Raw genomic sequence first — 72,089 nt, forward strand, 5'->3', positions numbered from 1 at the left:
GTGGTAGACAACCTTCATTGATGTATATCCTATGGGTGCATAGTGTAGGACTCAATCCTTTCATATCACTATAGTCCCATGCAAAGGCCTTTTCATGCCTTTGAAGCAATTCTTTTAACTATTCCATTTGTGTGGGTGTTAATTTGGGATTAATATGGAGATTATGACCTTTAGTCAGTTCAACAGTAATGGTGGACTCTATCATAGCAGCTTCAGAGATTGGACTTGCCATTAATTCACATGGTAAGAATGGATAAAGAATTTTAGGTTCTTTGAGAAAAGTACAATTTTTATCACATTCTTCATATGTGATTAATTCCAACACAGAACTTTCATATACATCTTTTTTTACCACACAACTGTTAGTGAGGATACTTTGAAGTACTGAATCTTCCTCATGCAATTTTAGAAAAGACTGTCTATGTAACATCATGAGCTTTACTATAGAGTTTAACTCTTCTTCTTCATCCCCTAAATCTGGCCAAATAGATGTGCTTAAATTTGGTAATGGTTGGGCTGGAGGATATAAATCAAATGTCTTTGTTGCTTGGCCATTTGAGATGGTCATATTCCCTGATCTGCAACTTATATTTGCATCAGCTATGGCTAATCATGGTCTACCTAGGATGACAGGATAACCAGATAGATTAACTTTGGGGGATAAAATCATGAAGTCTGCAGGATATTCTAGAGAATCTAAGGTTACAACTATGTTTTCTATCATCCCATCAGGGGTAACAATAGAACTATCTGCAAGTTGCAGAATTGTTGGTGTAGCCCTTAGTCCTTCTATTTTCAACTTCTTCATAGTATCCTTAGTCATAACATTTATAGCAGCTCCAAGATCTATTAAAGCATTTTTAACAAACTAACCATTTATACTGACATTCACTACTAGACTTTCTGGATCAAAATTTTTTGGTGTGATCAATTTCCCTAGCATGATGTTAGCCAGTTGTCCCACAACATGGACTGTGGTGGGGTCCTTTTTCTTCCTTCCAAGTTTCTTCAAGCAGGCTTCTCTAATAACTTTTCCATAAATTGGAACATCCTTAATGGCTTGAAACAAGGGTATTTCGACATGTATTTTTTTCAACTAATCAACAATATTAAAAGGTTGTTCCTCTGTTTGTTTAGGTTTCTTTTGTATCAACTTTTCTGGAAAAGGAGGTTCCACTACTGGTTGAGCTTGGGTTAACATAGCAAGATTGGTTGAGTCAACTATTTCAGCGACTGAGGGTTCTGATGTTGTAGGAGGGTCTAGTATTTAAGTTATAAGAGGCAATTTAGGCACTGGTAAAGTCATACCAAATCTCAGATGTATATCTGCAACACCCAAAGCTTAAGCAGGATACTACTAAGCATCAACACTATACATGGGCTGCTGTGGCTGTTGGCTATTTGGGTTCGGCTGAGGTTGTATAGGTAACTGTGTTTGCTTTTGAGGTCCAGGATTTGCAAGTGGTGGCATTGGAGCAGGTTGTTGAATTGGAGGTGGTAATTGTGGAGCACTAGAATTTTGGTTAGGCCATTGTTGAGATCCCCTCCATTGGTTTGTAGATTGCCAATTCGCTTGGGGTGGTTGCCATTGGTTCTATTGGTTCTACCATTGGTTACTCTATTGGTTAGGCCAGGGTGGTTGGAAATTCTGAGGCCATTGGGATTGTTGTGGGTTGTTTTGCCCATCATTGTTCCAATTGGGTTGACTTTGTGGAGGACCTTGGGGATTATGGTTTTTCCATTTATTACCATATGAATTTGAATTTTGCAAAGGGTCCTAAGGCATACGTTGACTTTGGGCCCATGGTCAACATTGAGCAACAAATAATACTTGCTCATCATCTCTATCTATCTTGACGTACTCAGTTGGAAGATGATGGTTCTCCATGCTTGTGACCAATTTACATTGGCAATCCTTCTTTTGTTTCCGACAATGAGGGCAGTATTAAGCTAGTTGTAACTTGACTTCTGCATACTTCTTCTTTGCAGTCATTATGTCCAGATGTGTAGCGACATTGTTGATGATGTCTTGTTTGAAATTTGAAAATAGGTTAGATATCTCGAGCTTTGAAATGCCTTGACTGATTCCTTTAGTGACTGTGGAACGAGGTCCTCAACCTTTCTTCATGGTTAACTTTGAATAGTTCTGACAAATCTTCTTGAGGTCGTCCCAAGAAGCTTGATATACATCACCACCAACCATCAAGTCTAGTGCTTCTAGATAGTTATCATTCACACCTCTTAGAAAGACTAACTTTTTTGAATCCTCGGACAACACATGCTGAGGGTTCTTCTACAGTGTATATAAGAAATGTGAAACATAGTCTTCCAATGTTTCTTCCTCCTTCTAAGATATCCTGAAGACATCATCTCCTCTTGAACCAGATGTTTTGCAATACTCTTTGTACTTATCCAGAAACAGAGTTTGCATTTCATCCCAACTTCCTACTGCATTGGCTCCTAAGCCCATGAACCATCATAGAGTTGATTCTTTCAATGTTGCTGGAAATAATTTAAGCTTATGTGCATTAGTGTTGTATTCAAAACTACGACAAAGTATGTCAAATTCAAACAAGAAAGTGTCAAGGTCTTCAGTTACAAGGCCATAGAACTTTGGAAGGGAAGTTGCAGGTATATTCTTGAGATTATCAGTATTTACAAGGCTTGGGAGAGGAAATGGAAAATTAGGTTGTGCCATGACTGGATGTATTAGATTATGAGGTTACTGCTGAAAAGGGACATTGGGTACTAGATGATTAACAACTGGTGGATTCAGAGCGGTGTTGTCAAGAGAACTGGCCAATACTTAGTGAAAGGTTGAAGATCGCTTGTATCTAGTGGTTTAGCTCTTGATGATGATGTTGTGGGAAAAATAGGGTTTGCATATTCAAAAGGTAACTCAACTTCTTCTTCAATTTCTTCATTCAAATTAATAGACTCCCATGGAAGAAATTTTTCATATTCATCTCATCGTCTTCCTCTTCGTTGCATGTAATTAAACTTTTCACACGGGTGAAAGAAACTTCAAACTAGAGATTTCTAAAAAAACTTTATCTAAGAACTATGACTCAAAAATTATCCTAGCTTGACACCATCCCTGGAAATGGTGCCAAAAAATGATCTGTCTCACAATATGTGTATCATAGTCATGCTCTAGGCCATGCTTAGGAATAATATATTCAAAATAAGGATTATTTTTCCCACTATGAGGTGCATTTAATCTTGTCAACCTAGGGACGTATACTTGAAATGGTCGGCAAAGTATGTGCACTAGGTCTCTTAATGAGTCACTAAGTTTATGTTGCAGGAAAGTAAAATGCAAGGAAAAGAACTTACGCTATTGCTATAGGAAACTAACATAGTTAACTCTATGAATATTGAAAATACAATGAAAGGAAAACAAATATTCCAACTTAGTTCATCCACTATAACTGTTCTCACATATGCTGTAGGAACATTCACAAAGTGCGATGCTACAGGAAGGAACTTACAACTTATACTTACAACACTACGAATACTTGGAAATAAATCTATTCTATCCTAATCTAATCCACCTTCCAAGTGGACCCCCTTGGTCAGCTTCACTAAACTACTAACACAAGATAGAAGCCAAAAACTATTTCATTAGATTTCAAAAATTCATTACATAACACAGAACTATAAAAAACACAACTATAAAAGTTAACAGTCTATTCTCATAAACTCCTTCTAATAGGCTAAACTAACACACTTGGGTCGATTCCTATATATAGGAGATCAACACTTATTCCATAACAGAAAAGTAAATGACCTAGCTTTAAATCCATAGGAGAGAAAGAAGGAAATAACAACTCAAGGAAGGAAGAATAAATAATAGCTTAAGGCAGGAATAATAAAGTCTGAACATACGCTTGCCATAGAATAAATGCAGAGAAGGCAATAAGTCTTCATAGCTCCCCCTTACTCATTGTCGTGTCTTCTGGAACCATTACAACTTTCCTCCACTGTGGCTGCTTCTTAGCATTTTCTTCTCCTTGAATGTTGTTGGCGCTCAACTTTTGAATTCTTCCAATCATCTTTCAGTCTTCATTAACAGGTTAGTTACAATACAAAGACATGTTTGCAAATAAACATTTATCAAATTAAATTCAAATATAATAACACATATTTTGATAACTATATGAAATACTGCATAATATATATAATACTAGCAAAAGATGGCATAGTTTTTACCCATAGATTTATCATAGGTTTGGTAAACATAGGCCCACAAATGTTTTGACTAAAATAAAATAGAGTATCAACAAAATGTCTTAAAACTATCATGAAATAAAGGCAATATTTGGTCTCATCATCTGCCCCCTCCTAAACTAATGCTTGTCCTCAAGCATTGCACTTCCTTGTTAATGACCTAAACTCTCCAATTTTTGTCCTTCCTTTTCTGTTGCTCTTGACAGTGTAATAAAATCCTCTGGTTCTCTCCCACACTTCTCTTCTGTGATCTTCTTGCAGCTTGTCGAGTCTATTGACATTAATGTCATACAAAGGCCATAGGAGCATTAGAGGTTGCATGGTTAGGGGACACCAAAACTCTAGTCTGGTATGCTTCCCTAACTCTAAATATTTTGGAACCCTATGAAGTGCTGCCTCCAAGCTGATGGGACTATGTGGTTTTGACTTTTTAAGAGATTTAGGCAGTCTAGCCCATCTACTCCTAGTACTAGTCATAGCTCTCTAAAAAGAAAAGTAAGGCAAATTTTCATAATAGGCATAAACCTCAGCTCTGGCAGAAAATATCCTATCCCTTACTTCTGGATTCTTCTTTCCATAAGTTAATGTGAACCAATCCTTGAGAACTTCATCTAGCTTGCTACTCTATGCTCTTAAAGGTAAAGGTCTTTTCCTTTCATCATCCTTGTAATTATTCAACTGCCTGTCATAATTTACTTCATTGGAGATCCAAGAAATGAGGGCTCTCAAATGCATGTCTCCTATGTAAAGCAAGGGATTCCATTGAGTCTATGAAGGGATAACAAAATTATGAACATATAATTCACAAATTAAATTCTGCTACCAGGGTGGCAGAGTTTGATATAGTCCATAAAATTCTTAAGAGTGGCAGGGTAGCATTAATATTCTTAAGAGTTAACATTAATTGAAACAAAAGAAATTGTTCTTTCAAACAAAGAGCATAAACTCTTGGTGGTGGTCTACAAGCAAAGGCCTGATCAACTAACTTGAGGGCATGATCCATTCATTACTTTTGGCTTGCTAACTATTCCTTTAAATCTGCAATTTCTTCACCTTGAGATGCTATAATCTTATTCTATTTTTTCTTCTCTTCTTTCCACAAGGCCTTAGCAAATAGATGTTGTCCATACAACTGAAAAAGGACTTTCCGCAGTGTGATAGAATTGTTGTCTTCTTCATAATTTATTTTCCTCTTCCTTTGTTCCTTCCATAAATGTTCTACAAAACCAGTAATCCATGTTGATTTATGGGGAACTAGGGCAGTATTTGGATCAACATATTCAAGAACTATTTCATCCCTACAGCTGGAAGTACCTAGTAGGTCTGTTGGAGTATCATTTGGATTTTCTTTGATTTCATCCCTACATTCCTCAGTAGGATTTTTGGGAATGCTTGTAATCTCAGGATGGGGAGGAGAGTAATCATAAACAATTTTCATAGGGGATTCCCTAGTAGATGTTTTAGAAAAAGTAGAATCCTTAGAAACTTTCCCTCTCATCCTAGGGCTTCTCCTTATGAGGGTTTCTTCTTTCATCACAACCTTTTGCCTACTTTTCTCTTTGGGTGTCTCTACTACATGAGTAGTTGTTGTAGGATTTTTCTTTATTCTCTTTTGTCTCACAATTATAGGGTTCAATTCTTCCTTTTCCTAAACAGAGGTTTCTTCTTGCAGTATCTTGTCCATGATATTGACAAGTTCAGAATTTTGCTAAAAATCTTCAATTTTAGTTTCAATACTCTTTTCATCCCATATGTTAGATGAACCCATTTTGGAAAAAGGTTATGAACCTTGGTTGAATAGGGGTAACTCGTGAGTAACTGTGTTTAGTGAACAATCTGTTGGGATAATAAGTTTGATGAGATCTAGAGGTCTCGTGTGTTTGATGGTTCTATTGGCTATTCTGGCACTCACCCATATAGGTGATCATTTTGGCTTTGTAGTAACTTTGGTTTTGTGCAGTGGCATGATAAGTGAATAGGATTCCTTTAACTCTCATGCATTTTCACAATACGAGGGTCTCTGTTGACAATGATTTGTTTGGAGTAACAAGCTAGGTTGGACAAGGTGTTTGGAAATATTGATAGAATAAGTTCACTCTCGCGAAGTCAGATAGGGAACATATGTGTTTCTTTGAATGTTTCTCACTTGATATGTGAAATGAAGCAATGAGGGCTATTGGATTAATAATATTGTTCGTAGCTTTGATTGTTTGAAAAATGGTTTTGGTCAATTTTAGGATCTCTTAGTCTGGAGAATATCAATGGGAAAAAAGGGTATCCAAATCTGTCATTCGTTTGCAAATGTCGAGTACACAGATAGCCTCTATTTTAGGTTCTTTCTCAGATGCGTCACAAGATTGATTAAATGTGTTATTTCATTGATCATATGTGTTATTTCACTGATCATAAGTGTTATTTAAATGTTCAAATGCACTATTTTATTTGTCAAATGCATTGTTTTGTAGGGAAAATGCATTATTTAAGGATTTAGATACATTGTTTTGCAGTTATATGTGTTATAATAGACTTCAAAAGCATCACAAGATTATCCAGATGCATTGTTTGAAGTAGTAGATGTGTTGTTTTAGAGTCTTTCATTGATGTTCTAGTTTTGAACTTGGTTTCTCATTATTAGTTTATAGTCACATCTTTCAGAAGGACTGTGATTTAAATTGGAGTTCGTTATTAAAATTTTAAAACACATTCAATCACAATAGTAGAGACCACAATAAAATATAAAACTGCACACACCTAAAAAATGGAAGAAAAAGGGCTTCCTAACAAGGTTGTCTAGAACTGGTGACTAGTGGGTTTTAATTTTTTTTAGCCATCAATGTTCAAAATTACCTCTCCTATAATAGAGAGTTTCCCACCAATGCTAAGGAGGTTTGGCACAATCCCTTATGGGACTACTAGAGGAAGGCTATGTTTCAAACACATGTGGCTTGCATTCGATTGAGAATGCAAGATTGGGAGGCATTCCCTCTCACCAGCCCTACTAAGGTAACTCGGGAGGTAGCCTTTCCATGACTGAGTAATCCTACCTAGTAGAAATTAGGAAAATGGAAATCATAAAAAGGTTTGAGAATTTGATCACTCCGGGAGAGTGAGAGCATATCCCTACTATTTTGACCTCCCAAACACAACAAACAAGTTTTTTTCAATTCCAAGCTCTTAACTATAGTAGACAAAGGGGCTCGTAGTTAACCTATGTGTTTGTTCTTTCCCTGTTTGACTATTGCTAACCCTCACAGAAGATTTGGCATTCTAATCAACTCTCATGAGTTTAGAGCATAGGCCTACTTCTGATTAAATGAGTGAGGTCAAATGTACTACTTAGAGTAGGTTATGGACTTAAAAGAAAATGTTGCGATCTAATTCACGAGGTTTCCAATCTACTTACCTATTTCAAAGCCAGCAAAGGTTAGGCACATTTTTGAGAGTCTTCATTCTTGTCACACATTTCTAGCAGTTTGAGAGTTCTTGTCAGCTTAGATGAGGTCTGTAAACAATATAAAATCAGATCTGAAGGTTAATAGCTCAGATCAAATATATAACAGAAAATAACATATGTGTCACAGAAAGTGGTATATGCGCTAGAAGAATCTTCAAATGCACTATAAAATTGAGCAAATGCACTATAACAATGAGCAAATGCACTATAAAAATGATCAAATGCATTATAAGAATGATGAAATGTGCTATAAGAATGAGTGAATATGTAGCAAAATGATTCAAATGCATTAAAATGATGTGTAAAAATGTTGTTACGTTAGGTGAGTTGCAGATCCAATCTTTGTGAGCTTGGAAACGTCTTTGAAAGTTTTCTAATCTCATTATGAAGCCTCTCACACACTATAAAACTTGTAGAAGATCAAATCTACACCAAAACCAAAGAAAAAAGTAGATCTAAAAGAAAAATAATAGATTAGCTAGAAAACTTGAAGAACATAGAGGCTTTAATACAAAGCCCCACAGTGGGTGCGATTTTGTACATGGAATATTCGCGTATTCATGAAACTTTAATGCAGAGTGCAGATAAAATGACAAAAAACTAGACTAAACCCAAAAAATCATTGTCAAGATGCAAACTCTATGAACGTCCCATGTTTCTATAACTACAACCACTAAGAATGCTCTCAAACTAACATCTTAGTGATAGTTGTAGAATGAGAAGTATGCTTAGAATGCAGATGTAATAGTATGTATGCAAGATCTAAGATGAAAATGTAGATTACATATGAGTAACAACTCTTAGAATACTATCAAAATGGACATGCAATGAGCTAAACATGTGTTAAGATGATACTAAATAACATGAAAACAAAGCTAAAATGCTATCAAAATGACATAAACTTGCTAGAATAACAATACTAATATGCTCAATATGACAACTCTGAATATGCCTATAATGCAGATGCCTAAAACTTGGGTCCCTTTGCTCTTGAATTCTCCTATTTATAGGATTTTAGAAGAGGTTGGGGTAGGAATCTGGGTTTTACCTTTAACTGGTGGATAGAAGTGAAATTGAAAATGTCTCATAAGAGACAAGAGGAGGAGTCCAAAAGTCTTGATTTTGAGGATAAATGTGGATTTATTTTCAACTAAAATATCTCATAATAGACAAGAGGAGGAATCCAAAAGTCTTGATTTTGAGGATAAATGCGGATTTCTTTTCAACTAAAATGTCTCATAAGAGGCAAGAAGAGGAGTCCAAAAGTCTTGATTTTGAGGATAAATATGAATTTTTTTCAATTCTTTATATAAAAAGAAGATTTTCATTTTGTGAGGATAAATGGATTTACTGATTTAATAAAAGTTCCATTTATTTTCAAAAGTTTGTCTTTTCCCTCTCCCTTTTGAATTTCATTTTATAATTATGAATTATTTTTCTCCTCTTTTGAAGTCGGTTTAGGTCTTATTATTTTGATAGATGATTTAATCGATTAATGACCCGATGTAATCCTAATTTAAAAATTTGTTGTTTTCCTCTAGTTTTCTTCTTAATTTGCATTGATTGATCAAAATTGCATAATTCAAGTCTTTGCCAATTTTTGGGTGTCTGCAATTATAACTATGAAGTGTTGTAACTTTTCAAAGGATTTGTATTATAAAAGGTTATGACTCTTGGAAAAAAAGAAACAAAAAAGTATATTTTATCCTTTCCTTATAAATAGAAAATGAAGAATTATAGAAAATAAATATAGAGTTGAGATAATCTAGAAGGAATAATTCATTGAAGGGTCGACTAAGGATAGAGTCACATGGACCAAGAAACAAAGAAGGTAAGAAAGGTATGTTTATGAATTATATATTTTTTAATTATGTTTATGAATTTATTTATATTAATGAATCATACTTGTGGATAATATTGTGTTAGCTCATGGGGTTAACACCATGGAGATTAAATCAGATTCGAAGCATGGAACATGTGAGATATTAAGATATCCATTGTTTGTCATGGCCGAGAATCAATGCGCTAGAATATTATGATGATGTCAACATATGCATATGTGATTGGCCTTAGATAGAGGATGCTCATCCAAGAAGAATCTTAAGGGGTTTGCCGAGGGGAAGATGATGAGGTAGCTATGAGCTACGAAGTTCGATTTAGAGACATCCTTAAGATTGAGGTTAAATTAGAGGCTAGAATAATATAATTAGTTTTATTATTCTTATGATTCTAACCATTATTTTTTAGGTATTACTTGTCTCAAACTAACCCTAATAGTGGGACATTACAATAGTTTTAGAGTAGGATCTTGCCATCCTGTAGTGTTAAAGATGACACAGAAAAATAATTTATATGAAATACTAATGTAGAAAGCTAATGACTATTACAAAGGATTCAAACATATTCATGATAAAAACCTAAGAATTTGGACTAAAAGAAATATATATTTCAACTCAACAGAAAAAATTATCAAATTGCTTAAGGACAAACAATTTGAGGAAGGGTAGACTGTCATATCCCCATTGTAAGAATTTTTTTTTAATAATAACAATTAGTTAATACAATCTTATTTAATAAATAATATTAATAAAGTTATATTAAATAAAAAATAAACTATAAAAAATAAAAAATAATTATTATTTAATCTATATTATCAATGAAATAATATTTAGTATGATATTCTAAATAATTAAAAAATAATTAAATTCCAATGAGTAAATAAAAAAATCAAATTAAATACAAGAGACAATATTGTAGAAAGTATGTTAACTTTTTAAATAGAATTTAATAATAAATAATAATAAACACAAATAAGTAAGTAAATAAATAATATAACATAGAATAATTTAAATTAACTAAATATAATGAAAAGTCAAGAGATGCTTAACAAATAGACATGATTCCTTAAAAATTTAGATATAAAAGGGAGGAGAGTTTATTTTGTAGAGAGGGAAAAAGAATAGGAGAACATAAGAGTTCAAAAAAGAAAAATGGAAGAGGAAAGTAATATGAAGGGAATAAGGAAGTGACTTTCTAAAAAGGTATCAATGATATTGAAAGGACATGAACCTTTGAAAGGGTCATACTTATGAATAGTCATGACTCTTCAAAAATATTGTGATTATAAAGTATTGAGACTTTTCTAAAGGATTTTAGTTATGAAGTGTTGTGGACTTTTCAAAAGGATTATAACTATGAAGTGTTCTGAATTTTCAAAGGATTTGTATTAGAAAAAGTTACGACTCTTGGAAAAGAAGAAAAAAAAAAGTATATTTTATCTTTTCTTTATAAATAGAAAATGAAGAATTTTAGAAAGTAAATATACAGTTGAGATAATCTAGAAGACAAAATTCATTGAAGGGCCGACTGAGGATAGAGTCATATGGACCAAGAAAAGAAAATGGTAAGAAAGGTATGTTTATGGATTATATTTGTTTAATTATGTTTATAAATTTATTTATACTAATGAATCATACTTGTGGATAATATTGTGTTATTTTATGGGGTTAACACTATGGAGATTAATGAGAGTCGGGGCATGGAGCATGTGAGATATTAAGATCTCCATTGTCCGTTGTGGTTAAGAATCAATGTGCTAGAAAAATCTAATGATGTCAACATATGCATATGTGATTGACATTGGATAGAGGATGCCCATCAAGAAGAATCTTAAGGGGTGCACTCCCATGAAGACAACGATGTTGCTATGAGCTAGGAAGCTCGATCTAGAGATGTTGTTAAGATTGGGGTTAAATTAGAGGGTAGAATAATATAGTTATTTTTGTTATTATTGCGATTCTAACTATTGTTTTGTAGGTATTACTTGTCCCAAACTAACCCTAAGAGTGGGGACATTACAGTCATATCAGAGCATGATCTTGCCATCCTGTAGGGTTAAAGAGGATCTAGAATAATAATTTATATGAAAGACTAATGTAGAAAGTTAATGACTATTAGAAAGGATTTAAACATATCCATGATAATAACCTAAGAATTTGGACTAAAAGAAATATATATTTCAACTCAACAGAAGAAATTATCTAATTGCTTGTGGACAAACAATTTGAGAAAGTGTGGACTGTCATATCCCCATTTTAACATAGAATTTCAATAATAATAATAATTAGATAATATATTATTGAATAAATAATGATAATAAAGTTATATGACTAATACTAAAATATTAAAAATAGAAAATTATTATTATTTAATCCATACTATCAATGAAATAATATTTAGTATGATATTTTAAATAATTAAAAAATAATTAAATTTCAATGAGTAAATAAAGAAATAAAATTAAATTCAAGAGACAATATTGTAGAAAGTATGTTAACTTTCTAAATAGAATTTAACATAAATAATAAAAATTAGAAATAAGTAAGTAAATAAATAATATAACACAGATTAATATAAATTAATAAAATATAATGAACAGTCAAGAGATGCTTAACAAATAGACATGACTCCTTAAAATTAAGATATAAAAGGGACGATAATTTATTTTAGAGAGAGGGAAAAAGAAAAGGAGAAGATAGGAGTTGAAAAAGTTAAAATGGAAGAGGAAAGTACTATGAAGAAAATAAGGAAGTGACTTTCTGAAATGGTATCAATGCTATTGAAAGGATGTGAACCTTGAAAAGTGTCATACTTATGAATAGTTGTGACTCTTCAAAAATATTCTGATTATAAAATATTGAGACATTTTTAAAGGATTTTAGTTGTGAAGTGTTGTGACTTTTTGAAAGGATTATAACTATGATGTGTTGTGACTTTTCAAAGGATTTGTATTATGAGAGGTTGTGACACTTGGAAAGGAAGAAACAAAAAAGTATATTTTATCCTTTCCTTATAAATGGAAAATGAAGAATTATAGAAAGTAAATATAGAGTTGAGATTATCTAGAAGGAACAATTCATTGAAGCACCAACTAAAGATAGAGCCACATGGACCAAGAAAAGAAGAAGGTAAGAAATGCATGTTTATGGATTATATTTGTTTAATTATGTTTATGAATTTATTTAAATTAATGAATCATACTTGTGGATAATACTGTGTTAGCTTATGGGGTTAACACCATGGAGATAATGAAACTCGAAGCATGGAGCATGTGAGGTATTAAGATCTTCAGTGTCTGTCATGGATGAGAATCAATGTGCTAGAATATCATGATGGTATCAACATATCCATATGTGATTGGCCTTTGATAGAGGATTCCCGTTCAAGAAGAACCTTAAGGGGTGCACTCCCGAGAAGACGATAAGGTTGCTATGAGCTAAGAAGCTTGATTCAGAGACATCCTTAAGATTGGAGTTAAATCAAAGTGTGGGATAATATAGTTAGTTTTGTTATTATTGTGATTCTAACTATTATTTTGTAGGTATTACTTGTTCAAAACTAGCCCTAATAGTGGGGAGATTACAAAAAGTAGAATAAATTAATAGTTTCCTAAATGCTTAGTGCTTGTGATAGAAAAAACCTATTCTTGCTCCAATTTAGAGCATTCTGATAACACCCTCTTTAGGAAAAAGACCATAATTGACATTCATGAACACCCTAAAATTAGCAACATTTTTTTTGTTTTAACTCTTTTTTTAGATGATCCCCAATCTATCTACTTCTTTACCTTCTTCCCCTCAACACTCAAATCCATAATGCCTAACATGACTTTTGTATTTTGCATCACTCAATGATCTTCCATTACCTCACGAACAATATTGAGATTACCTCTACATAAAGTCTTATTTGTGATGTGAAAACTCTATAGAGTGTATCTTAACACCTAAGCTATGAGGAAGAGGAATCAACCATAGACAAGCTTGTCATGAACATGCACCTCATCCCAAAAATGGGCCCTAGCCGCCTTCACAAGCCTCATCATCTCAAAATTGAAAGAGAGAGGATATGTTCATCACATGATTCACTAACACACTCTAATTTTTTCACCCCTTTAAGATTTACATTCATCAATGTCAACTATTACAAAAATTATTAACTTTGGTTTCTTACATCTTTGTTTATGGTTTTTTCTTAAATGTTAGAAATATGCAGTTGCAATACTTAATTCAACTTATTTGTTCATTAACTTCTATCCTAATTCACATCATTTAATTGTTGCTTTGCATTTCCTTGATCTTTTTTATTTGCAGACAACAACAATTTTCCATATTAGGATAGTGTAATAGGCATAGTTGTGCATTATGGAAAGGATTGTGAACATATTTTATGCTACCTTCAAATTCAAATTCAGATTCTTATGCTTCAAGTTGACCCCATAGAAAATCTAGTAATTACCCTAGATTGATGCTTGTCCCTTTTACCTTAGATTAAACAACCAAGGACTTGTATATATAGCCATATCCTAATTCATTTGAAGGATTCAATAGTATTGATTTGTGTCATGCATTAACATCACAAATGAGCATTACCAAGTATTCACATCAAGCCCCTAAAAACATCATTATTGACATATTCACATACATTATCATTATTGTATGATGTGATTTTCATTTTATGCTTTGACTTAAGGGTTTATTTCTCATTTAAATAAATTTAAGTCTTCAACCTTTACCTATAGGAAATACTCTAAAGTTTCCTTTCAACATCAACAAGCCTTCAAATATAAGCATTGCCATTAGAAAATATATTTTATAGGTGTATATAAGTAGAGAATAAATCTACACTACTAAGAGATATGCATGCCATTAGAGCTAGTTGAAGGTGCAAATTTGTCCTTGGTGGTACAAAGCCCATTATCAATCTATCTTCAAAACTCAAGATCACTCTTATCTCCAAAGCCCAATATCAATATATATTCATTGTTTAACTATTAACTCATTATCATATAGAAACCATGATACATCAACCAAAACATAAATCTCAACAACTAAAGTTTTCATCTCTTTATTTAGTAATTACCTAATTAACTCATGTGGTTTTTTGCTTCAAATTAAACAATCAAGGACATGTATTTATACAAGAACATTATCGAGTATTCACATCAAGCCCTAGTAAACATCATCATTAACTCATTTTCATACATTTTCATCACAAGTATAGTGTGTTTTTGATCTTATACATTGCCTTAAGAACTTGAATTCTCATTTAAACAAGTTTAGGTCTTCAACCTTTTCCCAACAAGAAATACCCAAAAGGTTCTTTTTAGCAAGGAACAAGATTTCAAAAACTGGTATTGACATAAGAAAATATGTTTCATAAGTTTACATGAGAAGAGAATAATTCCATACTACTTAAGAATGATCATCAATCAAAATTAGATTTCAAGTATAAATTTGTCCCACATGATACAAAAAACAATTTCAATCTATCTCCAATACCCAACATCAAAATATCTCCATTCTTGAAACATTAATTCATTTCGATAGAATAATCTTAATACATGAATCACAACATAAAATCAGTAACAAAAGTGTTTCATCCATATATCATTAATAGTTATTAATAGAGGAGAGGATCCAGTAGTTGAGCACCCTAACTTCACGCACTTCTCAAAATACTATATAGAAATTTCAAATTAGGCCCAATCTTTTAACAATAACTTACTTGGCAAGTCTCTTGCTTATAACTAAGGTTATAGGGCCACATCATCAAATATGTTGCCGCACCAACATGGTTTTTGCCAAGGTGTCCAAAACAACCCATCCTCCCCCGCTCACCCAACCACTAAAAAAAAGAAAGAGAAATCAATTATAGCACATTAGAGGTGCCCATACTTGTACAATTGATTGGAAATCACATGATTGATTACTTTTCAAAATAAAAGATATATTTTATTCAAATATAAATAATCATCATAACAAAAATTAAAAACTTTAAAATCACAATTATTGATATAATATTATAAAATATAAATATCAAATTAAAATTGCTATCACAACTATTAAAAAAAGTTCAATAGTGAATCCTCTCCCTATCATCTCTTAATTTATTAAATTTAACCCCTTTCATTAACTTAGTTAATCATAAGGTAAGTCTAAGTCCCTCTCATTAGGTATAGTTCTTCAGCAAATGGGTCAAATATGAAAAACAAAATTACAAAATACTATAATAACTTCTTTATCCTCAAGCTTTTGTTCCTCAGTCGGCACAACTATCCAAGACAAGGAAGTCTTCATCGTCGAGAAGCAAGCATAGCCAATCTCCATTTGACCAGACGGCATTCCCACTACTTCTCGGTCCTCCTGTCTCTATTCTCGATTCATTTCATTATCGTATCTTCCGACTCTAATCCCGATACTCTTATCTCGTCCTCCAAACGACTGAAGAAATCCCCAAAAGCTGCAGGGGAAAATGAGGAACTCTGCAAGCCGATCTGTTCTTATGGTGATGATAATTGTGGGTTTTGCAGTTCATGCAAGAGGAGTACCCAACACAAAAGTAGTGCAAACCTTGTGCAATGGGAATACATACAGCGCAGATGATCCATTCAAGAAGAGCGTGGATTATGTAGAGGAAGATCTGGTGGAGCAGACGCCTTCTGATTCCAACAAATGTGATTACATCAACATTTCACCATTCCCAATTGCTTTTGCCTACGGCCATGCCACATGCAATGCAAGTCTATCCGTAGAGGACAGTGGGGAATGTCTCAAGGCGGCGAGGCAGACTGTCCAAGACACCTGTGGAAGTGCATTGGGTGCGAGGGCCAGACTGGTGGACTGTTCCCTCAGATATGAGGCCTATCCTTTCTCTGACTAGGTAGGTCTTCCTTTGTTCCCTTTGTTTTCATCACTTACTTGGATTGTTTAGCTTCTCTGACCTAAGTTGTGGGGGAGAGTATTTGCTGAATTCATTCGGCTCTGGTTTAGGTTATTTTTTATACCATTGTCTATGTATTCATCAGCCTTGTACAATCCATTTTACTCTATTATTCAGAAAGTAAGGAGAAACATTGTTTTGGGTATTGAAACGAAATGAAAAACCAAGGTGGGTATTTGTCAAATTTAGCTATAGACTTTTCTACCCTCGATTTGGGTATTGAAGTGGGTATTGGCTAAATTTGGTTCTATTGTTGCCTACTTTTGGTTTAGGTATTGAAACAAAGCAAAAGATCAAGTAGGTATAGGCTAAATTCAGCTTTAGTTTTGCTTATTCTTGATTTGGGTGTCCAAATAGAATAGAAGATCTTAAGGTGAGTATCTGTTAAATTTGGTTCTGATTTTTGCCTATTTTTATTTGGGTATTGACGTTAAGCAAAAGATTGAGGTGGGGTACTGAAATTAAGTAAAATATCAAGGTGGGTATTTGCTAAATTCAGCTCTAGTTTTCCTTATTCTTGATTTGGGTGTTCAAACAGAGTGAAAGACCAAGGTGGGCATTTGTTAAACTCAGCTTTGGTCTTGCCTATTTTTATTTGGGTGTTGTCATAAAGCCAAAGATCAAGGTGGAATACTGAAATACAATGAAAGATCAAGGTGTGTATTTGCTAAATTCAGTTATAGTCTTGCTTATATGTGATTTGGGTATTGAACTAAAATGAAATCAAGGCGGACATTGAACTAAAATGAAATCAAGGTGGGCATTGAAATATAATGAAAGATAAAGGTGTACATTGAAATAAAATGATAGATCAAGGGTGGGCGTTGGAATAAAATGGAAGATTTTAATGATGTCTTTGGGATCAAGTAGTTATTTTTAATTGTTGTGAATTCATAGTTGTGTAAATTGTTATTAGTATTTATTAAATTCAAAAAACTACTTTCAATTAATCACATGTCTTGCAAGCCTTGCTTGCTAATGGTTATGATATAGCTACTTCAATCTTGAGAGTTGAAGATTTCAGTTCTAGTCTTGCTAACCCTTGATTTGTGCATTGAAAGAAAATGAAAGATTAAAGTGGGTATTAAATTAAAATGAAAAGATTGAAATAATGTCTACGAGATCTAGCACTCTAATGAAATGGATTCTTTTAAATTGTTCTTAAACTATCTAAGATTTGAAAACATTGTTTCAATCAATCGTGTCTAAACATGCTTTCTTCCTATGATATGCTTACTTAGATCTTTTAAAATAAAATGAAATAGTTTATTAATGCCGATGAGATAAAGTAGTTTTGTGAAATTAGATTCTTGTAAATTATTCCTAAATTTTTAAAATCTTATTTTCAATGGATCACTTATCTTAAAAGGTTTTCTCGCTAGGATATAATGCAATCTTAAGAAGGGAAGATTTCAACACTAATATACTATATTATAAGGAATGGATTATTTGAAATTTTACAATTTTTTGATTTATTATGTGTTACCCATAATCTATGTAAAATGTTGCTAAATATTTAAGTATATGGATTTTTTTAATTTGATAAAAGAAACTTCTCCTGTTAGATATAATTCATAGTGATCTAATATATAAGTTTTTAAATTTAAACTTATCATAAATTAATACCTTTGAAAAATACCTTGGCCTTTCCTCTCCCTAAAATTATAATATATATTAATATCACAAGAAAGTAATTTTCAAATGTTCTAGACTCTTAAGTAAGAAAAGAGAAAAAAATTTCTCATGGATCTCCCATAATATTATCTTAAAAAAGAGCTTAGAGAACCCATCAAGCAAATATGGTTTGCCAATAGAATGGGCTCCTTATCAACCAAACTAGCAGAAACAAGATATCAATCTTAGGAAAGAAGTCAAAAAAATCTACAAGACCAAGATAAGAGCTTTGTTGAAGAATTTCAAGTAAAATGAAATTCAACAAACTTGAGGTGTGATAGAAACGAAAAGGGAGAGTCAAGATTGATCACTATGAATAAGGTAGAGAAGCTAAGATAGCTTCTCAAAGACAAAAGGCTCTACTAAGAGATGTTCTAATTGTGATTATAATAGTCAATTTGGCAAAATAAGCAATAGTTGAGTTCCATTCTAAGGGTTATAAAATAAGGACATAATTTCAAACATAGGAATGAGACATGTTATTTTCTCAACTAAAGTCACCAAATGCTATAAGTACTCATAGTCATCTCTCTATTCAAAACGTAAACATAAAAACAAAAATTAAAATTTTTATTTTCCAATTAATTAATTTTAGACCAACTAACAAATTTTCTCAAGAGACAAAAGAACGACACAAGGTTCCATCAAATTGTTGGTGTTGACCCCCATTATAGTAAATATGAAAAATGACGAATAGACCCTTCTTTTGAAATGGCTAACTTCTCTAAGCTCAATCATTCCAAAATTGTCTAAGAAAGAGCCATCAATATTTATTTTAAAGTAATATAAACCGAAGGAGACCATTTATCATACCTAGTCTCCTTTTTAGAAGTTTTTGACGTGAGGTAAGAGTAACAACAAGAAGCATCAGAAGAACTTAGCTCAAGGATTTTTAAAGTTCAATGACTATGTTAGATTAATTAATGCATGAGATAGAATTTGTGATGGAACAAACCAAATTGAATATAATAATCAAATTTTGTGAATTGCAAAGATTACATCATTTCAAAATTAAAAACATATTTATTAAGTTTTAGTGGTTTAAGTTAAAGAGTTGACTTAGTGTTGGTCATTTCCTTTATAAAAGTGTGACATGACTTTGTACTTTTATTCTTTCAAGATTGTGCATTAGGAAAATGAGTATACAACGAATGTCAATAGTCCTATGAAGGGCATGCTACCAACTAGCCTACAATACAATAGTCAACTTAATGACATCACAAAACCTAAAGGATGCTTAAAATGATGCATGTCAATGATAAAACTTAAAATAATGGAAATGGAGTGTATGCATGTTGTTGCATGAAGAATTTGTGTTACTTTAAGTATGCTTAAGCTTTTTGATAAAGTTTCGATATTGATAAATAAATAAAAATGTTTTTTCATTTAGGATTGTAAAAATGTTATTATTTGTGTAGAAATGTTACAAGGTATTATGTTAGAGTAATAAGATATTGCATTATTAATTAAATAATTTTGATTTAATTATTAAGTCACACATTATCTCTAGTTTACTTAAGCTAAACTTTAGGCATATAATAATTAATTATTTTACTAATTATTATCATGCAACCTAGGTTTTACTTGTTACAGTTTTGATCTCCTTTTATAAGGATTGATCTTTTTGTAATTTTTTTCATTCATTCACTTTTGATAATAGCAATTTCTTTTTTGCTCATCAAGAATGTCTCATCTATGGATATGGGAATTCCAGCCTCCATAGCTTTTGCTTCTCTCTTTCTATGATAGGTGTTTGCATGTAGATCATTCTTGGGAGCTATGGGATTGATCTTTGATCAACTTCAACATGGTATAAGAGCTCCAAATCTTCATGCCTCTGTTTTGTTTATGAGAAGTTTGCCTTGGCTTTCAGATCTATGCTTTTTGTTTAGAGGGTTTTATTTTTTAGAGTTTTTTTGTTTTGAATCTATGAGATCACCATTTTTTGGTACACTTTAAGCCCAAACAGACATCACCATTGAGCTCAAAGTGCCCCAAAACCCCCAATTTCATATAAAATTTATCCAATTTGGACACAGTTGAAATTTGCAGCTAAAAAATATCGCTCCTAGATTGGGCACATTTCTCATGGCGACGATTCTCTAATTTTTGGGCATGTTTCTTGAGGTGGAATTTTTTTAATTTTTGGCACACAAATTGAGATTTTTTGTTGAAAAATCAAGATTTTTGACACACTTACTGAGGCAATTTTTGATACTGTTGGACATGCTTTTCGAGGCATTTTGGCACGAATCCCAACGTGGTAATTTTTTCCACCGCTTTTTTGACCTACATGTATTTTTTGGCCATAACTTGCTCATCTATACTTCATTTTTCGATCCAAAAGAAGCACCAAAAAGCTGATTTCAAGCTTGTCATGATGGTGCAATTTATTTGGATTTTTGATGTTGTTTGGTGGCCTTTTGTGGTTGTTAAAGTCAAAAATTCTATTTTGCACTCTGAGAGACATATCTTGAGAAATTCTATTTTCCAAATTCTGCTCCAGGCACATTCCATTCATTTTTTTTTGCTTTTCTGCATTCTAATGGATATCTTGGTTGTTTTAGGTTCGAGGATCGATTTTGTTGTTTCAAATAATTTTTTCATTGGTTATACTATCTATTGTATCAACCTTATGTCACTTTTGATCTTTGTTGACATCCTTTTATAGTATTTTTGCAAACGCACTGAGATAACGTGCCACTCTATTGCATTTCGGGATCTTGGACATCTTTTTGTTTTGATGTACTCACACTACATTATAAAGTGCCTAAGGTGGTTTTATGTTGGCCATATTCACCATCTTCCTTAGTCAATTGAGTGTTCCTTCCACGACATTAGCCTCATGATGTGTTGATGGCATGTGCCAGTATAGGTGTTTGTACTTCTTTTGCACTCTCGATGTTCTGAGTTCTTCTTTCTGCATGAAATATTGCATTCAATTTCAATGTTCATGTCTTACCTCTTAGCATTAGAGGGGGTTTATGTTGGTTCTATTGCTTTCTTGGGTTGATGGAGTGAGCTGTGTATATAGTATTTGATCCTATGTACTAGGCGATTGCAGCAACTAGATACCTATGCATTTCGGTGAGATGGATCATTTACCATATAGACATACTTTCATTCCTAATTTTGGAGGCCATGAAGATACTTTCTATCTTCAATTGATCAACTCTTTAGACTTGGTCTTCTCTACCTGGTCATGTTCTATACATTGGAGGTTCTTCAGATTAGTAGTTTGGTCGTGTTTGTAGCTTCATGCTTTAGTGGTGTTCTTCATGATCATCTTTTGTTTCTATCTTCTGGAACATTCTTTCCATCTCTTTTTTGAGTAGGGTTTTTCCCATATGGTTTTCTCTATTTCTCCTCTTTATAAATATTTGGTTGCAATTGAGTACCTCATCAGGCCTTGTTGTCGGGACCCAATTTGCTTTCAGCAGTAGTTTCTAGGTTTTTAGCTACTCTCTAAGTTTATCTTAAAGGGGGGGGTGTTAGAGTAATAAGATATTGCCTAATTAATTAAATTATTTTGATTTAATTATTAATTCACTTATTATCTCTAGTTTACTTAAGCTAAACTTTAGGCATATAATAATTAATTATTATCATGCAACCTAGGTTTTACATGTTAAGGTTTTGATCTCCTTTCATAAGGATTGATCTCTTTGTAATTTTTTTTATTCATTCAATTTTGATAATAGCAATTTATTTTTTGCTCATCAAGAATGTCTCATCTATGGATTTGGGAATTTCAGCCTCCATAGCTTTTGCTTCTCTCTTTTTGTGACAGGTGTTTGCATGTAGATGATTCTTGGGAGTTGTGGGGTTGTTCTTTCATCAACTTCAACATATTCTAGGTACACTAAGTGACTTGTAAGTGCACCAAGTAAGTTGTAGGTGACCTAAGCAAGTTGTAGGTGCACCAAGCAAGTTGTAGGTGCACTAAGAAAGGTGAAAGTGTGTCACTGAGTGTGAGTACACCATCAAGAGCTACAAGTGTACCACTATATTTATAGATGCATCTTTGAAAGGTGTGGATGCACTAGAAGTTTGAGGTGTGTTACTCTAATTGTAAATACACTACTTACAACTATAAATGTGCAAGTAGGATTTTAATTTCAAACAATCCAATTGTGAGTGCATTGTTGAAGGGTGTAAGTGTACCATTAAGAACTACAAGTATATCACTCCAATTATAGATGTCCCACTTAGAGTTGTAAGCATGTGTTGTAATAATTGCAAAAATATCACCATATAATATATATGCCCCACTTTATAGAGCATTTATCAAAGGGTTATGCTGTTAGGTCGTCAAGTTAAAAATATACCATGAGTAAATATGGACACACTATTTGATAATCAAGATACGCAAAACTACGAAAGATGGAAATTTAATAATAATATCTATAAAAATAGTTATAATATACTAAAAATGAGAAGGATTAAAAGTTAGGAAGTGGTTTTGCTAAGCATGTTAAAATGTGAATAATAAGGTAAAAGATTGGAATAACCATGGACACAAAATATAGATTGTATCCTTTATTAAGTATCATACCTCCAATTAGAGATAAAGGAATGCAAGAATGACAAAAGACATGATAGGCATCACCATTCTGAATCTTTGATAACCATAGTGATTACTCCAAGTGATAGGTGATGGTTGGAATAGGGCTTAAGATGGTTAAATATGATCATTTGAAAGGAACTTTAAATGTAAATTTGGGATGGATAACTAATTAAATGCTTTTTTGGGTGGATGAAAGGTTAAGATTCATTTGGTTAGATGAATGTCGAGATTAAAAGGCAATTTTCTTTTTCTTAAAGGCAATTGATGTGTTCTTGGGGTTAGTTTAGTTGGCTTGATGAAAAAAATTAAGAGTTGATTTTGGTTTTGATTTGATCATTTGTATTTAAGGAAATTTTGAATCGTGGATATGACAATATTTCCTCATTAGTAGAGGATTAGAATAGGATTTGGGAGTTTATGATGATTATTCAAATAATTATATTATTCAATTAAATAAAATGGATGTAGGATGCAAGTTTAATTAAATAATATAATTTATTTAATTGATGAGATATTAATAGATAAATGTTGGTAGTTAAACACGTGTCATGTACTTACATTTAGATTATAATTAATTTTAATTTTAATTTATATGTAAACTAATTTTTTAACTATAGATAATTATAATTTTTTTTGAAAATTTGTAATTATAGTTACAATAATAGTTTTTTAATTTTATAAACTATTATAAAATATAAATTATAATTAATTTGAATTGTAAAATAGTCTTATTTTGTTGGTTAACAATTTATCCTCCTTGATACTTTGGTTTATACCTTGACTCTTTACTTGCACAATGGCTTATGGAAAACACAAAAGTTAACAACAGAATGGGTCAATGTAGTAACCTATCAAAGACCCTTGAATTGAAAGGTACAACTCCCTTATGAGTGCAATGTTAGAGTTATTAGATATTTTCTAATTAACTCTAGTTGCTTAAGCTAAACTTTAGGCATCTAATAATTAATTTCTTTTATTAATTATTTTGATGCAACCTAGGTTAGACCTTTTTTAGGTTTTTGATCTCCTTTATAAGGATGATCTCTCATTGTAAACTTAACTTGAGATAATTCAATTTTGATTATAGCAATCTCTTTTTGCTCATCAAGAATGTCTCATCTATGGATTTGGCAATTCTTGCCTCCATAGCTTTTTGCCTCTCTCTTCTGTAACAGGTGTTTGCATGCAGGTGATTTTTGGGAGCTGTGGGGTTGATTGTTCATCAACTTCAACATGGTATCAAAGCCGTGGGGTTGATTGTTGATTGTCCATAGCTTTTTGCCTCTCTCTTCTGTAACAGGTGTTTGCATGCAGGTGATTTTTGGGAGCTGTGGGGTTGATTGTTCATCAACTTCAACATGGTGATTTTTGGGAGCTGTGGGGTTGATTGTTCAAAAGCCGAACAAAGGGCTGGTGGCCAAAAAATTGCATGTGTTTGAATAACTCGCACAATCTCCAAAGACAATGGTGCCCATTTACAAAAGGTCACACAGGCCCATTAACAATTCGAAATCCCAAGGTGCATGAGAGTCGCCACCCAACACAGAGAAGAGAGGAGGTGAAGTTAGCAACGATGAAGAGGGAGGAGTTCTCAGCCTTCTTCGAAACAGCGATGGCACTTTCCCATGGAGTTCCCGTCAGACTCGCCTAAAGCTGCGCCGCCTCTTCTCCCACATTGAAATTTCTCACAAACCCTCCAAACCTCCACACAGGATTCAAGCCTCTGCACAAGATTGAAACCACTTGCCAGGAATCTGAGTTCTCCAAAAAATGAGTCGCTCACTGGCTGAGGTGGCTGAATTTTTTTCAACAGGGGTCATTTTATGGCATTTTTTTGCCTTGACGGCCATTTGACCGTCAACTTTGGGCTCATCACCTGCTGATATCAGCACTGCATCACTACTCTTGTCACCTCCTCGACCTCTATTTGAACCTACCTTTGCTTTTTTGCTCATATCTTGGGCAAACGAACTCCATTTTTTGCAAACGAGATATTGCCGGAAAGCTGATTCCGAGCCCGTCATAGTGGTACAGTTAGTTTTCAGTTTTGATGCTGTTTTGATAGCTTTTTCTGCTGTCAAAGTCAGGGGTATAGTTTTGCACTCCGGGAGGCATATCTTGAGCATTCGATCTCCAATTTGGGAATTCTTTATATCATTGGAAATATCTTTCCGACCTCTTTTCAGTGATGCTGGTTGTTTTTCTAGATTTTTCTCCAAGCACATTCTATTCAATCTTCTGCACTTTTTGCATTATGATGGATAACTTGGTTGTTTCAGGTCCGAGGATCGATTTCTTTGCTTTAGATGATTCGTCATGACTTGTACTATCTACTGTATTAGTCTTATGTCTCTTCTGATCTATTTAGCCATCATTTGTATGCATTATTGCAAACGCATTGAGATAAAGTGCCATACTACATCTGTATTTTTGTTTCAGTTGTTTGCCTTTGTTTGCCTTCTGATTCGAGTAGTGTCATCTGAGGACACTCATACCGATTACTGTATTCTTAGGATTCATTATATCTTGTGCCTTATTGTACATGCACTACTTTGATAAAGTGCCATGGGGGGTTGATGTTTTTGCCTTTGTTTGCCATCTTCCTTTGTCTAGTGAGTGTCCCTTCCGTGACATTAGCCTCATGACGTGTCTGAGATTGATCACCTCAGTACACACACATGTACTATTTTGTGCATCTTGATCGTGGTTCCTTGACATGCAGTTCTTTTGGCCCACTTTTTTAGGTGCCTATCACCTCACCCTTGTCTGCATTAGGGGGGGTTCTTCTGTTGTTTCTCATGCTTCCTTGGTTCGATTGATCAACTCTTCAGGCTTTGGTGTTTCATGCCATCTGTATCCTCGAGTTTAGTTGTTTGCCTTTGTGTGCCTCCTGATTCGATGCAGATTATAGTCTTCTCTACCTGGTCAGGTTCTATTTCAGTGGAGGTCTTTCAGATCAGCAGTCACTTTTGACAGAGCTTTGCAGCTTCTACATGCTTCAGTGGTGTTCTACATGATCATCTTTGTTCCTATCTTCTGGGACATTCCCTAGTTTGGAGGCTTTTTCAGTCCTTCACTAGTTTATTTCAGCATGTTTTCCATCTCTTTTTGGAGTAGGGTTTTTCCCATGTGGTTTTCTCTATTTCTCCTCTTTTCAGAGATTTGGTTGTGCTTGGGTACCTCATCAGGCTTTGTTTGCCAGGACCCATTTCTACTTTCAGCAGTAGTTTCTAGGTTTTTAGCTACTCCCTAAGTTTATCTTAAGGGGGGGTGTTAGAATTATTAGATATTTTCTAATTAACTCTAGTTGCTTAAGCTAAACTTTAGGCATCTAATAATTAATTTCTTTTATTAATTATTTTGATGCAACCTAGGTTAGACCTTTTTTAGGTTTTTGATCTCCTTTATAAGGATGATCTCTCATTGTAAACTTAACTTGAGATAATTCAGTTTTGATTATAGCAATCTCTTTTTGCTCATCAAGAATGTCTCATCTATGGATTTGGCAATTCCTGCCTCCATAGCTTTTTGCCTCTCTCTTCTATAACAGGTGTTTGCATGTAGGTGATTTTTGGGAGCTGTGGGGTTGATTGTTCATCAACTTCAACATGCAATATATGCAATGAATTTGTCTTTTGGGTTTTTGGGGTATGCTCTTAACCAGAGAGCAGAAGATGCAAAAACCAAGTTGCTCAACACTTTAAACAACCTAGGCAGAGTAGGGGGATTATCTTATGGGATGCAATCTACTCGGACTAACAATGCAGAGAAATTGAAACATGCAAGACTAACTATGATAGCAAGAAGACAGGAAATAAATTGAAATAGTAATTCTCGGACTATAGAGTTAGCCAATGTTTTGACAATACTCGGATTGACTATCCCTTAGCTACTCCACACACCAGTTTCCAACTTCCTTAGACAAAGAACTAAACTAAACATACAGACCATGGCAAACAACAAAGAAAATAGAAGACATGCTTATGCTAAAGATAATAAGACATACATTCTATTGAATGAAGGAAATAAAGCCAAGTTCATTCACATTCATTCAATTATCAACATTAACACATTCATTGCATGAACTCAACTTCTAAACTAGATGAACAACAAAACTTAAAATGAACTCAAGGTCACACACAGTTGTCCCAACTACAGGAGTTTGCCCAAAGTAAATTTTGTCGATCTTATTAAATTCATAAAAGGTTACATTTATAGGCCTTCTCAAAATGGCCAGTTACATTAGATGACTTGCCATGCAGAGCATCTCTGAATGGAACAATCTAACAATAGGAAAAACATGAGTCATTGTCCGTTATAGAGACTAACAAAATGCCATGAATGACAACAAAATAAAGAGGAGGGGAAGAAGGACAAATGTCTGGAGAAGCATTAGAGCATCATGTCTTCTTAGAAGTAACTGACTTAGCTCTACAAGCTTTCATGGATTTGGTTACTTTATCCAGCTCTTTGACACCTAGAATGAGAATATTGTCAGCTTGGATCATCTAGTAGTCATGCATTTCTGTTAGTTCATCAATTCTGGCCACCCTCGATTGGAACTTCTCCATTTCTCTCCTTATGACTACATCTGCTGCTGAGAGGTCCTAGATCTTTGACACTTGGAAGTTGAGGGGGCCAACGACTTTGTTGACAAATGCCAGGAATTTGGATTTCATTCTTTCGATGTCCACCAGCTTGCCATTAGCAAACACGAAGGACTCTGTGTGCAAGATCTTCAAATACTGAAATAACTTTTGAATGATCTTCTGCACTAGGTCATACACATCCTTGAGTTTGCTTACAAATCTCACAGAGTTTTCTATGACAAACTCCAAGGATTGCTTCCAGTGGACTAGTGACTCTTGGCCAGTCTTTAAAATCTTGTGAGCAATGGCCACATTGGTCTTCATGTTTATCACTTCTTATAGAAGGGCCAATTGCTCTATCAGCTTATCCTAATGCCTTTTGTATGGTTGTTGATGATCTGAAGCTACCTCTCTGAGCTTGTGAGCATCCAATATCAAGCTTCCCAGATTCTCAACTAGTAGGGGACCTTGAGCCTTTATTTGATCTACCCAAGCTCGACCTACTTGCCCAAATTGTTTTTCTTGTTGCAGCTTAAGTAGTAAGTTCTTGTTCTCCTCTGCATTTGGGTCGAATTGATTGTAAGAAGTACTCCCAAGTGCAGACTTTGTGTAGTCCACTAGCTCTTTGTTTGAGGCCTTCAATATCTCCTTCTCCGCTCTGAGTTCTTCCAGCTTGTCCTCAATCTTTTTATTAGTTGACTTCCACATGTTCACCATGGAGTCATGAACTGGAATACCAGGTTCCAATGTTCTAATTTGGAAGTCATCTTTTGAGAGCTTGTGAAATCTTCCTTTTTTTTGAGGCTCTGTAATCTCAACTAGTATATGGCTAGTTGCTAAATCTATAGCCAGTGCAACAATTGTCTTCTACTTGTTTGCTTTCTTTGATGGCCGGGAGGAGGTGACTTGTGTGATCAAGTTCTTTGATGGGGCCCCATCCTCATATCTCCTCTTCTTCCTATCAATGGTCTCCATGAGCCAAATCTCTGTAGAGAGCACATTAATAGCAGATTGTAGTGCAGATGGGTTGAACAGCTTACATAAAATCGACAAAGTTGGCTTGCTTTGGGAAGCAACAGCAAAGGAAACTACCTTGATTATCGAAAGGGCTAATGTATCCCCTTGTCGAGATGCTTCTTGTTCCTGACCATCCATGGGGTTAGTGTCGCCATCCAAATTGATGACTTGAATAGGGGATGATGACTTAAAGCCATTGATTTTTCTTGTTCCTTCTCCTTATCCTTTTCATTTTCCTTTTCTCCAGTCTTCCCTATGTTTGGAAGAGGGCCAACTCCATAGGTAGGTGTGAGTGGCACATTCTTTTATGGAGGTTGGTCTCCTCCTTGGCCAATGGATTATGATGGCCCTATAGATGTTGTTGTAGTTGTTGTTGTGGTTGTAGCTGTAGCTAATTGGATGACTCCAATTGATACTCCACCTATAAAACTAGTGCTTCTAGTCCTCTTCTTTCTTGCTCAGGTCCACTCCACTCATTTGTTTGTTCTCTTGACTATCCCTCGCATAAGAACCTCCATCATGTCAATGACTGGGTCTATAGGTGGGGTAGATAGGATTGGTGTGCCTTTGATCTTCTCATAAGATTTGGGGTGCATGTAGGCTCCATCATCTGTAAGGTTACAAACATCCACATAATCGCTATATAATTTTATTCCCTCAATAGTTAGTCATGACCAAAATCTCTCTTAAGTTTGGTACTCATCGAGACACCCAGATCAAAACTCTTCAATATTCGGGACATGCCTATAGGCATATCCCAACTTCAAATGATTCTTAACAAAATTCACTAAATCATATTGAGGCATAAACACCTCATAATCTAACAATTTAATATTTCCATAAAAAATATTCAGCAGATTTCACGCATCTGATCTAGAGGCACATGAATATGGGCCTACCACTATAGGAAATGGGATCTTGTCAATCTTCTTAACATTTGAACATAGGGTGTTCACTTCGAGGATTGGTCAACACAGCTCAACTAGAACTACCTTGTCCCCTGGATATCTAGGCAACCTCTTGGGAAAACCATCACAAGCTCCTATCTGCAAATAAGAGAAACTCAGAAACTGGATGAATGAGCATCCAAATTGTCTTATAACTGAAATTACCTCTGGTGAGAACCTCCTTTCCAGGAATCCTTGTGATTCTTGGCACAACTTCATTGTAAAATCATCATTGACAATATTGTACTTCTCATAGCTTCTTTGTAGTTGCAAATGTGGATAAAAGTCATAGACTTTGGTGCACTCATTATAATTTGGGACACTAGGAAGTCCAAGCCACAAGTAGTGGGTTGCCAAAGCATAGATTAAGTAAGAGGACATGTAGGATTGCTTGAATCCTTTGGTTGACTACAACCATGAGGCAAGCTCATCACAAATGATCTGTGCCCAATCGATCTTCATATCCTTGGAATAGATTGCTTGCACTAGGAAAAAGTGGTGCTCAATGAACTCCAAAATCTCCTATCTTCCTTTCAGTCTAAGGAGAAATGCAAGGATAGCCACAATCTCTTGTTTCAAATTTGTGCCAAGTAGAGTCTTTGGCATTTTTCTCTTCTTTGAGCAAGCAGTCTGGAACTAGGTCCTCAACATGTCTTCTTGTCTAAGGGTCTTCTTCTCATTAAACTTGGATGCAAAGGACCCAAAATCAATATCATAGTATTGCTCTTGCGTAGGGATGCCAATTATTGAATGCTTTAATGCCTTGTTAATTGATAAGAGAATGGACTAGTCTGGAAACAAAATCTGCTTCAATTCTGGATTGTACCTCTCTATGCTCGGGTTCATGAACTACCATTAGAAAGCTGACTGCTTCTACCAATCTACTTACTTTGAGTTTCAAAGTGATTGGGTGAATGGGTTGGGAATTTAACCTCCTATGTAGATCAGCCAAATTGTAGAACTTGAAGGATGCATGTGTAAAGTCTTTTAGCTCACTCTCCAAGCCAATTAATCTTTCGTAACCAATAGCTCTAATTGCCATTCACTATGGTTGAACAAGATGCAGTTCTCGATAAAAAGTCATTAAATATACTTGTAGAAGCCAATTGCTTGCAAATCTGGTGAAATAGCTTTAGGAATTAGAACGTTGGCGCCATACGAACAAAATTAAATTTAGCAAATGATTATAGCGACTAGATTCAATTCCATGAGTAATGACTACTTAAATTTTTTGTTTATTTGCACATGAAATACCAAGTTCTTGAAAACACTCTTATTTTACTTAAAGTAAAGTGATATGACTAAAAGTCGTTAAACAACACAAATACTTAGCTTTGTGGGAAGTGCCTCACTTAGCTTCAAAATTTGACATGTAGATATTCTTAACAATATTAATATATGTGGGAGAAAAAGAAACACTTCACTTTTCCACAAAGTTATTTTCCTTTTATTTAGAATCATGGCATAGTTAGTGATCCTTTTGCTATCTTGTTCACTTCGTTCTTCCACTTTCCACCAAAGGCTTTTAACACTGCTTTTTCTTCATAACGGGTTCACATCTCCAACACTTACTTCTTTGGAAGTATCTTTTGGGCATCTCTAAATGATATTCAATTTTTAGGGTAACTTGACTTTCTATTCTCAAAGCCCTCAGAGGAGTAGCCCTTTTCATTGCCTTGGGGTGGAAGACTCCTTTCTCATCAACATTTTCCAAATTGAGGCAAAGAAAACAACATTCAACCTTTAGCTTCAATCTGATGGCCTTGGAGCTAGATTTCAGGCATGCCTTACTAGTTATGAGCCTTTAAATGGTTCTTTCAACATTATGCTCACATTACCTAATCATTTGAATTGAGATTTGGCTCAAGATCATACACCCTCAGAAACAAAACAAAACAACTTCATTTCCATGAATATGCAGTGGTAAAACTATACACTCATATTCCCTAGCATAAATTGATCTTCTCTCCACATATCTGAATGAGATTTACCCTGGCATACATCTACAACTTCATAAATCCTTGGGCATTGGCAAAATCATATTCATAGCCTTTTAATCACTTTCCATGACTTTAACCTTTGGATTCGCACTTGTTGTAGTTGCTTGATGGGAAAATCAACTCGACAGCTCAGAATCTGTGAGATATGAAATGTTAGGGAAATATATTAGAGAACAAAGTGAAGAACACTTACTTCTCATTGAGAGGACACAAGATCACACCCCAACCATGTTCAAATCATCTAATCCCCATGCGCATCGAAAAATAGGAAACCTAGTTAGAGAGATTAGGTAAATGTATTGCAACAGGAGACCCTAAAAACAAAGTAAGCAAAGTACTTTGACAAAGATGAGAAGTAAGTGACCTAAAATAGACTTAGACACCTCTCACTCACTTTAACCAATGACCTCAAGCTTTAAAATGGGATGACTAAAGCCTGGCAATAGTTGCCTCTAACTAGGGACTTAGGCATTGCAAAATGTGTGAGAAGGGACCCAAAGTCTTTGGTTTCACACAACCAGAATGAAAAAAATACAACAAGAAATGAAACTAAGCATGCAAGCATAAAGGAAAACTAAACTAGGAAAGGAGGAAAATAAATCACAGAAAGATGCAAAGCAACCTACCTAAACTAACGCTAACCATAGGGGTTACCTGCTTTCAATTGTGAACTTGATATAACTTTAGATCCTGGCCATTGTAAGAAAATGGTAGGAACTCTCTAAAAGGATATGCTAGAACAAAGGAATTGTTTTGGTTTGTTGGCATAATCTTGAAAGGGCCCTTTTAGATGGAGTCAAACTTGTGATGCATGCCTTTGGCTCATGTCTTCTATCCCATAGCAAAACCAAGTCACCTTCCATGAACTTCCTTGGTCTAGCCTTCTTATCAAAGAATGTTTTCATGTGCCTTCGATGCTCTGTAATATGATCAACCATCCTTTCACATTCTTCTTCCAACTTAGTCAGATACATAATGCACTTCTCCAATCCATCTTGGAATTCTGGATCCTCGATCACTTGCTGAAGTTTGCAAATGGATAAATCAAGTGGAAGAGGAAGACTGGCTTCAACTCTATAAACCAAATCAAACAAGGAAATCTTGATTTCTTTATTAGGTGTAACTCTGTCTGCCCAAAGTGCATCATATAATTTCTTGTGCCAGTTATTCTGGTTCTTAGAGACCAATTTCTTAATGATATCAATCAAGTTCTTATTGCTTGATTTTGCTTGACCATGTCCCCAAGGGAAGTAATTTGATGACTAACTTAGGTAAATAGTGTTGTCGTAACAGAATTTTGTAATTTCTGCAAAAGAAAAATAGGAAGCATTGTCCATGACAAGCTTTGTTGGCACTCCAAACCTTATTAAGATGTTCTCCTTAATGAATTCACTGACTACCTTAGAAATAGTCTTCTTAGTTGGCTTGGCCTCCACCCATTTGGTGAAGCAGTTTGTAGCAGTGATGACATATCAGTGACTAGCAGATGAGGGTGGACTGATTAGTCTAATGAAATCAATTCTCCGTTGTTGAAAGGGGCCTTCAATTACAATTGGCTTTAAAGGCAGAGCAACTAACTGAAGCTTGAGTGAGAACATTCTACATTTGTTGCACTTTGCCACCCACTAATACACATCCTTGAATATTCCAGGCTAGTAGTAGCATTGCCTCAAGATCTTATATGTTGTGATTGTTGATGAAAAGTGACCACCACAAACCTCATTGTGGAAGCTATGAAGAACTCTCTCTTATTGAGGTTTATCCACACATCTTAGAAAGGTTTCATCAATTTCCCTCTTATACAGTTGATCATCATAGATGACATACTTAGCTGATTTGATTCTAAGGTCTTGTTTCTGCTTGTATGTTAGCCCATCAGGACAGTCTCAATAAGTTAGGAAATAGTCGATGTTTGAGAACTAGGGATCCTGAAGACTAACCATTAGTGCTCTTGAAGATTCACCTGCTTGGCTCAAGTCCTAATTTTTTGCTATCATTTTGCACAATTCATTCCCTCTCACCAACTTGGTTGGCTTTAGGTCAATGTCATATTCTTCAACCTTAGCTATCCATGCACCTCTAGTGTTTCAACCTATCTCTTGTTGATTCAATATGCTCTTGACAGCCAAATTAGGTACAAACACAATAAAATGAGAGTGGAATACACATAATCTAAAGTTTTTGAGAGCTCTTACCACTGCATATGAATGCTTCTCCATTTGAGAATATCTTAGCTCATGCTCCTTAAGGGGGTACTCATGAAGGAAATTAGTGCTTGGGTACCTTCCTTGTTCTCTTGCATGAGTATTGTAGACATCGTATGAGCTGAGGCATAACACTATAATATGAACTCCTTGGTGTAATCTAGATATACCAACATGGGTGCTTTAGCTATGACATCCTTGATTTGATCAAAAGCCACTTTTCCAGAGTCATTCCACTTGAAATTCAGACTTCCTTTCATCATACCAACAATGCACTTGGTTATTTCATAGAAATCAAGGACAAATTGTCTTAGAAAGTTCACCTATCTGAAGAAGGATTCGACTCCAAATTTGCTTCCTGAAAAATTCAGCTGTTGGATGGCTCTAACATGCTCTAGGTCAATCATGATGCCTTCCTAGGAAACTATGCGACCCAAAAGTTTACCTTCTGTAATACAGAAGATTGATTTCTTGGGATTGAGTGAAATCCCATGCTCTCTGCATCTTTTCAACACCTTCTCCAAGTCCCTTAGATGATTTTCTCTTTTCTTGGAGAAGATCATCAGATCATCCAAGTGGATAATGATGATCTTATCCTTAAGATTGGCGAAGGATGAGTTCATAACCTGTTGAAAGGTGGCACCGACATTAATAAGCCCAAAGGGCATTCTGTTATATGCAAATGTTCCCCAAAGAGTGGTGAATGTAGTCTTGAACTGATCTTCTGGGATTACCTCTATTTGGTTAAAACCCAAGAATCCATCTAGTATGGACATCATTTTGGAGTTGACAACTATCTACAGTAGATGATCCATATTAGGCAAGGCATAGTTGTCCTTTATAGATGCCTGATTCAAATTCTTGAAGTCCACGCAAATTCTGATCTCCCCACTCTTTTTTTGAGCTGGGACAATGTTAGCTATCTACATTGAAATGATGTATGGGGTAGATAATTTTGGCTTCCAACATCTTTTGCACCTCCCTAAAGATAGTATCACAAACCATAGGCTTGTAGTTACACTTCTTTTTCTTGAAAGGAGCAGTGTCAAGTTTGAGGGGGATTTTGTGCTTGAGCTCACCATTCCTAAATGTCTTTAGGTCCTCATATCCCCAGGCAAGCACATCTTAGTACTCTCTCAACAAACCTTTTACCTTTTCTCTTTATTCTTTTGAGCAACTGTTATCAATATTAACCATTTTAGGCTTATATTTGGTGCCAATATTCATCCCTTCATATTCTCCAGAAGTTCCACCTTTCCTTCCTCTTTCCCTTCGAATAAATGCATCATGCCTATCAAAAAGCTTCTCGAGGGAAATGAGGTGTCGAGGAATCTTGTTACCTTTGAGTTGCTAAGCTTCGAGTTCCAACTCCTTCTTGGTGTTCAAGGAGAAGTCCTTGCAGACATTTTCACTCACTTCAAAGTACTGGTCACTAAGAGACTCATATACTTCCAAGAAGGACTAGATTTGCTTATCATCATTGAACACTTGCTAGGTTTCTACATTATCAGGAACATTTTGGTCTAAACAAGACTTTGAACTTGTACTCATTATTTGTGAAATCCAAATGAGGAAGTAACAATGAGGAAGATGCTACTAAAAAGTCCGCCCTTGCATTCTGCTCCCTTTGAACAACTTGAATTGAAAAAGCATCCAAGTGCTCAATTTCATCCCATACTCTATTTTTGTAGTTCTTGAGTTGTGCGTTATTTACAGTGTATTGAGCTCGAACTTGCTTCACTATGAGCTCAGCATCTCCTTGAGCTCCTAAGATCTTGACTCCTATCTGCTTTGCATCAATGATACCCAACAACAAATCTTCGTACTCTATTGTTGGTATTTTTGAACTTCATCTTGTAGGCAAGCTAAATTAAGCACCACACCAACTCTAGACCTGGCAGTAGCGCAACTACCATCGAACTCCACAATCTGAATTCCCAGATCATTAGAAGAATCTGGTTGCTCTTTTGAATAATCAGAATCAAAGCATCATGTAATTCCCAAACTCCATTTTTTGATACAGGATTTGTGCCTTAGGGTCATTAGATTTTAAAACTGTTAATTTGGCCTTCTCCTCAGGCTCTAACTTGATTTTCTTATTCCCCACAGGAATAGTAGCACGAGATGAGTCCATCTTGATTTTGCCTCCCTTGTCTCTACAAAAGCTTCTGCTCAGAAGCATCCTGTAGCTGGCTAGAATGTTACTACCAAGATGGTTAGCTTCATTCTCTTTGTAGGGTGAGCTACCAATGCTACTTGTGCATCTTTTACTTGACCTATTAGAGGGACCTACTTTGCATCCATGGAATAGCAACATCCAAAGCTTTTAGTAAGGGTCAAGCCAAGGGCATGGGCAATTGAAGAGGGTGCAATGTTAGCAAAGGCACCAAAATCAATAATACAATTGCTATGCTTATGGCCATTTATGTACAAGGATACATTGAAGGGGTTCAACTTTTGACCAGGGGAGGTAGCTAAAACAGACGCTTCTTCCTCTTTGAAAAGCATAGGAAAAAAAAGCTCTTCATTAACTAGGGGACCACTATCTAATTGAGGCTGGTCATTGTTAATGGTAGAGTTAACATTAGGCTGGGTTTTGGCATTAGCATCACTTTTACAATAATGTACCAACTTTTGTAACTCAACAAGATGAGTTTTGAGATACTCAAGGGGAGACTCCTAGATGTGAGCATCCTTACAATATCGTATAATATCAAATAAGGAATGAGGCTTACCACTTGGTTCGAACTTTGATTGCTCTTTCCTCCAAGATGAGGAAGTAGATGCTCCAATTGCAGATGGTGAAGGGCTAGTGGTTGTGTCCTAGGAAAGAATAGAGTTCACTAGATTCTTCTCTCACTGACTTCTTGTAGCCATAGTCATTTGAATTCTATCTAAGGTAGCAAAGCAATCGCCTCCAACCTACGAATTTGATTCATACTCCAAAAAGAATGTTCCAGAGTAGCAAAGTAGAGCAGAATCAACTTCACTTTCAAGATACTCGATGGTTAGCTCATTAGAAGTAGTGAGTTGCTTATATTTGTTCATTTCCAGGCAGGAATTTCCATCATGATCAAATCGTAGATGAAAAATGCACATGTTTTGTTTCTTGGGAGGTGCCTCGATAGCAAGCTTCTGTTGAGCAGGTGGCAATTGGAATGGCCTACCTTCATGTTGCCTTTGAAGAATACCATGATATGGTTGCTAGAGCGAAGGGTTGGGTTTTCCCATTTGTCTCTTCATGGAAATCATTTCATTGGAGAGCTTCTGAAGCATTGCTTTAGTATTATTAGTTACACCAGGAACAAAACTTGTAGATGCTCCACTCTGAATCTCTCTTTTCCATTTTCTGGTCGCTATCAGATCATCCTCCAACTCAATTGCCAAGTTTTGAGCAGCCAGTAAATTAGCCACATGTGCACATTTGATTTGAAATCTTATGTCAGGGGGCATGGAGCTAATGAAGAACATTTTCTGGTTATCAGCAATAGGCTTGCTTGCAGCAGGGATCCTATTGACCAGCTTATTAAATTTAGCAATGAAGTCTATACAGGAATGCTTGGCTCCTTCTTGATCTAGGTAAGTTGAGTCAAGAGAGTGTGCTCATCCTCTGTACTCTTATAATGTGCTTCAAATTGAGTCTGCATGTCATCCCAAGTTGTTATACATCCAATAAGGAGGTGTTGAAACCAGTCAATAGCATTGTCAACCAAGGTTTCCGCAAAAATCATTAAAACATTTTGTGGCAGTCTGAAAAATCTGTTCAAATTAAGAAAAAAATGTTCAACATTATTTATTTCTAATTTTAATGAAAAAAACTATTCTTATCTATTTTTTATTTATTAAAATAATCAAACTAATTATCTTTTAAATTAATCAATTTGAAAATAAAAATAAAAAATAATATTGTATAATAAAATTAATTGTATAAAACTTAAAAGTTATGTTTTTTGTGTATAAAAAAAATGTATTGATCAAATAAAACATTAAAAGTATACGTGAAATGATAGTATTAAAAAGTCTGTTTATTTTCTCGATAAATGATAGTATAGCAAGTTTATTTCTTCTTTAATTTAATTGCTCTTTTACCAATAAAAATAAAAAATATATTTTTATTTATTTTTTAATTAATTGAAATAATCATTATATTTTTTACTAATATATATATATATATATATATATTAGTAAAAAATATAATGATTATTTTAATTAATTAAAAAATAATAAAATATAAAAAAAATGCAATGATTTAATATCTTCACATTTAGAAATAATAATTACAATATAATATTCAAAACTTTATATATGAAATTCAAATTCATTTTTTATATTGAAAATTAAATAAATAGTTTCTCAATATTTTTAATTTGAAAAATATCATCTATTTAATCAATTAAAAAAACTTTATCCACTAAAGTTAAGATTAATTTTTATATTAAAAATAAAATAGTTTTTTTTTTTCATTAAAATATATATAATGTATTTAATTAATTAAAAATCATAAAAATTAAGAAAAATAATATTCATAAATCTTTATAATATTGAATAAATTTGATTTGTATTAATTGAAAAAATATATAAATTTCATTTTTTTATAACAATAAAATCTAAAAAATATTGTTAGCTATTTTTTATTAATTAAAATAAATAATAAAATTAGTTTTCTTTATTAAATAAAAATACCAAAATTCAGATAAACCATTATAAGATTCTTCATTCTCTAGAATAATAAATTAAATAGATTTGTATTAAATAAAACAGGATATGTCCTAATTGATTTTAAAAAAAAAACTTGATAGTAAAACAATGTCTTTAATCTATTTATTAATAATTAAAATAACAAATATAAAATTGAATAAAAATATCAAAATTAAAATTAAAAATAATAAGATATCTAAATCTTTAGAATAATAGCTATAAAAAATTTGTATGAAAAAATAGGTTTGTATTAATTGAACACACACACACACACACACACACACACACGATCATACAAGGAACAACGAGAGCTCAAAAATCCTATCTCATCAACTGCATAACAAACACACTACAAAGACAAGGACACCAAGAAGTAAACTCACTCGCATAAGAATAGCTACATTTAATTTGCAAGCCTCAACATTACATGCAACCCTAAAGATTCCAATCAAAGACATGTAACCTATCCAAGTACAACCATTAACATCTGTCCAAGAAGATATGAAAAATATAAGATACATTCTCATCAAAGAGATGAGCTTCATTGGGCCAAAGATGTTTCTAAAAATTGACACTAGGCTCCATGAAGCAACACTCTAAAATAAACATCTTTGCTTTAAGGGTATTAGTATCAATACTCGTAGGCGACATTGCACAACTACTGTCTATGATGGACAAACATATCTATGCATATCATACTGCAAAAAATCTATGGCACAAATTTAATACAATTGTAACATTGCAAAATATATACAAACAAGAAGGTGGCATTTGATTACAAATACAATTTTGAGAAACCTTACAAAATATGTGCAATGTAGAACCAAAACAATAGGGTTGGAAATTGTTAATGACAAGCAACAAACAAGAACCTAAAAAAAATTGAACAAGAAGATTTTGACCTATCCATTTACTAATTCCCAACAAATTAAGTTTTAACAATACACACTAGAAAAATATTGCAACAACTAAATGTACCTATTGCATTGAGCCTTGAAGTAAACACAATGTAAATTGGGTAATACTGATAATGTCGAGAAAATACCCCAAGAAGTATTACTAAGGAAATCACAACATGTAATGCTAATGATAAACATATGGATCCAAGCTAGCCTTGTAAATGGGTCACTTGGAGAGGGAAAAGATATCGTCTACTGCACAGGATCAAAACTATCATAATTACCAACATAGATGACTATAAAATTTGACAAATTTAATGTTCCACTATGGGATGAAAAAAACCCAAAAACAAAAACAATACAACCTAGATAACATGAGAGAATCATAGGAAAACTCCTCTATTAGTGGCATGGTCTACCACTATAGACAAATCATAAGGCTTGACACTCAAGAAGGAAACAATTAATATTGGTAAAGGTGAACGCCAAGGCCTCACCTTTACTATAGTATCTCAAGTAAAAAATATACAAAGGTTATGGACACAACCACCATTCTCTTTTGATTGCTATCTAAAAATGAAAAAAAAAAACATACAACATTATAAGGAAAAAGAAGAGGCTCATTTGTAATTGCTCTCAAAATAGCAAGGTATAACCAACAATGTCTACATTATTCACACTCATAAAATCATAATCGATACTTAATTAATATCTATTATGAGCACTACAACTTGACAAATAGTACATTTTACTATCTACAAATCTACTCTCAAACAAGACGAATAGGGGACGATGAATATTTACATACCTCCTCCCCCATAAAAAAGGTTTGTTTTCTTAAATATGTCATTCTCTATTTAATGTTTCTAAAAAATGAATTACTCAATTTTATTTTCTTTTTTCTTTTTTGATCAGTAAATAACTAAAGCCTTATGAATTATATTAATAAAATAAATAAAATTACAAGTATCTCCATTCAGAGGGATACTGGTAGGAAAGAACGGAGAAGAAAACCTCTAGTCTAGCCTGGGATTTGAGTCTTGTACAAATTACAGAAATAAAAGGGGCATACCCTAGTTTCAAATATTTACAAAGGAAAAACCCTTCTTTATTGCATTATCCATTTTATGCTTCATTCCATGCTATATTATCACTATTTTATTTGAGGTTATATACATATGCTCTCAATACACTTAAGGTCTAAGAAAATCAGTCCTTCCTTTACATATTTGATAATTTGATTAAAGGGAGATCTAGTCTAGATAGTTCTATGCTTTTGGATTTCTAAAGTGAATCCACATGTGAATCCTCTTCCCACCTCAATTGTGAATTTTTCTTTTTTGATATGAATTTCCTTCATGGCTCCCTGCATCTTAAGAACAATTTAAGCTTACATTTAAACATTAGTCCTCAAATGCCATATTATTTTTCTATTATCTGGGAATCTTGTCCCTTTTTAAAATTTTGTCTTGAAGAAATATTATTAGTATTTACCATTTGAATTTCATAGATGTGTGTGTGTGTGTTCAAATGCTTTACTAAGGCATCTTTGATACAAAGTTATGACTTATGAGTGTATTTTGATGCTAATGTTATTTAGGATATTGGTCTAAAATCTTTAAATGTAAGCAATCTATAAATAGTGTAGTTTATAAAAGTTTTATATTGAGGAAGTTTAAAATGAGTATTAACATGTTCCAATAAGAGAAATTGAATAAGTTAAGATAAATTGTAACATGTTTTTGATTAAGGAAAATAGGTTTTAACGGGGGCTTGAAACCCTTACATAACAAAGAACTGACAAAAAAATGGAACGCTTAGAGTAGCAATATTAACTAAAAGAAACCAACTAAAACAACCCACCACAAATAAAAGAAAGAAACTTGTAAAAAATCAGGGGGGCAGGACAAAAAACCAGTGCTAGCAAAAAAGCTAGGACACTCAGGTGATTTCTCTCAAAAATTTTGTTGCACTGATTTCTAGCTCTGACAATCTACCAGCCAGTTCCTTCATGTCTGAGAGATCCTAGTCAGGTTCCAGGATGTCCTTCTTCTTCATGTTGGATCTAGTACTATGCTTTCTCGAACTTTTATTAGGTGTCCTATCCTTGGTGTTGTGGGGAGTAGGGTCCTCCTCCTTGCTAGTTCTATGCTCCTCTACTTTGTTTTTGAGCAACTTAATATTCTCATTAGCCTCTTTGAGAATATTATAGCATTGGTCCAATATGATATGCATTGAGCTCTCCATCATTTGGACCCTACTATGCACATCCTCCACTCTGTTGTCCATGCTCTTTTCTTCCTCCCTTATCATGTTCTTCAAGTTGTAGTTCTCCCTCTCCAAGCTGCTCACTTTGTATTTGGGCTCTTGGACTTCATGAAATATCCATTTGGTGGTGTGGAAGCTGTCCATCACATTGTTTTTGGCATTGTTGAGGACATCCATTTGAGGATTTTCCTTAGTGGTGTCGGTAAAAATTACAAGGGTCGGGTCAATCAGCTCTTCCATTTGGATTTTTCCCTCTTCATTCTCTTTGACCAAAGTTCTGATCAATTCTAACATGTTCTAATAAGAGAAATTTAAAATATTGAGTTACTGCATTATTCCCCATAAAATGTTATATTATTCTATTCTTGTGAGTCTTTTTTTATAATCAAGGGATTTACTCTATCTTCATTGAGTTAGTTTTATTGACAATAGAGGAAAAAGGAATGTTATTGGATTCACTTATATATCATAAATTCTTTGTAATGTATCAAAATAATTTGAAGTGTATTTTGGAGAATACCTCCTTATGAAAAAATTGACTAAAGTATGAAATACTCAATCTTTTCCAAACCATCTTAATTTTATTGGTCCTTTCAATTTGCCTTTACATTTCAATTTTGGAGATATACCAATCATAGGGAGAGGAGTTTTCTATATTATATTATGGAGATTCTAAAATTCTCAAATGATGTTTATCTGTGGGTACTTTAATTAGGAATATTTGTAAGGTAAATTTCCATCGGCTCCTTTGTTGGCTAAAAGGTATGCATATTTATTACTCTCTATAAATGTGTTGAATTCTTATTTCCTCAAACTTATCTAAAAGGGGAAGAACATTTTCAAGCTTTGAGTTTATTCTCTAATTTGTACTATGACGCTTCCTAACAGTGTTTAAAATCATTTGAGAGTCTCCCTCTATTATTATCTTTTCTATGTCTAATTCTAAGCTTATACTAAGTCCCTCCATTAGTGCTTCCATCTCTACTATATTGTTTGTTATGATTCGTAATGATTTTGCTCATTTTAAAATCCTATTTCCTATGTCCAATTAGATAATGCACCCTATACCTTCTTTACCTGGGTTACTTCAAGAAGCTCCATCAAAATTTAATTTAGCCCAACCTACTGGAGGAAATTATCATCTACAATCTCTTTATGCTTGCTTATTATTATTAACATATGTCATTGGGGGATTTATTAGATTGGTCTAGTTATTATGCATGTCGGCATCCCAATCTAAAAATGTTCCTTCTTCCTTTGTTGTGTTTCTCAGGTTGTTATTCATGACTTCTTTGATACTTGCCTCTACTTTGTTGAAGAAGAAAGGTGTGGTCATTTTAGCTTCATTGAAGATTCTCTGATTTGTCTCCTTCCAGATTTCCCATAATAAATGGAGAACATTAATTCCAAAGTTTGATGTATACTTTCATAACTCTAGAGGTGGGCCAACTAGCTAAATGACTATTCAAACTTTTGGGTAACATTGTGATCTAATCAAGTTTTTGACAAAGACAATTCCAACTTTCTCTTGTAAAGAGACATTGATATAATAAATGCTATGCACTTTTTGAATTCTTTTTGCATAGAATACATCTTGAAGGGCCTTCAATTCCCATTTTTGCAAACCTCTACTGTTAGTATTATTTTATACATCACAACCCATAAGAATATTCCTACCTTGGGAAGACATGTCGAGTCCCAACATAGTTTTAAGGGTATATTTATCTTTTCCCATCTTTGAGAATTAGCGATGAGTTCATAGGCTTTTTTAACACTATATTTCCCATCTTTTGATGCTCCCCAAATTAGCTTATCTTTTCTATGTTTATGATTAAATTTTCTTTGTGAAAGAAATTTGTGATATGCCTCTTTTTCTTGCAAGGTTGAGTTTGTTTCTTCCACCGATTTCCACTCCCATTTTTTTTCCCCTCCTCTTGCTTTGCTTGTTTATAGTTGTTCATATATTTTCCCATAAATTACTGAGAGTATCCTTGATTTTATTTGGAAGATTATAGCTATCAGGAGATGGGAGTCCATCCCAAGAAGCTTCCCAAATTAGGGCATCCTTGCCTTTCCCTATATCCTAGGTTAGATTATTATTGATAATGGGGTGACATTGTAACATAAAATTTTGAATAGAGGATCCTTTAGGCAGATTTCTAGTCCTGAAGATTGATAATGGATCTGTATTGTTAAGGTACTTTTTGTACAAGATTTGTGCCCATCTACCGTCTTTTTCTTAATAAATTCTCCATACTAGTTTGGCTCCTAGTGCTTCATTTTGCCAATTGAAGTTTTTTATTCCTATCCCTCCCACCTCTTTTGGTCTCTATATTATCCCATTTGATTAAGGTTAGTTTTTTATTATCCTCTAGTCCTTTCTAGAAGAAATTTTTGAGCTTAGAATCCAATTTCCTTTTAACCCCTTTTGGCATAGGGAGATAAGACATCTGGTCTGTGGGAATAGCAAATAACACTACTTTAATTTTTGTCACACTTCCTGCCTTAGTTAACTGTTTCCTTTTCCAACTTTCATTTTTTTGGTCAAATTTTTCCAGTATAGGGTTCCAAGCTTTCAATCCTCCATTATCTTTTTCTAAATGAATTCTTAAGTATTTGTAGGGGAATGTCCCTTTTCTGAAATCCATAATATTACAAATATCATCTTCCTAATTTGATGGTGTGTTTAAGAAGAAAATTTTAGATTTTCAATTGACCATTTGTCCTGAGGCTTTCGTATGTTTTTGAATTATATATTTAAAATTGAGGGCTTCTTCTTTTGTACTTCCCTAGGTAGGATTGTATCATCAAAAAATTGTTGATGTGTCACCTTGGGCATGTTATATGTTACTGTTATTCCTTGAATTTTCCTTTCTTCTTTTGCTTGTTTATTTCTCTTCCAAACTCTTCAACCATGATGATAAATTGAAATGGTGATGTATGATCTCCTTGTCGTATTTCTCTTGACGTGTTGAAGAATCCTTCTAGCCTACCATTAATTAATAAGGGTATCTTGGTTATGGATATACAAGTATCTATAAAATTATACATTTTCTAGAGAAACCAAATGCTTCTAGCATCTTGCATAAGAATCTCCAATCTACCTTATCATAAGATTTTTGGATGTCTAATTTCATGAGCATGCATGCTTCTTTATTCTTTTGAGCAGAATGTATAGTTTCCTAAATAATAACAATTTCATCTAGAATAAATTTGCCCTAGACAAATCTTGTTTGTTCTTCTGATATGAGTTTTGGTAAAACATTTAGGAGTTTGTTAGCTAATGTCTTAGATAAGATTTTTAGATAGTATTGCAAAGAGCTATTGGCCTAAAGTCATCTAGTTCCTCATGAGTTTCTCTTTTCAGGATTAGTATAAAAAAAGGTATGGTTAGTTTTTGTCAAGGGCGATCTTGAATTGCAAGAGGCTTCTATTGTTTTAAAAAGATCATAACCTAGGATATCTTAACATTTTTGGAAGAAAAAGGCTTGATATCCACCAAGTCTAGGGGATTTTTTCAGATTAAGAGTAAAAATTTCTTTTTAATTTCTTCTAAAGTAAAGGGTTTGTTAAGAAACGTATTATCCTCATCCAAGATTATTCTAGGAATCACACTTAGCATAATCTCTTGAGCTATTCTATTAGAGTTTTCATAATTATTAATGATGTTCTTATAAAAGTCTACTAGTGTCTTGATTATTTTTATGGGATCTTCCATCATATTACCTTCTGTATTTTTTATTTTAGTGATTCTATTTATATTTGTGTTATTTATTGTGTTGTTGTGGAATAATTTGGTATTTCAATCCCCTTATTTTAGCCAATTTTCTCTTGATTTTGTTTCAAAAATATTTCTTCTTTTTCTCATATATTTTCTTGTTTTGTTAGTAGTTCTTTCTCTTTGGTATATTTGTCATTATCGATTCCTTTTTGAATTATCTCTTCATTTGGTTTCTTTAACTCTTCTTCATTTTCTAATTTTTCTTTGAAAATATTAGTGAAGTGTTCTTTATTGCATTTAATTATATTTTCTATGAGTATTTTAAGTTTGGACACACGTATCCCTCAAAGGTACTTTTAGCCACCACTGTTGGACATTGTGTATGAAGTTGGTATCCAAAAACCTTATTTTTTCACATTTGAATGGATTTCTTGCTGGTTTTTTATCTTCTTCAAATGTTATTTTGACGGGAAAATGATCTGATACTGCTTATAGTAGGATAGTGGAATGAAATACCACTTTTAAGTTACTAAGTTCCCCTTTAAAAATGAATCTATCTAGTCTTTTGGCTATATGAAAAAAGTCCTTTATTCTATAATTCCTTGTATAATTTCCATGGATTGGAGTATGTCCATTAGGTTGTTCCTATTTAACTACTCTCTAAAATTCATCACAACCTACGACACTATTTGGGTTCCACTATATTTTTCTTCCAAATTTAGAACTACGATAAAATCACTTCCAATGCAGAAACTGTTTGTGTGATTAATTTCGATAAAGTTGTTTTTGATAAGATAAATAGGTTTTACAGGGACCCTGAAACCCAAAAGTAATCACATAACCATGGCTGATAATAAGCAATTAAAGCCTAGCCAAAAAAGACGAGTCACACGATTAGTAATAAGCAAAAAGCCTAGCCAAAAGCAAAGACCAATGAAAAGGCCAGTAAAACATCCTGTTAGAAATCCAGAACAAGAAAAAATTGCATTACCATGGCTGATAATAAGCAATTAAAGCCCAACCAAAAAAGACAGGTCACACTGCTGCTAATAAGAAAAAAGCCCAACCAAAAAAAAAGGCCAATGAAAGGGTCAGTAAAACATCTAGTCAGAAAGCTAGAACAAGAAAAAGCTAACAAAAAACAACATTCATCGATCAACAAAAGACAGAGGAAAATTACTCTTTTGTCTTCCACTTGAGCTCCTACATAGTCTGAGCAACTTCATAGGCTTTGTGAGTCTCCTCTACCATCTGATCATGGGTCTTTTGCATCCTAATCCATACTAGTGAAAGTAATATCAGTTATCATATCCTCATCAGTTCTAACTCTTCCTCTATCCTTGTCATCATCCACATCCAACATACCTCTGGCTTTTAACACACCAGTCAGGGACAGAATGTTGTCGTTGATTGAGTTGAGAATGGAAATCATTTGATTAGCCAGGTTATGATTGTAGTTTTCCAGGTTTTGAATTCTCTGCTCAGCCAAGCTGAATCTGTCCTCTTGGTCCTTCTGATTATCATGACTTGGCTCTTTCTCATTTCTCTCCATATGTCCAATCTTCTCCCTGAACTCTTCTAGCTCGTGATAGAGCCACTTGATTGATATGAAGTTATCGATCATGTTGTTACGAGCATTATTCAATAAATTCATACCCATCTCCCTTGCATTATCAGATATTGCCACAATTGTAGGATTGATAAGGTCTTCATACTGGGGCTAGTCCTGATTATCTACCAGAATCTGGGGGTTCATAATCTCTCTTACAATACCCATTTTCGATGTTTTGACTTTGAAATTCTTCTAAGCTTTTAGCCTTTCCTTCACTACCACTTCACCACCCTCACCCCCAATATCCTCCTTATCCTGCTCCTTGGGTTGAAACTGGGGGTGAACAGGGGAAAGTGGAATCGTTGATACATTTGGCCCCTAGCTGAAAACCCTCTCTTCTTTCGTACCAATTTTCCTCTTCCATTTTTTCCTTGCAAGATCTTCTGACTTGTTAACCTTTTCCTCCTTTCCCTCTTCATCAGAAACCATGTCCTCCCCTTCCTCATTATAATCTTATCATCCTGACCTACAATTTTTTGTCCATGTCCTCTGGGACTCTTCCTTCGAGGGATTATGGTAGAAGGAGACTTCGTACCCTTATCTTTTACTCTCTTACTTGAGGAAGTGTTCTCCTCCCCCTCTGAGCTAATACTCTGGATGTCATTAGAATAAGAAGAAAAGCTAGAGCTGCCCGTGTCTTCAGTAGCATCTGCATCATGCGAGGGGTTATTGCTAATTGTTTGAGGTTTGAAGTACTCATGAATTAACAATAATAATCCCTCATGTAGAGTAGGATTCACTGAGGGTTTCTTCTTAAAACTATAAATAGCCTTACTCATAAAAGTAAATAAATAGTACATAAAGGAAATTTTAATGTTATGGTGGAAGTGATTAAGAAGAACAAAATGATAAGTTGTCACTCGATCAAATCTAGTATCTAGTGTAATGTACTCAATAATAGCACATAAGGCATACCTCCAAAGTTTCTAGAACTCCATTTCATAGTACGTCTCACATTTAACCAGGTCGTTCTTCTCCTCCGAGCTCTTTACAAAATCCTTCACCGCATTCGTCGATAGTTTCTTGTCTCTGAAGAATTTGAAACCCTCCACCAGGATTTCAGACACGGTAGCAACAACGTCCTCTATGACCTGAAAAGAAACACCATTCACTTTCACCTTCCCATCCTTCCACAAATTCACCATGTTGTTTGTTACATCTTTGACATAGCCCCAGTTGATTCAGATGATAAGAAGCACCATCTTTTAGAATCCATGACACTCACTCATAGAACCATAAATCTATAAAAGATTTTTCCTTTAGCTACTAGACAAAATCTAGAATGGGAAATCAAATATAAGGAAGATTTGGAAAATTAGGACAATTAAACATCAGAATCTATGGAAAAGTCAAAGTATAATAGATCTAATCATAAGTTAGCTAGGATGATTTATATTCCAAACATGGATTTAGAAGAAGGAAAAATTGTGGAGGATGACTTGGTGCAATATAAAAAGAGGCATGTTCACCACACACTAACACTATGGAAGCATAGTGAGAGGTGGATCAACTAGCACACAAAGTTGAGGAAGATAATAACAATGAAGAAATAGAAAAAAGACAACATGATACAAAGAACACCCAAAATGAGAACACCAATAATATGGAGCATTTTTCTATATGTAAAAATCAAAATCTATATATTGAAGAGATCAAAGGAAATATTAGAAGCTCTAGTAATTTGATCAAAGATATCATTTTAATCCATAATGATTTATGTGATCAATTAATTCTATGGAACAATAATCATAAGGTCATCCACAACCAATCAAAGAATTCACCACTACAAAATCAAATCTGAACAACATAATGATAGATTCTATCAATAATGACTATGATTTACTACAAAAAAAAAGACTTAATTATTAATGAACTATATATTACTTCTGAAAAAGAGATAATCAAGAAAATATTGATAATAGAAGGTTAGAAGAAGCATAGGGTGAAGAATTAGAGAATTTTAATAGTCTAACTTCAACAAAACATAAAGGATAAAAATTTGACAACCTCATCGAAGTCCCAAATAGAACTATTAGAAGAAAGTAGGTACAAAGGTAGTAAGATCACAAACTTAGACATAGAATGAAATTACTCTGTAGATTACAACAACAATAGCAAGTATACTCATAGGTTAAACTCTGATACATAAAATGAAAAAGATTTTGGAACATGGAAAGGTCTTGTTAAATCACCTTTTGAAAAATAGATTGAAACAATAGAAATAAGGAAAGGTTATATAAAATTTAAGGTATTCAAAGAACCAAAAAAGTGTTAGATTGTGGTGACTGATCAGGAAAGTACTGTACATACTTCATACTTGTATAAAAAAGGGCTTAGGGTTGGGTATTTTATATATGTGGTGATACGAAATTGGTTCTTGCGGCGGTATTCAGCTGTAAGGGATTATGGATTGTAATCAGGTTGTAATCACTGGATTGTAATAAGATCGGACTTGCTGTTTGGTGGACGTAGCCCAGGGATTGGGTGAACCACGTTAAATCTTGGTGCCTTGTGTTCATTTCTGTGTGTTCTATTATTTTTGTTATTGGTTATATTTGCATGTAGTTTTTATTTCTGTCTGTGGTTTATCCTAACAAAAAGAAAAGTAGGAAACTATTTAGGATGGTTTGGAAAGAGATACAACTAAATTATCAAAATCTACTAGAAGATCTAGAAATTGTTAACCATTACAATGGAAAGTTAATACATGAGGTCTTAGATTTACAAACAAGGAAGGGATATGAAGGCATATATGACAATGAACATCACATTTCATATATTTTGAACATAAATGGAATTGTCAAAGAATGTCCCCAGATAATAAACAAAGGAGTATAATTTTGAAATGATAAAATTTACACAAGGACTGAAGATATATCTTCATACACCAAGGAATACATCAAAACACTGACATGGAGTTGAGAATTGAAGAAGAGATAGATGAATATTTAGAATATATTACAAATTTCAATAAAAGAATAGAACAAGCTTTAAGAGAAAAAATAGAAGAAGGGGAGTCTTTGGGGAAATATCTCTTTTTCTCTACATAGAATGATAATTCAACAAATATATTGGGATCAACAACAACAAAAGATGGAAATAGAAGGAAAAAAGAGAGGCAAGAAATCTCTTGTGGGGTTGGGAACGACAAAAACCAAGCCAATTTGACTTTTTCATGTAGGGAAGGAGAAGTTCCTTCCCAAGGGCCAATGAAACTCACTACATGGATTATTAAGGACATTAATGCCCCTAACAAACAAAGATTGATTAAAAGGTATTCATTTAAAAAAAAAATCAAATATAACTTCACTTCAAGAAACCAAACTTAGTTCATAAGAAGCAAATAAAATTTGGAAAAAATTAGGAATATGGAAAATGGAATGGATTGAGTCTTTAGGGGATTTGGGAGGTATAGTGATAATCAGGAATCCTAGGAAATTATCCTACAAAGTATTAGTCAAATACACTAATTGGATATCAAGAAGAGTCAAAAGCATTAATTCCAATCTATCTTTTATGTTAACCAATATATATGGGCCAATTGAAAACAACTAAAAGTTAGATTTATGGATGGATGTAAGCAATCATCTAAATATACATGTCTTAGAGTATCATATTCTAGGGGTAGACTTTTATGTAGTCCTTAACACTAATGATTTTTTTTGGGGATCTTCTTTTATTTCACGATCACAAAAGGAATTCACTCAATGTGTAAAAAAAGGATATTAAAAATAACAATGGTAACTTTACATGGAGCAATTTTCAAAAATGAAATGGTTAAAAGAAAACATTCTTAATTGGAATAGAAATCATTTTAATAATATCTTCAAAGAGAAATTAGATATTGAAAATAGATTAAATAATCTCAACTTAGAAATTATTAAGCATGGTATGAATAATGATAGCTATCAACTAAAAAAAGATCTATTGGCCAAGCAGGAAGACATCCTTTTGAAGGAGGAATTTTTTTGGAAGCAGAAATCTCAGGAAAGATGGTTAGAGGAAGGCGATCGGAACACCAAATATTTTCATAACTCGACTCTATATAATAGAGCAAATAATACTATTACTAGTATTAGTAATAATGAGGGGATAGTCACAAACAAACCCTCTGAGATAGCAGATATCTTTGTTAATCATTTTCAAAAGATTCTAAATAATTTAGAAGGGTCAAACAGGATTGAGTAGGACAGAATGCTTAAAGATATTCCTAAATTATTATCATCCAAAGATAATAAAGCTCTAAGAGAGGTGGTCTTTAATATGGACCCCGATAAATCTCCTGGGCCAGATGGATTTCAGGCCTTCTTTTTAAAAAAAATGTTGGGATATAATTGGAAAAGACCTTTGGGAGGACATTGAAGCATCAAGGAGGGGTGGATCTATTCTCTCTGAAATTAACCACTCCTTTTTAACTTTGATCCCAAAGAAGGCAGAACCTAAGATTCTAGGGGACTATAGGCCTATTGCCTTATGCAATACTGTATATAAGATCTTCTCTAAAATCTTAGCCAATAGATTGAAATTAGTGCTGCCCAAAATTATCTCTAAGGAGCAAACAGGTTTTGTTCCTGGCAGATCAATTTTAGATGGCATCATTATTATCCAAGAAGAAATCCATTCAGTTATTAAGAATAAAGATGCTTGTGTGTTTATGAAATTGGATATCCAAAAAGCCTATGACATGGTGGATTGGCGCTTCCTTTGTAAGACTTTAGAAGCCCTTGGATTCTCTCGTCAATTCAATGGATCAATCTGATTTTCAAATGTATTTCAACAACTAAAATTTTTGTGCTTATTAATGGATCTCCTAAAGGCTTTTTTGAGACCTCTAGGGGTATTAGGCAAGGGTACCCTTTATCCCCGTTCTTGTATATCATAATGGCAGAAGCTTTTGGGAGAGCCATTAAGAAAGCATATAGTAACAATGAAATTAGATGTGTCACTGTCACCAAAAATATTCCTAATATTACGCACCAACAATATGCAGATGACACTATTTTGCCTGGTGAGAGCTCTCTTAAAGAGGTAGCTAAAGTGAAGTCAATCATCGAAATGTACATGAAAGCATCCGGACAAAAAGTTAATGAAGCTAAATCGGATTTTTTATTTTATCAACACTAACTCTAAGCTTGAAGACCAGATTTGTTTGATGATGGGTTACAAAAAAGGTGTGTTCCCTTGCAAGTATCTTGGTATAGAATTAGAAATGCATTCTAAATCTGGTAAGGTATGGAACAACACCTTGGAAAAATTGGAAGCTAGGATTGATAGCTAGAAAGATAGATGGCTTATGAAAGTTGGTAAAAGCATCAAGATTAGGTCAATGTTATCGGCTATTCCCACGTACCCATTGTCTTGTTTGCCCCTTTCTAAACCCCTCCTAAAATTTGAAGGAAAGCTTAGAAATTTCCTCTGGAAATATGGCAATGACTCCAAAAAATTGGTACCTATCAAATGGGAGAGTGTTTGTAAACCAAAGGAGCTTGGAGGTTTAGGTATCAAAAACCTTTCATGGAAAAATGAAGCTTTAGGGGCCAAGCTTATTTGGCGACTTTATTAAGAAAGAAATAAAAAATGGGCAAAGATACTATACAATAAGTATCTCTCTGCAGATGACCCTAGTTCAGTCTTTAGAATGAAGTCTCTTCCTAAGGGTTTAGAATGTTGGAATTTCATCGTTAAGTGTCGTCATCTAGTAAGTAAATATTTAACCTGGGACACTAGTATAGGTGATAAGGCCCTTTTTTTGGGAAGATTCTTGTGATGGACTTCTGCCAATTGATTCTCAGCAAGTTCCACCTTGCCTCATTCATAAACTCACTACCTACTGGGGCAAGAAAGTGTGTGATTATAAAATTCAGACAACCAGTAATAATCAATTAGTTTGGACCTAGAAATCTGTGGAAGGGGTTGACCTAGATCCTGAGGAGGTATTAGCCTATTACAATATTATCTCGTTAAGAAAAGTAAAGCAGATTGATAAGGAGGACAAACTGATATGGGCAGCAGCTAACAATGGCAATTATAGTGTTAAAGATGGTTATAAAGTCTTGGTCAAGTCTAATACCACGGTGGAAGTTGATATTCCCCTAAATTTATGTTGGGATTCTGCCTGTCTTCTGAAAGCTGGTTTCTTCTTATGGTTAGCTTATTAAGAAAGGATTTTAACATCGGATAGATTGAGCATAATTGGTTTGGATGGGCCTTCAAGATGTTTTCTCTGTAAGAAAGCATGTGAAAATGCTGATCATCTGCTCTTTAATTGTCCCTATGCTCGTTGGTGTTGGGAATGGCTCATCCATAACTTTGGTTGGCAGTCTCCATTTCCTGAAAATTTCCAAGACTTTCTTAGTGGGTGGCCCACTTACATCTGCAAGGGTATTTATAGAAAACTTTGGAATATATGTCTGTCAATTCTCATGTGGGAAATTTGGAAAGAGAGAAACAGAAGGATTTTCTGCAATACAAAAATGAAAGTGGAAGATTTGACTCTGAAAATTGAAACAAGTATTGTGGAGACTATGAATTCTTATTTTAGGAAAGCACAGTTTGAAGAAGGTTCCTTTTCTTTATGGGACGGGCACATCAAGAAGACATGGCTCAAACTAATCAATCCTTCGTTGATATATTTCAGTAAAAGTAAGGAGGCTAGGAATAATTGCAAATGGTCTCCCCCCCAGTAAGGGTTGGGCCAAGCTAAATTTTGATGGTGCCGCTAGAGGCAATCTAGGAATTGCAGGTATTAGTTGTATTATTAATAATGATGTCGGCCAGTGGTTAGCTAAAAAAGCTATGTCTATCCCACCCACATCTAATAATATGGCTGAGTTTTCTACTCTAGAAGAATGTCTTAAAATTTGTCTTCAATTATGTTTATCTAAAGTTATTATTGAGGGGGATTCTCAAATAGTAATAAATGCAATTAGGAAGAGATCTACTCCTAATTAGATTTTGAATTCAAAATTAGAAGAAGTAGTCCAGCTGATTGACAAATTTGAAGATTCGAGAATATGCCATATCTTCAGAGAAGGTAATAGTGAGGCAGATGCCCTAGCAAATGTCAGGGTGGATAAATCTAATTTCTTAAGATTTTATCCTAGTTCTTGATTTATTTGTTTTTTAGCAGGGTGTGAAATCTTCATTCAAATTCCCTCCATTCTTCAGGGCAGAAAACCCCAGTGACGTGGTAGAAGTGTTTATGGTATACCGAAAGAAGTAAATAGGTGTAGTTGGGAGGGTTTTGTGTTTGGTTCTCACTTCTATATAGGTAGGTTTATAGTATTAAGAAAGCTGATGGGTCTCTGGAGTTTTAGCTCGGCTCAGCCCTAGGTCATGTTAACTTTTAAGGATGGTCTGAGTCAGCTTTTGTATTGTTCTTACTAATCTTTGAAGGGTTTCTACTCCAGCTTTTAGGACCTCTATTAATGTTCTATTTCTTTTAATTCTTGTAATTTCTAATGAAGGACTATTCTATGATTAGTATTAGATTTAATAGATGGTATCTTTAGCAGATTTTCCCTTATCTTTTAGCTTTCTATCTATAAGGGTGTATTGTTGTAGGCTTTATTTCGTATCCTTTTTTAGTGATCTTATACCTTATATTAGTATAGTTATTGCTGATGTGATTGTCATTATAAGGATCTAATTGATTGTACTAGAATTCCTGGTCCCCTTGTAGAGTATCGCTAGTTTTCTTGTGTTGTTTTGTTTTTTTGTTTCGCTAATCCTATTTCTTTTGTTTAGCATAGTTGGTAGTAGATAGATTTGGTGTAGGTTCTTGGTTATCTCTCTGGCAAGTCATCTTTTATGGCCAAGAGGGATTTCGACAATTGTAATAAATTCGGTTCTAGCAAGCAAAATGTAAACCGCAAGGGATATGCCCCTTTATATTTTGTATTAATTAATGAAACCAATAATTTTGAACTAATTGGGGTATGCCCCTTTTGAGATGTAATAAAATAGGACTTTCTGTCCCAGGCTAGACTGGAGGTTTTCTTCTCCGTTCTTTCCTACCAGTGCCCGTTTGAACGGAGTGTAAGTTGTTGTAATCTTTATTATATTAACAAAATTTATCATGGCCTTGGCCATTTACCGATAAAAAAAAAAAAAAACTTTACATGGAGCATAAGAAGATTAGGTTTTAGTCAAATTATAGAAAATTTAGATCGATTATTTTTTAAAGGAGACTTAGGAACTTTCAATTACTCTTTTGAATCTAAAATTGTAAAGTTTTCTAACCTTGACCACTTCCCAGTTAGGCTAGAAATAAATGAACCAATCAAACCTACTAGGAACCCATTTAGATTTGAAAATATGTGGCTGCAAAATAAATAAGTTCTACACTTAGTAGAAAAGTGGTGTAATGAAGAAAATTTTGAAGGGTCCAAGATGTTTTTCTTAGTTTCAAAATTAAAATTCATAAAGAAAAAAATTATTAAATGGAATAAAGAAAACTTTGGAAATATTTTTGAAGAAAAGCATGATATAAAACAAGCACTTGATGACCTAAACAACGAAGTGAATATTAAAAGTATGAATGAAAATAATTATTACAAAGAAAAAATTTACTCACCAAACATCAAGATATCCTTGCAAAAGAAGTGATACTTTGGAAAAAAAAATCTTGAGAAACTTGGTTGGCAGAAGGAGATAGGAATACAAAATTCTTCCACAATAACATGAAGCAGAGGAGAACAAGAAATATAATTACTCAAATTAGAGCAATAAGTAATAATGGAATTTTAAAAAAATAGAGGAGATAACATCATAAGTTGTACAATACTTTGAAAATATATACAGTGATATTAATGGATCCAATTTACAGGCTCAACATGATTTAATATCAAATACACCAAAACTTATAACATATAAAGAAAAAAAATGGCTAAATAGTAAATTTAATTTCAAAGAAATAGAAGTAGTTTTTCAAATGCATCCATATAAGGCACTAGGCCCTGACAACTTCAATACAAATTTATTTCAGAAATTTTGGTATATAATAGGTAAAGAACTATATGAAGCCCCAGGAGCCACACACAATTCAAGAATATTATTATCAAAAATTAACAATACCTTCATTAAACTAATATTAAATTAGCCAGACTATACAAAATTAAACCACTTTAGACCAATAACACTTTGCAATACTATCTACAAGATCTTGTTTAAATCTTTAGTTAATTGATTGAAATCATTATTACCAAAGATTATATATGAAGAACAAACACGATTTGTACCAAATAGATTCATTCTAGAAGGAATCATTATAGCATAGTAAACAATTCGTACAACCCAAAATAATAAAGAACCAAGCATGTTGATTAAACTAGACATACATAATGCTTATGACAAAGTTAATTGGAGGTTTCTTTGTAAATGCATGTAAGCCTCTAGTTTTTCTAAACAATGGATAAATTAAATATTTAACTACATCTTTATGCCTAAATTATCTATTATGATTAATTGTAATCCAAAGGGCTTCTTTCAAATTTCTAAGGGCATCTGACAAGGTGATCCAATATCCCCATTTTTATTTGTGACCATGGATGAAACCCTAGGTAGAGCTATTCATAGATCACATAAAGAAGGGAAAATTCAAGGGATTAAAATATCAAAAAATATATAAAGTATCAGCCATCAACAATTTGTTAATAATACCAGGCAAGAGCCTACAACACAACAGTAACTTGTGAGCCTCTCATGTGGGAGGTCTTGGGTTCGAATTTGCTTAGCATATGAAATAAATAATTACAACAAATAACAATAATGAATATAGGCTTCGACCATTTACCAATCAAAAAATAAATAAAAATTTGTTAATAATACCATATTACTAGGTGTCAGTACCAAAAATAAGGCTCAACAATTCAAAGTCATTCTTTAGAAATATATGTCTGCATCTAGACAAATGATGAATGCTAATAAATTAGAAATTTTCTTCCAAGTAATACTACTTCGTAAATATAATTAGAATTATGTAATATCTTGGGTTTCAAGACAAAGAATTTTCCATTTAAATACTTAAGAATACAAATCAACAAAGGAATACAATGCTATAATTTATGAGCACCGATAATAAATAAGATTCATAATAAAATGGATAGTTGAAAAGGTAGATGGCTATCTAACGCAAGAAGAACTATGGTGATTAAATAAGTTCTAACATCAATTCCCATTTATTAAATATTCATTCTATACATTTTTACGAGTACATGTAAGGAAATTGAATCAAATATCAGAAACTTTTTTTATAGGTAATAACATTTTTATTGATAAAGGAATTTGCAAAAAGTCATTACATCTTGCTACATTAGTGTAGCCATGATTAACACCAGGTTGTCATTGACAGTCTCCAACCCCTAATGTATTACATACACACCCATTTACACCACAAATTATAAGAACACATTTACAATCCTCAACACTAGACCACATACTATAAAATGTGATCGATATATTGACAAACATACAACTAAGAGAACATAGACACACCAATCACCCAGGATACACAATTTATCAAACCTGATATCAAAACCAACATGAATCATCTAGAAAACCATTTAGTTGCCTCCTCGCTTGTAGATTCTGGAAATGCCACTACTGATAATGCTTTGTTTGTCTGACTCCTCTTCCCTTGATGGTGCAACCCTTTTTCTATTGGAGTGGCTTCAACATTGTCCTCTAAGGATTGATCTGTCCCTACTAATGAACCAAATTCACCATCTATGACCTATGCAATTTCCCATTGTATCTCATTCAGTGGGCTCCTCTATCTTGCCTTCTCCAAATCCAACATGAACCTAATCTAGACCACAGTCCCTTTTGTTGATTTTCACAACCGAAAGTTGATGTCTAATCATAGGCTTGCCCTCCTCATCTAGACGAGTTGTTAACCTACGTGGATTAATCTTCTAGCGCTTCAACACCCCATTTCCTATAATCACCCAATCCATTTCCATCAAATGAAGGAGCTACAATAGTTTGAACCATTCCCATTTGGCCACAAGGAGATGGGCATGAGGAGGGGAATTGGAAGCCTAGACAACCAATGGCTGCAACTCTCTCATTTCACCATCTATGAGCCTCCATGGATGATGCTCCATGTGCAGCCCAATACCTAGTTCATCCCTTTAAAACTATATCCTCAATCCCACCTCCCCACTACTAGACAATGCACTCTCAAGCCACATACAATGCTTTGGCTTTAAAGTCTGCAACCATGAGTGCTAGGGAAAGGAACAAAGAGGAGATGTCAAGATTTGTTCTTGGCCTCCATTTTGACATGACATACTCCTCTCTAAACAAAAAAATTAGAGCATCCCAAAAATTGTCATTGGAGAATTGGAACACATCGCTTAGCCTTATTATTGAGACTAGACCTATGAACAATGGGGCTTGGCTATTGGTAAATAGAGAAAAGTTTGCCTCCTTCAAAAATCTCATAAGACACTCCTCAAATTACAAAAAATTATACTTGTCCTTCCTTCAACATCCAACTTTAAGGGTGGTGAGTCTCTGTAGAGTTTGAGGCAATAAGTGCACTCTAAATTTGGAACACATGACAAGTCATGAACACTTGCCATACATACACCTTCCATCATAAAATTTGCTAAATTTGCCTACGACACTTGTCAAGCCAGAATGAAACACTTAGATCCTTTTCTTGAAATAATTCCCATTTTACTTTGGGACCGATAGTGATGAGATATATTGATTGCCTAATTTCATATTATCTAGTCAACAATATACCTCTCTATTAAGGTTTGATTTGAGATGATGTTAGTACAAATATAAAGGGTGACCAAAGTAGATATATTGGCATCCCAACTTAAAAAAACCCATCAAACTCTAAGGGGAGGATTTGGGTGTAATCCTCCCATAGTTCAAATTCATCCCTAAGGAACCTGCCATACCAACATTAGATAGTCTATCAAAAATTGTGTTTGCCCCTCTCAATACATGGGACACTCTGAATTCCTCCACTTCTTCGAGAATCATTTGAACTTGGTTGACATAATTATCAAGATACTAGGCATCTAAGGTACCTTTAGCTATCCCATTCACCACTATCAATGAGTCACCTTCAAGATGGAGTTTGTTTTTTCTCAAAGTCGCACACCCATCAATGCAACTTCTACTACAGCCAGACATTCTCCTTGATTGTTTGTCATCCATAATATGCTTTGTGTTAATAGCCATGATATTTCCATGCTCATCGTTGACTACAACACCAATGCATGATGGCCCTGGATTTCCGTTTGAGGCCCCGTCAAAGTTGATTATAATCCATCCTATATCTAAAGGAGACCAAGGAGGGTACCCATGAATGGCAAGAGTAATAACTCTCACAAGCCCATTATTGAGCCCCAATATTAGAAAATTTTACTGGCAAGAAACCTCAGATAAAAAGGAAAATACCATTGATAAAATGGGAAAATATTTATAAACCCAAAGAAGTAGTGGGTTTACACATAAAAAAATTAGCCATGCAAAATTTAGCTTTAGGAGCCAAATGATGTTGGAATACAGTGATGGAACTCCATAGGAAATGGGATCACACAAATATGTGTTAAATGCATACCCCATCGATATCTTTTGGTGTAGAAATCAACCTAATGTATAAAGGATTTGGAATTTCACACTATCTTGTAAAGAAACTATTAACAATAAATTAACTTGGGACATCAGAGATGGAAGGGATGCTTATGGAAGTACTCCAAGGGGTGCTTACACAAGTTGCCAAAGGACTCTACTTGTGCAATCTTCTTAGGATCCTAATCTCTCTCCTAGGATATCAATAGCCTCAAGAATCCAAGCCTAAGACTACCTGTAGCACCCTGCTAAGGGATCCAAAAGAATTAACCTAAAGTTTTACTAAGTTTGCCAAACATTTAAAAAAGAAGAAGAACAACATGTACACCAATCACAAAGTAGCACAAGCAATAACATCCAAACATACATAAGCAAACATAATCGATTATATTCCTTAAGGATCCCAAGACGTTGAGTCACATTTAAATTAAAATTATACTAAGTCAAATAAATAACACATCCATATGAAGTACAAATACAAGTCCATTCCACTTGAATAATATGCATTTGTTCTAAATGCCACTTGGCAATAAAATTCAAAATGCACATTCATCCACTATACACATCATAGGGTATGAAAGGCTGAAAGAATATACATTTATAAAATAGATTACATCATCCCTTTTAGATCCATGAAAAAAAGTACAATACAATAAGTGAAATCATCCATCATAAAGATATAATCATCCATCATAATACACAAGGATAGAATGAAAGGAAATGCATATAAGGAACTCCAGCCACAACATCAATAGATGGATCTCAATGGTAAGAGTAAAAAAGCACTACCACCTGATATCATGGTAACCTAAAAAGGTCCACTCCCACCGCGCTAAGGAGATAGTCTCAAGTCCCAAATAGGATATCAATCCCAAAATCAAAAGTAATATCTATGTCAAGGAAAACCCTAGAAGTAGTCTAACTCAAAGGTTCCAAGATAAATCAACATCTAGACCTAGAGGCAAACACACATAATAAAGCTATACTGCTAGTGGGCAAGTGTCAATGCACAAACCAACTCTAGGGTTACTCGATTAGTATTTTAATCCTTCGCCCCCCTAGTGACTCTATGCAACACTAGCATCCTTTCGTACTAACAAGGCATACTAATGATGCAAGGTAAAAACCAAGTGTCCTCTCTACTCCCATCCTAGTCTATGCTAGCACTTGAGGCATGGGCAAGGAAAACAAAGACTCTTATTAGGTTCATTTTTCTCTCATTTAGTGTAGTGTTATCACTTATTAACTACTTACAATGGGTTACCTTGGCAGCCACATTGGGCCCCGACCTCCATTGCAAGCCACTTCCCAACTTAACATACATATTACCTACCCTAGGCTCATAAATGTACAAATCAAAGAACCACAATTTCACCTCAGCCCTATACAAGTGACTGGAAAACATCAAAAGATAATCCACAATAACACCTCAGCCCTTTACAAGCAACTGGAAAACATCCCAAAAATAAATGATCGAAGACTCCAAGGTTAAGTCAAATAGGTCATACCATTCACCTCAGCTTCACACAAGAACATTGGAAAGCAACAATGAATAATAAATCCAAACTCATCATAGATCATACCATACACATTACCATGGTTGAGTTTAAAAGATCAAGTTGAAATCATCATCATGACATCACAAAAATGGAACTTCGTGAGCCTCTGGTAACATCCTAAGATTGGTCAAAGCTAAGTCAAACCCTGAAACCCAAATCATAAAATATGCATCGCATACAGAACACACAATGTGGCTTTCTCAATACATTACATTTTGAAAACACAAAGGTTTAATTTTACTATAGGTTTCAAGTTTCCATTTTTCTAGTTACCAAATTCACTAAAGTTTTTTCGAGTTCACTAGAATTTCTAGACGATTCAACAAATCATATAAAGTTGTTTAAACATAGTTCCATAGTTTAATTCATTTTTGAAACATAAGAGTTTAGTAACAATTAGGTTATAGTTTTGTCATTTCCGAGTATTATACTTGTAAAGGTTTTTTTTGAGTTCTTATTTTTGTACCTTAATTAGTAATCATAAATAAAGAAGTTTTCTTTTTCTTTTAATTTTAATTTTTTTAAAAAGAAGTAAGAATCCATCTCATAAAAAATGATTCCAACTTTTAGAAATAACACCCCAAATCTCAAATAGAAAGTTCTCTTAAAGAAACAAATAAAAACCTTATCTATTCGAATATTTACAATTATAACACTCTGTGATTTAATACTATTATTAATATTTATTAACTATTATCAAATTATTAATACTAATAATTATTAAATTACTAATAAGATAATATATATAATAATATATTATTTATTAGCAATAAATAATTACTATATTAACTAATATAATAATATTAATAAAATAATAATAATAACCTTTTTAATAAATTTATTATTTAATAATAATTAATATTATATAAGTTTACTAAAAAGTTTTATTTAAAACATTTAATAATTTAAATAACATATATTTTTAAAATAAACATTTAATACACTTTTATTCTTTTTTTTTTAATAAGATAATTTTTTTAAGAAAAGCTAACTACTATTTACCTAAATCGTGGATTGCAAAAAGGCAACCGCGGACTGCTTAGCAATCGCAAGCTTCCAAGCTGTAGATCGCAAACCATGAGGAGTTAGGGAAAAAAAGGGGGTGAGGGGTGGTGGCGCCTGCCTCCCATTGATAATATATATTCTTAATTTTAATTTTATTTTGTTTTAAAAACAAAACAAGCCCCCATCAATTAAATTGCCAATTCCATCTTTTTAAAAATTTAATAATGTGATTACATGGTAATTACAAATTACCATGTAATTACTTTATTTAATTTATATTTTTATTAAATAAATTTGCCAATATAAAGTTGATATACAAACCCACATCAAACAATCAAAATCGATAAAATGAACTTGATTTTCATTTCAAAACCCACATCCTGGTTTTTCATTCAATCAAACATAGGTTTCAAATTAAATTCATTCCCATAAATTCTCATGAAACAAAGAGCGATAAAACATAAATGAGGGTTTTCTAATTTTAAAGCATAAACAATTATTTCTCAATCAAGAATAATAAGCTCACATACAATCGTTTCAATCCCCAAAGAATTCTAAAAATAAGAAACACAATAGACACAAAGAAGACAAAAGATCGAAGAACAAAAACCACAGTATAATTAAATCACGAGATTCTACCTAGATTTGATGCTAAGATGACAACCACACAAAGCACACAAACCAAACCCTTTCTTTGAAAACTTCCCTGCTCAAAATTGCTCCTCACCAAAACTTTGGTTCCTAGAAAATGAACTCTAAATAGCTAATAAGGAGTTCTCTCCTAAATTCAGGGCATTGATTGTGCGATCACCCGAGGGAACTCCTTGATCACCCCCTTTAACTCTTTATTAACTTTTCTTTTATGTTTTCATGCATGCTTTTTGCAAGACAAAATAGCTTTATAAAACTTATTTGCTTTCTCTTTCTAATTAATTTATTATATTTTAATCTCATGCATAAGCTTTATGCAATTTAATTAAAATAAACTTTATTAAATAATTGCTTACTCTCTCTTATTAATTTTCGACGCATTTTTACTATAATATTTATTAACTTAAAGTAATAATATTATTTAGTATTTATTTAAAAATGATCTCCTAAATATATTGTTATAAAATTAATTTAAATATTATTACGCTCTCAAATTAGAACTATAATTTCTTCTTTGAATTTAATATTTTTTATTTGATTAATTTCCCAATTAATTAAATATAATTACATATTGAAATTATCTTAATAATTTTTCATTATATTAAATCATTAATTAATCTTTTAATTTGACTTAATTAATAAAAGAATCACCAAGACCTAAAAGACAAAATATGGAAACCCATCATAAAATACAACATACAAAATCAAACTCAAGGGTTTTAATCACAAACTTATGTCATATGATGAATTTGGAAGGGTAATCATCTCAGATTCTTGTCCTAATTTTCTTTGACAATTGGCTTAAAGGTTAGGATTTGGACTCAAGATTTTATCTCCCCTCTCTTACCATTGAGATATTGTGATAGGGTACACTCATCCTAGCAATTTAGGGAAGTCGATACCTGGTACCTATAATCTGCATAAAATCCACACATGTACAAACACATATATACTAAACTAAACAGGCAATGGCAGGAAGTAGTGCATCATGTAGATCTCGGCTAGTAGGTGACTATGACTCCCTTCCTTAACCACGTTAGAAATGTCATATATAAAGAAAATACACACACACACACACCATACACATGCAATATGGGCTAAGTATCTATAAGAAAACACTTATAATAATCCATCTAACTAACATCATCAAATAATTGAAATAACTCTAATAATCATCATCAAAGTATAATCATGCATACATCAAGTAATTAGTACCAAGTAGTCTCATCATAAAATCAACTAAGTATGAAACAATATTTGATAAACTAAAAGATAATGCTACTAATCATCAAGCATAAACTGGTCTAAAAGAGTTTAGCAATAATAACAAAATGTAAACTAGGGGCAAACACTACATCCACCCCCCCAGACTTAGGCTTACTCCTGGAAGCCTACAAGAACGGTAAAACTAAACAACTCACTATGAGGGTCCCATTGGACCCTTTTCCCTTGTAGGAGGATATGACTCCACTGAGAACACTCTCTAGGACCTACCCATGTCTCCAATCATAGGTTCTGAAGTTGCAGGTCCTTGGTTTGAGAATTGTGATTTCCATTGAGGGCAATGGGATGAATTTTGTCCATGTTGTCCACATGAGAAGCACTCTCCTCAAAACTCCTCTGCACTCTAGGTACACTAGACTGCTGAACACTACCCTCCACTAGCATAAGACTGGTTGCTCTATGCAGGCTGAGTGTATTGATTTCACCTGTTGTGTTGAACATTACAATAGCTCGTAGCACTAGAAACACTGCCACCACTCTATGTTAGAGGATAAGTTCCTCCCTATTGTTAATTACCTCCAGAAGGAGGTTTCCTACTACCACCTGCTCCTTGATTACCCTTGGACCCTCATACTGTAGGTGCTCCCACAAAGCCCCCTATCCTAGGTTAACACTCTTCTCTACAAGTATGGCTCGATGTACTACATCTTTGAGGGTTTTAGGTTCAAATACCTTAACTCCCCCAACTAAACAATTGTTCAAGCCTTTGATGAAATGTTGAGCCAACTATGCTGGTTTATTAGTAATTCTCGAATAGGGCATGAGCTCATAGAATTTGTGCTTATATTCTACTATGGTCATAGTGAGTTGTCTCAGGTCATGGAATTCATCAGCTCTTTGTTGGTTCCATTCATCTGGTAGGAATTGCTCACGAAAGTTTTCTAGGAATAAATCCCATGTGACATTATTTATGTTTATACCCAGTTTCTTCTCTTTAATAGTGCACCAAGTAGCTCCAAAGAGTTCTAGGTTGGTAATAGCAAACCTTGCTTCGACATTAGTGTCAAAGTCCTAAATAGCAAAAACCCTATCAAGAGCAATAAGCCACTGCTTGAATACATAACCTGAACCCATCCCATTAAAGGGTTTGACCTTGGACCTCTGAAGTCCTTCATCTAAGTAGCTACAATTGATCTTTGTCAATCCCTCCAAGGGCTCCTAGACCTAGGTCTATGCTCATATCCTGCTTGGTGTGCCCCATCCTGACCAGCACCCTAAAGGGGAGGTGGGCAATCAATGATCATTCTCATCATTTGCCTCAGGTCAACTTCCTCTAAGTTGGCCTGTTGCTCTCTATGGTTCTCTTCTTGATGCTCACTAGCATGCTCTTCCCTACCCTCTTCCTAATTAGGGCCTTCGTGGACAAACTCATGCACATTGATGTTTTTGCCTTGTCCACGACATCTACCATGACCAAGGTTATGACCTCTAACAAAAGATCTTGTCCTAGATACCGTCCTACAATAATATCCAAGATAAAATATGCTATAATAACCATAAAACACACTATTGTATAACATACATAAAAGACACATGTTTTGAAAACAATATACAACTAATCATTTAAGTTCTATTTCAATTCAACTAGTTCGAGTTTCAATTTGAAATAGATATACATAATAGTTTAAATTTTGTTTTAGTTCAACTAGTTAACAACTAGTGGCGTTCCAAGATGCCCAAACCTCCCAATGTAGAACTTGGGCTCTAATACCAAATGTAACGCCCCACCAAGGGATCTAAAAGAATTAAGATAAAGTCTTACTAAGTTTGCCAAACTTTTTTTTTTGGAATAACATGTACACAAATCAAAAAGTAGTGAAAGAAATAACATCCAAACATACATAAGAAAACATAACAAATTACATTCCTTAAGGATTTCAAGATGTTAAGTCACATTTAAATTTAAATAATACTAAGTCAAATAAATAACACATCTATATGAAAGTACAACTACAAGTCTATTCCACTTAAATAATATACATTTGTTCCAAATGCCACTTGGCAATAAAATTTGGAATGCACATTCATCCACTGTACATGTCATAGGGTATGAAAGGCTGAAAGAATATACATTTATAAAATAGATTACATCATCCCTTTCAGATCCATGAAATAGAGCACAATACAATAAGTGAAATCATCCATCACAAACATATAATCATCCATCATAATAACAAGGATAAAATGAAAGGAAATGCAAACAAGGAACTCCAGTCATGACATCAATGGACGAATCTCAATAGTAAGAGTAAAAAAATATTACCACCCGACCTCATGGTAACCCAAAAAAGGTCCATTCCCACTGCGCTGAGGAGATAGTCTCAAGTCCCAAATAGGATATCAATCCCAAAATCAAAAGTAATATCTATGTCAAGGAAAACCCTAGAAGTAATCTAACTCAAAGGCCAAGATAAATCGACATCTAGACCTAGAGGCAAACAAAGACACATAGGAAATCTATATTGCTAGTGGGAAAGTGTCATTGTACGAACTAACACTAGGGTTACTTGGCTAGTCTTTTAATCCTCCGGCCCCATAGTGACTCTATGTAGCACTAGTATCCTTTCATACTAACAAGGCATACTAACGATGTAAGGTTGCAACCAAGCATCCTCTCTACTTCCATCCTAGTTTGTACTAGCACTCGAGGCATGGGCGAGGAAAACAAAGACTCTTATTAGGTTCATTTTAATCTCATTTAGTGTAGTGTTATCACTTATTAACTACTTACAATGGGTTAGCCTGGCAGCCACTTTGGGCCCTGGCCTCCATTGCAAGCCACTTCCCAACTTAACATACAAATTACCTACCCTAGGCTCATAAAAGTACAAATCAAATAATCACAATTTCACCTCAGCCCTATACAAATGACTAGAAAGCATCAAAAGCTAATTCGAAATAACACCTTAGTCCTTTACAAGCAATTGGAAAACATCCCAAAAATAAATGATCGAAGACTCCAAGGTTAAGTCAAATAGGTCATACCATTCACCTTAGGTTCACACAAGAACACTGGAAAGCTATAACGAACAATAAATCCAAACTCATCATAGAGCATACCAAACACATTACCATGGTTGAGTTTAAAAGATTGAGTTAAAAACTCCTTTTGCTGGTGTCGATCAAGGTAGTGATTCGAAGTGGATTTGGTAGGAGAAGTTGCTAGTCTCTTATCATCTACGTATGGGCCGGATGGAGGAATTGAGCTAAGTCCATTGGCCAAACATTCATTCCTTTGCTCGATCAACTATAGTTCCCACCCACCCGCTTCAATGAATCTATCTATCCGGGTTTGGTCACCGCCATTGGTCGAAGCAGCTTCTCCCGTGCCAGGTTCATATGGGTTGGTTCCATGCATCAGTTGGAGCCCCGTTTCTTGCCACATCTGGAACTGAGATTGATCGCGTGCGTGGGGTAGCAAGATATAGTTTCCCACCCAACCCTTCAGAGAATCGATCTCTATTTTAGGGCCATACTAACTATAGTTCCGGGTGGGAAACTATAGGAAAGGGTGTTCATAGGGAAACACCGTGGAGGTATATTAATTGGAGGTGCCCCGGTAGGCAAAGAATCGATCTATAGCTACTATCTCCTCCGACCCGAAACGGCCCCTGGCTTACTCTAGCTTATTCTAGCAGGTTTCAATCAAGCCCTAAAATTTTATGGACTCCAGTCAAGCCCTACTATTCGCCAAGGGGTGGGTGGGAGGCCCTTAAAATAGTAGGGGGCCGGGTGTTCATGGGGAATCAGCCTTCAACATGGCATCAACCTGCGGCTAACCCTAAGGTTCCGGGATTTATCACCTTGCTTCCATAATGGCAGTGGATATAGTTGCTGCCGGCAATAAATAATAAGCCGCTATTCTTGACCATGTCACATATAGAATTTAATTCCCATCATCAAACGAGTACTATATCCACCCACATGAACTAATTCCCAAGTTGGGGTGGGTTGGAGGAGGAGGCTATGGGGCCGTACATTAATTCACTAATTAATTGACTGATGCCCCCCTACTATTCTAAGGCGGCCCCTACTATCTAAAGGGCTAGCATATTCTAGCTTCACCATTCTAGCAGGTTTATGCCATTCCGAATTCATTACTAATTAATTACCAAATATAGTTGCAGAATTCTAGCTGCCAACGAATAGTAGGGGTTCACCTGGGTTGGGTGGGACTATAGGAAAGGAAAGCAGGGTGGGAATAGAAGGTGCCCAGGGTGGACGCAGTGAACAATATAGAGTAGATCGAGAAGCCAGAGACTCAGAATGAGGATATGGTTGCCATGACCCAGACGCCTTGGAGGCTCATGCCAGTGAAGAAACGTTTGGAGATGTTGACCGATACCCATGAGTCACTCCCTAGCCCCTGATGACAGATCCAATCTCTTCCCATAGAATAGTAGGGCATTCCCAGCCGTCAAAATTCCCACCCTGCAGGCAGGCCGAATTGCCCACTTGTAGTATTGTTCCCCGTTGATCCATCCCTAACTGCACAAGGTATTCTCTACCGCCTGATGCATGTGATCGGGTGCGTGGGCCCCTACAACGGCATCTACTGGGCACCACTATATATTATACACCCTGTTGCCCCATCTCAAATTGGATCTCCTATTGCCCCTACTATTCTAAGCGGGCCCTACCCCTACTATTGAAAGGGGTGCCGGGGAAACTGGTCCACCCATCCTTGCTCCTGGTTCAGATGCTGCAACCTTCGATGCTGCAACCTCCTTACTCATCAATGGAGAGAAAGCGAGGAGGGGCCCACCACCCATTCCCCCCCTCCACTCTAGTTATAGCAACCAAACCACTAGAATGCCTCTGCATGCAAACAGTCACAATAGGATCGATCTAATGACTGCCTGCCTGCCTCGGCCAATATGTTTACCCTACTGGGGACATATGGGCCACCTTCTTACGCATTTCGAACTCGTTTATTTGGGCCGATCATTTCTCGAATCGCCCTACTATTCTATTCATTATAAGATTCGGGGCCTACTATTCTAAGGGGCATGTTACGTATAGAATTCCCTGCATACCCCCTATTGCAATGAACAAAAGAATGGTTCTGCATAGCGGGAAGAGTAGGTAGGGGTCTCTATCTACGTAACATGCCATTATTCATCGGCTAATCACCCATTCACAATAATATAATACCCTGCCTCGGCATCGCGGGCGGCCTTTGCCAAGCCTCCCTCCCGGATTGTAGGGTCAACTATGGAAGAAATTCACGAAGCATTTCATAAAAGGTGTCTAGGTAAAATCCATCCCTGTTCTGGCATTTACTAGGTGTTAAAAGCCTGTTAAAATCCAAAATCCAAATCATAAAATATGCATCACATATAGAACACACAATGTATCTTTCTCAATACATTACGTTTTGAAAACACAAAGGTTTAATTTTACTGTAGGTTTCAAGTTTCCATTTTTCCAGTTACCAAATTCACTAAAGTTTTTTTGAGTTCACTAAAATTTCCAAATGATTCAACAAATCATATAAAGTTATTTAAACATAGTTCCATAGTTTAATTCATTTTCAACAAATAAGAGTTTAGTAACAATTAGGTTACAGTTTCGTCTTTTCCAAGTATTGTACTTGTAAAGGGTTTTTTTTTTTAAAGTTCTTATTTTCGTTCCTCAATTAGTAATCATAAATAAAGAAGTTTTCTTTTAATTTTAATTTTAATTTTTTAAAAAAATTTAAAAAAGAAGAAGTAAGAATCCATCTCGTAAAAATTGATTCCAACTTTTAGAAATAACACTCCAAATCTCAAATAGAAAATTCTCTTAAAGAAATAAATCAAAAGCTTATCTATTTGAATATTTACAATTATAACACTCTATGCTTTAATACTATTATTAATATTTATTAAATATTATCAAATTATTAATACTAATAATCATTAAATTACTGATAAGATAATATATTATTTATTAGCAATAGATAATTACTATATTAACTAATATAATAATATTAATAAAATAATAATAATAACCTTTTTAATACAATTATTATTTAATAGTAATTAATATTAAATAAGTTTACTAAAAACTTTTATTTAAAACATTTAATAATTTCAATAACATATATTTAAAAAAAATTTAGTACACTTTTATTCTATTTTTTTTTATAAAAAAAATTTTAAAAAACAAAAAAACTAACTACTATTTACCTAAACCATAGATTGCAAAATGGCAACCGCAGACTGCTTCACAACCAACAGGCTTCCAAGCCGCAGGTTGCCAGCCATGAGGAGTTAGGGGAAAAGGGGCGGGGGGGGGGGGGGGGGGTGGGCGGGGTTTGTTGCCCCTGCCCCCCACAAATAATATATTTTTTACTTTTAATTTTGTTTTGTTTTAAAAACAAAACAAGCCTTCATCATTTAAATTGCCAATTCCATTTTAAAAAAAAATTAATAATGTGATTACATGGTAACTACATTATTTTGTATATATATATATATATTTCAAATAAATTTGCCAATATAAACCTGATATACAAACCCATATCAAATAATTGAAATCAATAAAATGAACTTAGATTTTCATTTCAAAACCCACATCCTAGTTTTTCATTCAATCAAACATAGGTTTCAAATTAAATCCATTCCCAAAAATTCTCATGAAACAAAGAGTGATAAGACGTAAACGAGGGTTTTCTAATTTTAAAGCATAAATAATTATTTCTCAATCAAGAACAATATGCTTGCATACAAGGGTTTTAATCCTCGAAGAATTCTAAAAACAAGAAACACAACAGACACAAAGAAGACAAAAGATCAAAGAATGAAAACCATAGTATAATTAAATCACAAGATCCTACCTGGAGCTGATGCTGAGATGACAACCACACGAAGCATGCAAACCAAACCCTTTCTCTGAAAACTTCCCTCCTCGAAATTGCTCCTCCCAAAACTTTGGTTCCTAGAAAATGAACTCTAAATTGCTAATAAGGAGTTCTCTCCTAAATTTGGGGCACTGATTGTGCGATCACCCGAGGGAACTCCTTGATCACCCCCTTTAACTCTTTATTAACTTTTCTTTTATGTTTTCATGCACTCTATTTGCAATATAAAATATATTTATAAAATTTATTTGCTTTCTCTTTTTAATTAATTTATTATATTTTAATCTCATGCATAAGCTTTATGCAATTTAATTAATTTTCAAAGTGTTTTTACTATAATATTTATTAACTTAAGTAATAATATTATTTAGTATTTATTTAAAAATGATCTCCTAAATATATTATTATTAAATTAATTTAAATATTATTACACTCTCAAATTATAACTATAATTTCTTCTTTAAATTTAATTCTTTTTATTTGATTAATTTCCCAATTAATTAAATATAATTACATATTAAAATTATCTTAATAATTTTCCATTAAATTAGTCATTAATGAATCTTTTAATTTGACTTAATTAATAGAAGAATCACCAAAGACCTAAAAGACGAAATATGGAAACCCATCATACAATACAACATACAAAGTCAAACTCAAGGGTTTTAATGACGAACTTATGTCATACGACGAATTTGGAAGGGTAATTGTCTCAGTTACTTGTCCTAATTTTCTAGGACAATTGGTTTAAAGGTTAGGATTGGACTCAAGAATTTATCTCCCCTCTCTTACCATCGAGCTATTCCAATAGGGTACACTCATCCTAGCAAATTCAGGGATGTCGATACCCGGTAACTGCAATTTGCATAAAATCCACGCATGTACAAACACATATATATTAAACTAAACATGCAATGGCAGGAAGTGGTGCATCGTGTAGATCTCGACTAGCAGGTGATTACAAATCCCTTCCTTAACCACATCAAAAACGTCATACATAAAGAAAATATACATACACACCATACACATGTAGTATAAACACGTATAATAATCCATCTAACTAACATCATCAAATAATTAAAATCATTATATTAATCATCATCAAAGTATAATGATGCATACATGAAGTAACTAGTACCAAGTAGTCTCATCATAAAATCAACTGAGTATGAAACAATATTTGAAAAAGTGAAAGTAATGCTACTAATCATCAAACATAAACTAGCCTAAAACAATTTTGCAATAATAACAAAATGTAAACTAGGGGCAGGCACTACACTACCCTAACTCCACTCCAAGATTTAGTCCTCTTGTGTTTAACCTTGTAGGACAACTATCACTAGTTTTGTCTCAATGCTTCACCTTTTCCTTGAAGGATTCTAGGCATAAACCCTTCATATCAACTCCACCAATGCTGCAAGGGCCTCATCCACCATTTGTTTATTCATTCTACATCCATTCATTCCCATTTTAATAGGTCTCCAATCCCAACTC

General features: G+C 34.0%; 1 protein-coding gene across 4 annotated transcripts; it reads left to right on the forward strand.

Annotated features, from left to right (window-relative positions):
• The first annotated feature begins 15,770 nt into the window (after nt 1–15,770).
• On the forward strand, nt 15,771–42,897 carry LOC149569170 (antifungal protein ginkbilobin-like protein). 4 transcript variants are annotated; one of them, XR_016362714.1, is made up of 3 exons: nt 15,771–16,402; nt 21,927–21,993; nt 22,074–22,419. XR_016362714.1 is itself a non-coding variant. In XM_089821933.1 (2 exons), the coding sequence occupies exon 1, from the start codon at nt 15,995–15,997 to the stop codon at nt 16,400–16,402; it is 408 nt and encodes a 135-aa protein (XP_089678059.1). In that variant the 5' UTR covers nt 15,771–15,994; the 3' UTR covers nt 42,599–42,897. The 4 variants fall into 4 exon arrangements, 3 of the variants coding, with proteins under 3 accessions (XP_089678059.1, XP_089678058.1, XP_089678057.1); XM_089821933.1 differs by lacking the exons at nt 21,927–21,993; nt 22,074–22,419 and adding an exon at nt 42,599–42,897; XM_089821932.1 differs by having other exon boundaries at nt 21,927–22,419.
• The last annotated feature ends 29,192 nt before the right edge of the window (nt 42,898–72,089 follow it).

Source organism: Cupressus sempervirens, chromosome 3, assembly GCF_028749045.1.
Source record: "Cupressus sempervirens isolate cs-2001-9-10 chromosome 3, ASM2874904v1, whole genome shotgun sequence".
In the NCBI taxonomy this organism is placed as follows: Eukaryota; Viridiplantae; Streptophyta; class Pinopsida; order Cupressales; family Cupressaceae; genus Cupressus; species Cupressus sempervirens.

What these genes read in the sequence shown, in the direction of transcription:
- LOC149569170 (XM_089821933.1), top strand. Translation starts at nt 15,995, where the DNA reads ATGAGGAACTCTGCAAGCCGATCTGTTCTTATGGTGATGATAATTGTG.